This window comes from Myodes glareolus, chromosome 1, assembly GCF_982192425.1.
Source record: "Myodes glareolus chromosome 1, mMyoGla1.1, whole genome shotgun sequence".
In the NCBI taxonomy this organism is placed as follows: Eukaryota; Metazoa; Chordata; class Mammalia; order Rodentia; family Cricetidae; genus Myodes; species Myodes glareolus.
Genome location: NC_142026.1, coordinates 141942662 through 142014750, shown reverse-complemented (window position 1 = coordinate 142014750; position 72089 = coordinate 141942662). Strand labels below are relative to the sequence as shown.

The 72089-nt window shown below is 44.4% G+C and overlaps 1 protein-coding gene across 9 annotated transcripts; it reads right to left on the bottom strand.

Annotated features, from left to right (window-relative positions):
- Positions 1-17296: 17296 nt before the first annotated feature.
- Positions 17297-66177, bottom strand: Fam120b (family with sequence similarity 120 member B). Of its 9 annotated transcripts, XR_007229324.3 has the most exons (12): positions 65808-66090; positions 60340-61714; positions 54078-54258; positions 50096-50197; positions 40836-41008; positions 37675-37767; positions 27899-28105; positions 26679-26787; positions 24675-24767; positions 23113-23228; positions 19132-19183; positions 17297-19028 (listed from the first exon to the last, which is right to left on the bottom strand). XR_007229324.3 is itself a non-coding variant. In XM_048421622.3 (11 exons), the coding sequence occupies exons 2-10, from the start codon at positions 61696-61698 to the stop codon at positions 23128-23130; spliced, it is 2418 nt and encodes an 805-aa protein (XP_048277579.3). In that variant the 5' UTR covers positions 61699-61714; positions 66050-66177; the 3' UTR covers positions 17297-19183; positions 23113-23127. The 9 variants fall into 9 exon arrangements, 8 of the variants coding, with proteins under 8 accessions (XP_048277579.3, XP_048277568.3, XP_048277608.3 ...); XM_048421622.3 differs by having other exon boundaries at positions 17297-19183; positions 66050-66177; XM_048421611.3 differs by having other exon boundaries at positions 17297-19183.
- Between the last annotated feature and the right edge of the window lie 5912 nt (positions 66178-72089).

The window sequence follows — 72089 nt, the reverse complement described above, 5'->3', positions numbered from 1 at the left end:
GTAAGAACTCACTGACTTCTGACCAGGTTCTTCTTCCTGGCCAGACAACCCCCTTGGGATGCAGAATAGGCAGACAGAGCCCTGGAGTCCTTCATGTGTTGGTGTTTATGTTGGGTGAAGAGGAAACCAGACTCCTAACTCCTAATTTGGATTTTAGCACAGATGTGGGCAGGAACTTGGAGGCATGATTTAGAAAGAGCAGCAGGAACCCATAATGGAACCAAAAGACTGGAGCTGGAGGAGTTAGGGCTCCAAAAGCACCTGATATTGGTGTGTATCTGTGCCTGTGTGACACGTGTGTGTGCCTGTGTGGCATGTGCAAAAAACATGTGGCATGTGCATGTAGACTATATGGTGTGTGTGTGTTTGTGTGTGGACTATGTGGTACATACGGATACATATGTGTAGGGGATGTTTTTGTGTGTGATGTGTGAACACATGGGATGAGCACAGGTGTGTGGCATGTGCTTATAGTTGTTTGTATGTCTCTGTAAGGTGGATTCCTTTTTCACTTATGAAGTATGGAGGACTCGGTGGAGTCAGCCTTGGTGGGGGGTAATGCTGGCCCATCACAGTTGGCTCCCTCCAATGTCCGGTCACAGCAGGACGGAACTTCGAGCACCAGGTGATGATCTCTTTAACACAGAGGTTACGGAACAGGACGATGCGAAGATGATGTTGAACATTCAGATGGGAGTTGAGCCATGGCTTTCCAAAGAAGAATCTGTGAAGCTGTTGGGAAGAAAGGCGGGAGCTAGGGAGCAAAGCGGGTGTTCTCTCACTGAACAGGATCCGGGGAGCTGTGGAAGCGCTGGTTGCATTTCCCCTGTGACAGAACAGGATGGTGGGAGCAGACACAGGTTTCAGGGAAGGTCATTCCGTAAAGCAGAAGATAGACACACACACACACACACACACACACACACACATGCACACACAGAGACACATACACACAGACACACACAGAGACACACACACAGACACATACACACAGACACACACACACAGACACATACACACATGCACACAGATACACACAGAGACACATACATACAGACACACACAGAGACACACACACAGACACACACACAGACACATACACACAGACACACACAGAGACACATACATACAGACACACACAGAGACACACACACAGACACACACACAGACACATACACACAGACACACACAGAGACACACACACAGACACACAACACAGATACACACACAGAGACACATACATACAGACACACACAGAGACACCCACACAGACACATACACACAGACACACACACAGAGACATACACAGACACACAGACACATACACACACACACACACACAGACACACACACACACACACACACACGTTGCTTCCCGGCATGTTACAGATATTCTGGATCACATCTTGCCTCTATTGATGACTCGCAGACTTAGAGATCTATGACTTTTGCTCAGGGACCTTCCACTCCTCCCACATGGGGGTCTGGTAGGTGACCTCCAGATCTTCTCCCACACATTTTGTCTTGCCTAACCCTGGCTCTTTAACAGTGGCTTGGACTATATGGAGAGAGAGGTTACTGACAGGCATACAGGCAGGCTATTGTCACAGGTAAGCTATTCAAGGTTGGGGCGGAGAGGTATCCAGTCATAACCTTCTGGGTCTGGTCAGGCCCAGGAGACTGCTGTGTGTGCCCTTGAACAAAACTTTCAGGGAAGTAAGGCAAGTTATTTCTAAATATCAAAAAAGAACATAACTCTTAAAAAACGTTTAGATGTATTTTTTTATGTATGAATGTTTTGCCTGCATGCATGTACATTCATCACATGCATGATTGGTGCACAAGGAGATCAGGAGACAAAATAACATCCCCCGAAAATGGAGTTACCGTGTGGGTGTTTCTCAGTTTCTCAGCCTCCTGACTGTGGACACAATGCAATCAGCTGCCTGAAGCTCCTTCTTGATTCCTCCCACCATTCCTTCCTTTGCCAAACTAACAAGAATAAACCCTTCCATCTTTACACTGATCTTGTCAGGAGTTTGCTCCTATCGGTGAGCCAAGTAACTAGTACAGGGGGCAACTTCATCTCAGATTTTGACTTCTAAAAAGAGATGTGGCTTCCTTTGGTGTCTGTGTCTTACAGTCCACTGTCCACCTTGACAAGCAGGTAGTTTGCTGTAACAGGTGAACCCTCTTAAAAGTGTGAGGTGGAGGGGTGGAGAGAGCCCAGGGGCACAGTTAAGCCTCTTGGGATTTATGCCCCTGCAGGTCCCTGACAGATGTCCTATTCAGGAGTTGGCTGGATCCAAATGGGGATTCTTTGGGGGACATTATAACTTTTTACCAGTCTAGGACTGGGTCAGCTTGAGGTCACTTCAGGAATTGCCTTTGGGTACTGGAATCTCAGAGACAAGCTCTTACCCACAGCTCTGGAAAGAGATGTGCTCAGACTGGACAGCCCTGGGGGTGCTGAGGATATAATGGGGCCCAGTGTGGCCATGAGAAGGGATAGAACCAGGAAGGTAGTATCTGGAAACAGCTTCGATGAATTGAAACAACTGCTGCCGTTTGTGGCTCTTTTCTGGTTACAGCAAACCTCCCTGGGCATTGAATAGACCACCTCTTCTATGAATGGGTTCCGGAAAACCTTCAAAGAATCTCTTGTTAGACTTAGACTGCGTGCCAGTAGCCAGTATCCCCCAGAACTCCAGTCCAACTTTTCCAAGGGCAAGGCTGGTCTAGAAGCAGAGTCCAGAACACGAGGCTGCGGGTGCAGGGTAGACACTGGCTCCACACTTGCATGCCCAGCAGTCTCCAGCCAGTCTGAAAGAAGCAGACAGATCTGACCTAGACCTCTATCCCATCCTTTGGTGTCTCCATTGAGGCTTGAGTGAAGTTCTCGTAGTGACACATGCTGACTGGCTGCAAGTGAAGCTGGCCTTCTGCCCTGAACCCGCGCCAGCTTCTGGGGTTCTAATCATACAGCATGAACAACATTCCCTAGGTACCCTAATGGCATTCAAGGACCCCAACACGCAGCCTTTTAAAATACAATTTAATTTTTATTCATGCATATGTATGCATGTATGTTTGTGTGTTTATATCTGTGTCTATGTGTGTATGCATATGTGTATGTGGGTGTATGCGTGTATATGTATGTGTGTGTATGCGTGTATATGTATGTGTGCGTATGCATATGTCTGTGTGTATGCGTGCGTGTGTGTATGTGTGTGTACGTGTGTGTGTGTGTGTGTGTGCCACATATGTGCAGTGCCCACAGAGGCCAGAAGAGAGCATCAGATCCCCAGAGCCCACAATGCAGGCAATGGAGAATCACAGATGTTAATAGAAATGAACTTGGGTCCTTTAGGAGAAGGAAACACTATTAACCTCTAAGCCATCTTTCCAGGCTCACAACATGCAGCCTCGTGATGGCTGTCACTATTAACACTTTCTTTTGGTCCCTCACTCTCCCAGGCTGTGGAAGCAGTTGTATGATTCAGGAGGCCGTTTCCGATGAGACACCAACCTCGTCTTACAGGCACTCTCTCCTCTCCAGGCCACAGCCTCCCGAGTCCAGGATACATAAGAAACACTGAGACAGTCAGAAGCATAATGCACTTCTGACAGAGGGATCAAGTACACAGAAATTCTTACAATTAGGTCATTGCTCATAAACACGCAACTGGAGCACAACGAGCCCGAGGGAAGCTTTACGGTTTAAGGCCGCGTGGACAACAGGTCAGGCTGCCTGCCCAGTTACATCGCTTAGTTTATACCGGGTTAAATAGGTCCAGGGTCTTCCTTCTACGGCCCCACACCACGCTGAAGAACTGGGGACACACATATATCCAAGGCTTTAGAGAGTGGTGTCAGGTACTCCCAGGGCCTCCTGCCTGTCAGAGTATCTTGAAAGCAGGATTTGGAATTTCTCCCAAATACCTCCTTTTCAGAGAGCCACTGAGGGAGTGGAGTAAGATCACCAAGACTCAGGGCCAGAACCTCTTACAGAGTTCTTAAGTCTTCATTTATTCTTCTGTTTTCCCCTGAATAGCAGCAGATCAGCTCTCACAACAAAGCTGGAGCCAGAACCTGGGTTTGGAGTCAGGTTAAGGAGAACGAGGCTTCTCTGCTCAGCAGGGTGGAGAATGCACAGCACCTGGTGACGAGTAAGGCCTGTGGGTGGATGGACCAGGAGTGCCGCCACTAACAGAGGTTTACACCCCTACAGGTGCCTGGACCTGGACTCTAGGCTGGTTGACTATTGGGGGAATTTCTGTTTACTGACCTTCACGAACAACCTCACACAGGTTCTGTCAGAACCAGTTCCCAGGGGCAGAACATCTGGGAAATTTCCGTGTGTTGCTCTAATTCTGATGGATGTGGACACATTTTCTTCCCTCGGGAAAGGTGCAGCGCAGGAGAGAGTCAGCTTGATTCTGTGCTCCACAAATCCAGCCTTTATGGGGCTCTCAGTGACTTTGTTACAAGGCATCTTTCCACAAAGGAGGAGCATCTTGTCGCCTCTTTCATGAATTGTTGAACTCCTTTTTTTTTTTTCCCTAGGCAGAAATATTTTTTTTAAGATTTATTTATTTATTATGTATACAACATTCCTTCCATGTATGCTTGCATGCCAGAAGAGGGCATCAGAGCTCATTATAGATGGCTGTGAGCCACCATGTGGTTGCTGGGAATTGAACTCAGGACCTCTGGAAGAGCAATCAGTGCTCTTAACCTCTGAGCCATCTCTCCAGCCCCCAGCAGAAATATTTTTAATTTGTGGAATAATATTTATTATTATTGTAGCTTCTGGTTGTACTATACTTAGACTGCTATGTTTATGCAAAATAAAAACTTCTCCCAGGTTCTTTTCTAGAACACTTTGTTGTTTCCTGCCCCACAGCATCCTTAATATTTAAATCTCTGATCTGCCTATAATTGATTCTAATTGAATTCATACAAACTTTGTCATATTTTAAGTGTTATCAGCTCAACACTATTGCAGGAAAATCCTATAGTACTTTAAATATCTTTCTCATATAATTTGAAAATTTGATGTTTTCTAGTTACTCATTTGCTAGTAGCACATAGTTTTAAACAGCACTTCAGAGAAAGTTACTCTGATAGAATGAATTCCTCTACCACTTTTTCTTCCTTTTTTTCCCTTTTTATAGGGTTTTCATATTTATTCTTGGACATTTCTTCACAGAGACTTAAATTTAGTCTGACCGCTTAAGAAAAAACAAAAATCCCTTAACAGGGGTTACACTAGATAGGCCAAAGGACCTTGCAAAAATGAGTAAATGGTAACATCTCTCATCTCCATGTGTCCCTTAGGGACACTTCAAAGCCTGGATTGTAGGTCTCAGACATCTCATAGCCCTGTTCTCAGAGTCTCATTTTTTCCAAGATAAATGTGTCTTCCATTCCAGAGCCAGAAGACCACTGACTTTTCTATTCTAATTTTATACCTAGTCAACCCCTGATGTTTTGTCCAGCTGCCTCCCTGAAATTATCCAGGTACATAGTAAAATAACCTTCAAACAGCCCTCACTTTTCTCTTTTCCCATGTTTGCATTTTCTTCATCTGTGACTGGTTTCCCCCCAGTGAGAGCTCACCAGCAACCCCTTCATACTGCAGCATGCACAGGGGATCCCTTATGTTATCAATAATTTAAAAGAGAGACTGGGTAGGCCCTGAATTTCACCTGTTTGTCTGTGTCTAACTCTAAATGATCATACTGTTGTTCTTGCTTGTTCTATTAAATGGTAATTCCACAAGCCTTTACCCTTAGACTGCCTAACTCTCAGGCCTAACTTTCAACTATGAGACGCAGTTTGCCAAGGTCTTATGCAAGATTTGACATGGCCATCGAGACATCAGCATTTAGAACAGTGTTCTCAACTTCCCTACTGCTTCAACCCTTTAATGCCATTCTTCATGCTGCGGTGAACCCCAACCACAAAATTATTCTTGTTGTGACTTCATAATTTTGCTACTGTGATGAACTGTAATGTTATCTGATACACAAGATAGTCTTAGGCCTCTCATGAAAGGGTCACTTGAATTCAAAGGGGTCACGATCCCCAGGCTGAGAAACATGGTTTTAGAAGCTGTCTTTTTACTCTGCGGTAGAAATGCTATATTAGCTCTGTAGGGAAACTTGAGGCTTTATGTCACTGTCAGGAACAGCAGGGGCGGAGCCAGAGAAAATAACAACATAAGAACTAACATTTCTCATTGTTTATACTGATAGTCTGGAAGTGAGTATCTATCTATCTATCTATCTATCTATCTATCTATCTATCTATCTATCTATTATCTATCTACCTATCTATCTATCCATCTATCATCTATCTATCTATCTATCTATCATCTATCCATCTATCTATCATCTATCTATCTTTCTATTATCTATCTATCTATCCATCCATCTATCATCTATCTATCTATCTATCTATCTATCTATCTATCTATCAACTATTTATTTATTTTTAAATACAGGGTCTCATGCAACCCAGGCTGGCTTCAAACTTACTATATAGCCACAGTGACTCTGAAGTTCTTATCCTGAGAGCTGGGCCTTTTGTGCACACCTATTTAAATGGGAATTAAAATGTAAATGAGGCAAAGAAATTGGCCTCAGTCTCAGCAGGAGTTAGTAAAAACTCCAGGCTTGACTTATTCTTACATCAATTTGGTGCCCAACACATTTGGTCTTTTGGAAGTTGTTTAAAGATTGAATTTTAATTTTATTTAAATGATGTTATTTAGGTTCAAGAGTTTCCATGTTAAAAAAAAAAAGAGTTGTCTTGATAAGCAATTGACTTATTAGGGAGGTTGATTGTCATATACAAAACAAAGTTCTCATAGGCTTTGCCAGGCATGGAACAGACAATTGGCCATGGAAGGGCATATTGAGGGTATGAAGGCTGGTATTAAGGTCAGAAGCAGTCCTTTGGCCTTGGAGGACTCAGGAGGTAGGACGGAGAGCAGGCCCCTGCTAACCTGGGGAACGATGAAGTGGTAAGACGTCTTTGAGGCCCAGGCCCTGATTGAGGTCTTGGTACTTTCTAATGCTGCAAGGAAACTTTTAAAATAGATTTATTAAGATTCTGGAAGATCGGGCTGGAGAGATGGCTCAGTGGTTAAGAGAATTGCCTGCTCTTCCAAAAGTCCTGAGTTCAATTCCCGGCAACCACATGGTGGCTCACAACCATCTGGACTGCAGACATACACACAGACAGAATATTGTATACATAATAAATAAATAAATATAAAAATTTTAAAAAAAGATCTGGAATATTCATAAGCACATTGGCCAGGACATTTCTGGAAGGCCATTAGGAGCGTGAGGGTTTGGGTTGCCAGGGGGTGATGCCATTCTGATACCATTTTCTCCTTGTCCCAGATGGAAACTTATAGGGATGCTGGCTCCCTGAGAACATATGGAAGGCACTGTTTCTTTGTCAGTGACAAAGAGGCTCCAGAGGCCCCAAGCAGAGCTTGTGGGAAGCTGGGCAATTAGATCACAGCTGTCCAGTCCCCCTTCGGATGGGGATGCCGACACATTGCCCGTTGTGATGAAGTACTGAAATGTGGTCCCTGTGGTCATAGCTCCCTTTTCAAATGGCCTCCATGTGCTTAAATGCACCCCCAGGATCCTACATGTTGGCTAGGTTGCTACCAGCCTGTGCAACAGCAGAGAAAAATAGACTTGAGACTTTGTGAGCCTGAATCCCCAAATTTCTAATAAGAAAAAAAGCAGAGCCCATTCTGACCCTGGCCTTGGGCTAAGGTGACTGTCCTATGTTGGAATGGCGGCGGTGTGAATGGGGTAGCTTGTTAAAAGATGTGGTTCCAATTTCCTGACCCTTGCCAGAAATCTGGAACTCCCTCTGGGACCATGGCAGATCCCCCTCCGCCATCCAAACTAAGCAAAAGATGTTTTCCAGGACTGATTGTTGTTAATAGCAGCTCGTTTGTCCCCCTTCACACCAACTCCAGAAGGGTGGGGGAGGACAGATGTCCTATCGTGAGGCAGAGCTGGGATGGAAGGCTGAGACTCCACAGACACCAGCTTTTGAGCTGGACTCTGGGCTGGAGCCAGGCCCAACGAGCCCTGGGAAAGAGAGGCAGATCCCTGCTTTGGATTCATCAGCAGCATCCCCAGCTGTGCCTGAGTGGGGACCCGGCAGTGGGTGGGTGCTGGGGAGAACAAACAGGAATGCTTAGGAAAGCTTCTTCCCAGCCCACCCTGGAACCCGCCCCTCCTCCAGCCTGTTCCCCGGTGCCTGGCCGGCCTCTCCGCTCAAACTTCCCTCCAGTCTGCCCCCTTCCCCTCTGCCTCCCCTAGCCCATTCCAGAGCACAGATAAAAGTGGAACCTGAGCAGCAAATGTTTGCGGTGTTGCGCCAATCAAGGGTCCCATCTCCAAGGTAACGGGCACACTTCACAGCCCTGTGAACAGATGGTCAGTGAGCAACAGGCAGCATATGTTCCTGTGAGCCCTGACACAGGCGCAGATGGAGGGTGGGCGGGAGGTGGGCCCGGGACATAACCTGACATTTCCTTCTCTCCCGTCTCATCGGGGTGCTTTGTCAGAGGGCACTGTCTGAAATTAGTGTTCTGGGGCTGCTGTGTGGTTATGAACGCTGCGGTGCCGCTTCAGGCCCGCCTAACCAGAGGCCACATCAGTAGCCGCGGGAGCCGCCCAGCCTCATTTAGCAGCTGTTGCCTTGCCCGTCTGCATTTTCAGCCTCCAGTTTATGCGGCTCTTTATAGTAGAAACCACACTTTCTTTTGTGAATGGGATCAAGGGAGAAGTAATGGTGTCCTGAGAGGGGGCAAGGAATTAAAAGTTGGAAATGCGTTTTCATGCTTGCTGAGTTCTGGCCAGTGTGTCACAGTGAGTGACCTCAGTTCCCTGTGGCTCAGTCACCTCTGCGGTGGAGCGACCTTTGCAGCGGCAGATGAGATGTCAAATACTGCCTTCCACCATCACGAACATGGGGTTTATTTGAGGGGTCTGGATGAAGAATCAACAATACAGGCACTGTTACAGCGTTATTTCATACTGGTTGTGCTCTGCTAATCCCGCAAGGACACATCTCTGGGTTCCCACAGCCACCAACCAGTAGCCATAGGCCTTTTTGGACACTGGACCCCGGGCTAAGAGTCTACACGTATCCAGCAGGGTGGGTGAAAGATTGAGTAAGGGCTCAGCAGCTACCAGAGGCTGAATATTTTGCCCCTATGCTCATTACTGCAGTATCTGCTAGTTCCCAAACCCAACAGTGTTCAGTGGGCAGAGTCCCTCTGTCTTCATTCTGTCTCTGGCCTATTGTGACACTGGATTCATGAATTCCCTGCTCTTTTGAAAGCACCACCTACATCACTTGTTCTGTGGTGACCCTGATGTATTAGTTAGGGTTACTATTGCTGTGATGAAACACATGACCAAAAGCAACTTGGAGAGGAGAGGATTTATTTGGCTTACATGTCATGAATCACAGTCCACTGAGGGAAACCAAGGCAGGACTCAAACCAGGTGGGCACCTGGAGGCAGAAGCTAGAGGGGAATGCTGTCTGCTGGTTTGTTCCTCCTAGTTTGTCCAGATTGCTTTTTTTTTTTTAAAAAAAAAAAGATTTATTTATTTATTTATTATGTATACAACATTCTGCCTCCATGTATGCCCGCATGCCAGAAGAGGGCACCAGATCTCATTACAGATGGTTATGAGTCACCATGTGGTTGCTGGGAATTGAACTCAGGACCTCTGGAAGAACAGCTCTTAACCACTGAACCATCTCTCCAACCCCCCAGATTGCTTTCTTATAGAACCCAGGACCACTAGCCAGGGGTAACTCTTCCCACATCAATCACTAATTACAGGCTTGCCTACAATCTGATCTGATAGAAGCATTTTCTCAGTTGAGGTTGTGTCAGGTTGACATAAAAGACTGGCCAGGATACAAAGGCGATATTCACTGTCTCCTGCCCACTGCAGGAATATCGATAGTAGATTTCTATTTGAGCAGGACTCTAGCTGATAGCCTATTAACATGCCTTCAGATTTCTGCTCCTCAACACGCAGTACAAAGAGCCTGCATGAAGCAGCTATCAGGACATGGAGGAGTTCTCAATAGTTCTTTCCATGCAGGTGTGTTAAAAGAATCAGAGAGACAAACTTGATCTGGTCATTTGGCGGGGATGTATGCAGAGATAAGCACAGTAGGAACGAACTTTCCATGTCAGTTGAGATAGCCCCCCCAACTACTGCCAGTATTGGGGATTGAACTCAGGGCCTTGCATAAGCTAAGCAAGTACTCTGTCGCCGAGCCCTCTTTCTACTTTTTGAGACATGGTTCAGTAAGTTCCCCTAAGTTACCCAGGCTGGTCTTGAACTCCATCCATAGCCCAGATAGTCTTTGAACTTGCAATCCCTCTGCTTCAGGCTCCTGACTAATTACGTATTTGTTAATATTTTTGAGACTTGAGGCCCAGGTTGGCCTTTAATTCACAGCAATTCTCCTGTCTCAGACTCCTAAATAGAGGTTATAGGCATAAGACATCAGACTTGGCTTTCTTCTTTCTAAGGTAGGTCTCATAGCTATTCATTTTCCCAGCACTGCTCTGGCTGCACTCCCTAAGTTTTGTTCAATTGCATTTTCATTTTCAATCTTCACTTCTAATTGTTTAGTACCATGGGTGTTGCCACATTTTTGTAAAATTTCCAGTTTTCCTTATGTTACTCATTTCTAGATTCATTTCATTGTGGCCAGAGAAGATACTTTACACATATTTCTTCTGAATCTATTAAGACTCGTTTTATGGGGAACACTTCTGCATTGCTGGTGGGAATGCAAGCTAGTACAACCACTTTGGATGTCAGTGTGGCAATTTCTCAGAAAATTAGGAATCAACCTTCCTCAAGACCCAGTAATACCACTTTTGGGTATATATATATATATATATATATATATATATATATATATATATATATATATCCCCAAAGGATGCTCAATCGTGCACAAGGACATGTGCTCAACTATGTTCATAGCAGCTTTGCTTGTCATAGCCCGAACCTGGGAACAACCTAAATGTTCCTCAACTGAAGAATGGATAAGGAAAATGTGGTACATTTACACAACAGAGTACTACACAGTAGAGAAAATAACATCTTGAATTTTTTTTTTTTGATTTTTTTGAGCTGGATTTTTTTTTCTTTCTTTCTTTTTTTAGTAAATTTTATTAAATTATAAAAGTTTCCATTTCCACCCCCCCTCCCAACACCCTCCCACTCCCCCTACTCCCCCTCCTCCTCCCTCTTCGTCCCACAGGGCAGTCAGGGTTTCCTGCCCTGTGGGAAGTTCCAGTTCCTTCCCCCTCCCTCCAGGTCCAGGAAGGTGAGTGTCCAAACAGACTGGATCCCCAAAATCCATTATATGTAGAGGAAACAGGTCCCAGTGTCATAGTCAATGGCTTTTCAGAAAGACTTCGGGTCAGCCACAGTCAGAGAATCCGGCCAAATTCGGAGAGTCTGGTTAGATCACGTCCTCTTTCAGTCCCAGTCCAACTGGCCTTGGTAAACTCTCATCAGATCCGTTCCCTTGTATCAGTGGGTGATAGCATCCCTCGCAGTACTGATTTCGTTTTTCATGTTCTTCCTCCTTCTGCTTCTCATTTGGACCTCGGGGGGCTCAGTCCGGTGCTGCCATATGGGTCACCGACTGTATCGCCGTCCTTCGTCAGATGCAGGATCCCTCGGAAGGCCCTCTGGATCTAACATCTTGAATTTTGCAGGAAAATGGATGGAGCAAAAACATTATTTTGAGTGAGGTAACCCAGACACAGAAAGACAATGATCACATGTACTCACTCATAGGTGGTTTTTAAACATAAAGCAAAGAAAACTAGCCAACAAACCACAATCCCAGAGAACTTAGACAACAGTGAGATACTAAGAGAGACTTATGTAGATCTAATCTACATGGGAAGTAGAAAAAGACAAGATCTCCTGAGTAAACTGGGAGCGTGGGGACCTTGGGGGGATGGGGGAGGAGAAAGGCAGGGAGGGGAGCAGAGAAGAATGTAGAGTTCAATAAAAATCAATAAAAAAGAGAGAATTCACAAAAATGTACATATTCATTTGAACCTGAGTTAGCAGATGGACAGAAATCAAGTTTCTAGAACATTAAAACCTATGCTGTTTGTTAAAAACAACAACACTCATTTTATGGTGGAGGGATGGATGCCTCAGTGGTTAAGAGCAATGCCCACTTTTCCAGAGGACCTAGGTTCAATTCCCAGCACCCACAACAACACTGTTCAAAAACTGTAACTCTACTCCTGGGGGATCTGATGCCTTCTTCTGGTTTCTGTGTGCACCAGACTTTCAAATGGAACACAGACATACATGCAGATAAAACACAAAAATAAACAAATCTTTACCAAAAAAAAAAGAACTTATTTTACTGGGCATGCCTGTAATCCTATTAGGAGGCTGAGGAAGGAGAACTGGGTTTGACTGGTCTTTGGCCTCAAATATAAACAAAAATTCACATTATGTATCCTCACAAAATGGTCTGTCTTTTTTATTCATTCCTCCAATATTTTTGTAGTGCATTTGATTTTCTTATTTCCTCTTATGTATATTCTGCAGCAAATTTATCTGGTTTCTGTAGGAATTACATTTATTATCCCAAAGCCATAACAATACAATATGAATTTATCAAGTTTCCTCACACACCATAAGACCAGCAGCAGACTGCATTTGTGTGTGTGCATACGGGAAGATCTGCAGACAACTCATTCTTTGCTGGGTGTAGGGATTGACTTAGGACCTTGGGCTGCAGCAGGTGCCTTTACAGCCAAGTGATCTCATTGGCCCTCGTTTTGCATTTCCTACAAGGATAGTATAATAAATGAATACCATTTATTATGGTAAATATAAGGTATTTTGTAAATACCTTAACCTCATCCTTACTTTAGGAAGATAGCTTTGCCTGATAAAGAATTCTCAGTTGACAAGTTTTCTTTTGCATTAATTTACAAAAAATTATTTATGTGTATGTACCTGCTTGTCTGTGTATACACCATGTACATGAAGTACCCATGGAGGCCAGAAGGCATCAAATCCCTTTTGAACTGAAGTTACAGGCAGTTATGAGATGCTCTACGTGGGTGTTGACTGCTGAGCCATCTCTCTAGTCTTTCTTTTGCATTTTGAGTAATATAAAAGTGTCTTCTATCTTCCAAGGCTTTGAAAAAAATCAGTGATAATCTTAGGAATTGCTTGCTTTAATAAGTCATTTCTCACTTGATATGTTCAAGATTCTGTGTTGTCAACCCTCATATATCTGTGTCTTTCCAAATGTGCCCGCTTTTCTTGCATGTACACATTCTTCTTTGGGGGGAACTATGATGCTATCTTGTTCGTACAAATAAAGCTTACTTGAAGATTAGAGGGCAGAGCTAGTCACTAACCATAGAGGCCTGGAGGTCTGTACAGACAGACAGGAAGTGATATGGCTGGGCAGAGAGAGGAAGTGGTAATGTGGGAGGAGACAGGAACTCAGTTTCTTGTCAGCTAGGAAGTTAACAATGTAATGCAAATTTCTAGCCTTTGAAAGTTATTATTCCCAACTATTTAGGATAATAAGGAAATGCAGGTTAGCAATTAGTTATCTATTACAGTCTAACTTGTAGTCATACGGGGTATGTTTTCAAGGTCAAACAGACATATTTTAGCTAGACAGGTCCTCTTCAAACACTTCAGAGAGCTGCAGAACATGGCATTTAAGATGTTTTAATAACATAGGTTCTTTTCTTTTTTTATGACAATGAGACATGTTTGCTCCTGGCAGCACCAATCCACTTCCGAGAAGATAATGGGCATCGAAGAAACTCCACATGGAGTTTACTTTCTTTGTGGAAAAGGTTAGTCACTGGGCAAGAAAATGCCCTTGCCTTGACTGCTGACAGTATGCTGTACAAATTGAACAAGTAGGACACAAAAGAAAGTGACTGCCAAACTTTGCCAAGAAAAGGTAGAACAGCCCTTCAGAATACCCTGCTTCATAAAAAGCCTGTCAGATATGCTAAGTCTGTAGGCAAAAGATGGATGCCCCAACCTTGCAGAGGAACCTTGGGTGACTGTCCAGGCAGCCAGCTCTTTATGTCATTTCCCACATTTTTTTGGAAGTTGCTTCCTTGTACTTTCTGCTTACTCTGGTAATATTATTTTCTTCTCAGGTCTCTGATGGAGTTGAAGACTTCATAGTTATTGTTATAGTTTTCCTTATTACCAGATTCAGAAAAGAAATTCACTAAAGAAATGTAAAGTGTATAAGGTTGAGATACAAAAAAAAAACGTACATAAAAACTTGGTAATGCAAGTTAGAATAGAAAGTAAATTAGGTACAACTTTTGGACTCACCAAGATAGGATAGATATGGAGTATTTTCTCTGAATTTGTCAATTGTTAATGAACTAGACATTGTTAATGTATTTATTACCTGTATATATTGTATACAGTTATTATACTTACTGTATATAGTTTTTCTTATATTAGTTATAACCTTGCTCTCTTAAATTTTAGATAAAAGGGGAAGTATGATATCTTATTTGTAAAAATAAAGTTTGCCTGAAGATCAGAGGGTAGATCTAGCCACTAGCTAACCATAGAGGTCTGGAGGTCTGTACAGACAGACAGGAAGTGATATGACTGGATGGAGAGAGGAAGTGAGAAGGTGGGAGGAAACAGAAACGCAATCTCTTTTTGGCTGGAAAGGTGGCAGTGGCTTGGCTCTTTCATCTCTCTGATCTCTCAGCATTTCCCCTATATCCAACTCTGGGTTTTTATTACTGAGACCTATTAGAAGTTGTGGCTACAGGGAATTTTAAGCTTTTCTGGGCTCCTCATCTATGTCTAAGTTTTACAACATTTTTATAGCATGGTGGCTGTGGTGGTTTGGATGAGATGTCCCCATAGTCTCAGACACTTGAACACTTGGTTCCCACTTGTGACGCTGTCTGGGAGGCTTAGGAGGTCTGGCCTTACTGTGGGTGGGCTTTGAGAACGTAAGGCCTGGCTCCACTCCTAGTTTGTCCCCCTTGTGCCTACTGCTAAGTGTGTGAGCCCTTGGCTTCCGTTCCAGCTTCCACACCTCCACTCTGCCATCATGGACTCATCCCTCTGGAACCACCAGCCTAAATAAACTGTGTTGTAATCTCCCTGGTCATGGGACTGCATCACAGCACTGGGAAAGTAACGAGTACAGGGTTCCATGGGCTCCTTGTTTCCTTTTATTCTTTAATTTTTTAAGGCTTAATAACTTCCAAATTTGCTCTGTGTCTACTCAAAGCCACTCTAGGGCACCTCTGGGGGATTTTTCATTTCTGTTATTACACTGCTTTTTAGTTTCTTTATATATATTAAGTTTTGTTTTTATTTATACATTTCTTAACAGAGGTTGTTCATGCCTTCCTTTACGGTTGTGAGCATTTTTAAGTCTTGTGCAATGACTGATAGCTTGATTTCCTCTGGGATAAATTGTTCATCTCTAGCTTTTGGATATATTATGTGTTCCTGATTTTTCTTTGTGTTTGTGACTTTGTTGATGAAAGTTAAAAATGTTGAGTCTTATGGAATTATACCTCTGAAAATCAGTCTTAGGGTTTGTTTTTGTTGACTGGACGGTCTCTTGGTGCTGTGAGTCAACCTGAATGGAAAGCCTGGAGTCTTCTCCACTCCTTTCTCCTCCTTCCCCGACCATGTTTGCTGGACTGCTAAATTTGCCCTTACACCGGGTTGCTTTTGAATGTCCTGATCATTAAAAGACGGGCTCCCTAGATGGCAAAAATTTGTATTTATTTTTACTTCTTGTGTATGGGTGTTCTGCCTGTGTGTCTGTCTATGCACCACCCATGTACTGTGAGACGTGGTTGGGAACCACTGTGGGTACTGTTAATAAACTCAGGTCACCAAAGAGCAGAGCAGCCAGTGCTCTTAACTGCTGAGACACCTCTCCAGCCCCGAATTAATCTTTACCCACAGGTGGCATTCCTTTAAACCCTGTGGGAGTTACTTGAGCTTGGGGAGAGGACACATGACAGCCAGCTTCCATGCTTGCTTCTCAGGAAGCAGAAAGAGCAGCCGCCACACAGCACCCCACTTGGAGGGCAAGGTGTTAGGCTCATTTGGCTCTGGCAGCTTGAACCAGACATGCACACAGGGTTGTCACTGGCTAAGCCACTGAAACTGGTGGAAATTAACCACAATGTACCAATCAAGCTTACTTGGACAGTTAGCTTCAATGTTAACACAGGTAGGATTGCTACTGAGCTGGAATTATGGATTCCCGGTGCCTTCTGATGTATGATCTGTGACATCATCTTCCTTCCATAAGTTTTAAATGGAGTACCTTTATTAGCATTTCTAAAATAAATTTGTAAGTCATTTCCTCAATAAATAGAATGGTGAGCGAATTGCTAAGGGTTTAACTCATAGTTGGATTCTATTAACTGTCCACATGTATTCAAAAAGAATATAAACCAAAAGGCTTTTACTGCTCAAATGCATGTCGTTATTTTTGTTGTACTTGATCTACTAGTCTCCAAAACAAGTGTGCTATACTATTTATCTTTCCATTTTCCCTGTACTTTGGAATTGATTCCAGCGTAGAGTGCAAGTAACTTTCCTTTTCTACAATTTTTTCGAATTCATATCATGTTCTATATACATTTTAGCATATAGTTCTAAAAATATTGACAGATAGTAAAAATATTGTTTTCTAGGCAAGAAAAGAAAACATGCCTTCGCTTTTCATCTCACTCAGACACGCTCATCACTTTCCTCCAATGATCCAGAGCTGTGTGTTGTCTTCCTTGCTTTTAATTCCAAACTGCATAGCAACACCTGCCCATTCCACTTGTGTCTCTGCCCAACAGTTTCACACAGTTCCTCATTCCTAGGGATGAAGCGCCCATTCTATTAGAACACATACATTTTCCTCTTAGAAAGGATATATGTGTCAATTTTTTTGATTCCTGAAAATGTGTTGACCTTTCCTACTTTAGGAACACTGACCGTAAGATTCTGGGCTAGCGTTATTTTTCTATAAAGAAAAAGAAAGATATGACATGCATACCTAAAAAGATGAGAGAGGCTTCGTACAACAGGAGGATAACATTGAGGCTTTGGGACTCACAGGGCTGTCTGGGCAATAGAATAGAACCTTGTCTTAAATAAATAAATAAACATACATACATACAAAAAAAGAAAGAAGTATGAGTAAAAAATCGCATTTTTATTTTAAACTGAAATGTGGAAATTCTACCACTTGACTGGAAAACAACAGAAGCAATATTCTCTTTGGCAAAGCTCTGCACACTGGGATTTGAAATGACATAAACATCCCACCAACACAACAGCTTATTTGAGCTTGTGAATGGCATCTACATTTTATTGACAAGTCAGAATACAGATTCTGTGAAGGAAATCAGCTTTCACAGAAATATACTTTTAATCTGAGAGATCAGGAACTTGATCCAAAGTTACACAAGTGAACAGCAAAGACACAGAACTTCTAAAGGCGGCAATGTTTCAAAGAAGCAAAAGTGAGGACAGGAAGTATATACTGAAGGGAAATTCTCACTGGAGGATCACAAAAGTCAGTTCCACATCGAGGCATTAAGGTCACAGCTACAAAGGCCTGCAGACATAGTGTGCAGAAGTCCTGAAGAAGCTGGACAAATACAAACGGTTCACACGTGGGAGCTATTGACCTTTCTGGTAAATGTAAGAACATCAAGGTGGAACACGCATGCCCTGCACAGCACACTGTCAGCGTGGAGACGAAAACGAGCATTTCTAGAGGCTTACTAAAAATTTAGAGACGGCAGGGTACATCTTCAGGGGTCAGAAGTGCTTGCATCTCCCTCGTGAACCAAGTGTCCCTAGAGACAAGCATGGCTGTCAGGGCCCTGGGCACCGCTACTCTCGTGTTCCCAGTGGAGACAGGGAGTAACCTCCAAGCTTAAGGAGGACCTTACTTCTCAGTCTGACCCACTGTGCTGCTTTAAGAAAAATTTACTTGTTTTTTCACCTTTATGGGTGTTTTGCCTGCAGGTATGTTTGTGCATCATTTGTGTGTCCGGAGTCCACAGAGGCCAGAAGACGCGTTAGATCCCTGGAACTGGAATTAGACAGGTGTGAGCTATCGTGTGGGTACTGGGAATCACACCCAGGTTCTCTGGAAGATCAGCCAACGTTCTTCACTGATGAGCCATCTCACCTCCAAACAGAACCAACCTTCCCACAAACAAGCAAGAATCTAGGTTTTTGTTTTTCAGTCTAAACACTTCTGAGGATCAGGAAAAGAAATAGTGGGACAATTGACTTCTGTTAGAATTTCTAATGAAAAAATAATTTCTGACAGAGTATATGGCTATTAGATACCATGTGTGATGATCTGATGAAAATGACCCCCATAGGCTAATGGGGCGTGGCCGTGCTGGAGGAGGTGTGTCAATGGGTGCGGAGCCATTCCCAGTTAGAGAGTCTTCCTCAGCCTGCTGCTGCCTGGCTCCCTGACATGATGGAACCTCGGGCCTTACATTAAGTGCTTTTTTTTTGTAAGCTGCTTTGATCAAGGTGTCTTTTCACAGTATCAAAAATAGCTAAGACTCCATGATATCAAGGACCAATGATTAGGAAAACATTTTCACAACCTAATAAGAAAAGGTGTGAGGGAATCAGAGTCCTGCTAAGATCAGAGGAGCATACGTGATGCTAGTGATGTGTGTTCTGGGTCATGGGGTCAGGAGCAGCCTCTGAAACCAAACCAATGGACATTTTTTACAGTGCATGTGGGATAAACCTCTTAAAAGAAGGACTTGTTCTTTCCTTTAAAGTGCGGTTCCAGTTGCCACCTCCTTGCTGGTACGGCTGGGTGGCATCACTCTGAAGAGTCTCTGAAGAGGGCAGAGTCTGGGTGCTTCATTGTCTTTCCACACTTCCTGGAAGAAGCAAACACTCCTGGAGTTAAGTTGGTGGGCCCCAGTCGGGAAGCTGCCGCATGTGACCTACTGATTCATTTTAAGATGCTGGCGAGGACTCTACCTGGAGGACGCCTAGTATCTTCTCCACTGGTCATGCTCATACTGCCTGCCTCCTGCACCAAACAGAAACAAAACCCAAGTAAGAAGCACTGTCTCCAAACAGTAGCTCAAGGAAGTGGCTCTGTTCTAAGTGTGCATAAAGACAGACTGCTGAGTTGGACTGGAAGACAGAACATTTTTCAGTTGTGACCACCTGTCATTAAATTTTGTTCTATAATTATTTCATTAAAGTGGAAGCAATTAATTAGGAGGTAGTGCTATTAGTGGAAGGAAACTGTCAAAATTGTTTCTCCTGGTGCCAGTTCTAACCATCTGCAGGACATCTAGATGTTTATTACTGCTAATGACTTTGGAAATGGAAATTCATATGCAGATGGCTAAGAGGACTTCCTGCCAAGCACAGAAAAAGCCACGTGTGGCTTTTCCAGGGCTGAGCACACAAGCCCCCCAACCCCACAGTGTAGCTGGCCACTTCCTGCCCCTGACAGACACTTATGTTGGGAAGGGACTTGGAGCAGAGCTAGCCTTGAAGAAAACTGTTTCCATATCTTAAAGATAACACTTTTTGGTTGGGCATGGTGGTACTCAGGACGCAGGGGCAGGCGGATCTCTGAGTTGCAGGCAGGATAACGACACACAGTGAGGCTCTTTCTCAACAACACTCTTGGCTTTCTTTGGTACATGAAAGCAATGGCTTTAACACGCCCTGCCTAATGACCCCTAAAGTGTGAGTGATGGCCCTAACAGGTGTCCAGATTAATACGACCTCACCACCCTGTCATCTCCACTCCCAGTCCTGTGGCCTCCTACTGTGCAGGCCCCTCTCGGTCACCATGAGAAGGGGCAAAGTGAAGAATCCCACCTAAGTTTACAGCTCCTTAATGGAATTTAACACATTTTTTCCTCTCCAGCTGGGCTGAAAAATAGCAAGGGAGAAGTCAAAACTTCAACTCTGGTAGCCATTTGGTCACGGGGTGGCTGGGATGGGTGGACCTCAGACTTTGATGATGACCACCTCTGGGGTACACCTATCTGCCAGGCTGCAGTCACTGCAGTGACCCCGAGACCTCAGCTCCCACAGGGCCCATGTCAATGCAGTTAGGTCCAGACTCTGAAAATGTGTCAACTATGACAAAAGGGATCACTGCCATTTTGAACATAAAGCATTTTGAGTCTTTTTTTTAACATGAAGAATGTTGTCAACTTTTTTCTGATCTTGAAACAGTAACAACTTTCTACTTTATATGTTGAAGAAATACAAAAATATTTAGGCCAGGGAAAAACTCACTATAAAAATGTACTGGCCCAAAACACCACCTCAGTAATTTCACAGAAAAAGGAGACTGCCTGATCTTTAAAACAACAACAACAACTCCAACTAAAAACCAGCTATGTAAGAGTTGGTGTTGCACACAGCACTGAAAAGCACTAATGCAGCAGCAGCAGGGGCGGCAGCAGCAGGGGCAGCAGTAGCAGCAGCAGCAGCAGGGGCAGGGGCGGCAGCAGCAGGGGCAGCAGTAGCAGCAGCAGCAGCAGCAGGGGCAGCAGTAGCAGCGGCAGCAGCAGCAGGGGCGGCAGCAGCAGGGGCAGGGGCAGCAGCAGCAGGGGCAGCAGCAAGAGCAGCAACAGCAGCAGCAGCAACAGCAGCAGCAGCAGCAACAGCAGCAACAGCAGCAACAGCAGCAGCAGCAACAGCAGCAACAGCAGCAACAGCAGCAGCAGCAGCAGCAGCAGCAGCAGCAGCAACAGCAGCAACAGCAGCAGCAACAGCAGCAACAGCAGCAACAGCAGCAGCAGCAGCAGCAACAGCAGCAGCAGCAGCAGCAGCAGCAGCAGTAGCAGCAAGTGGCCTGTGGACTTTCTTCTCCATGAGCAAGGTGCCAACGAAGCCCTGTCGTTGTTCATATTCTGCCCCTAGCTGCTCTCAGAGTCACCTCTAGCCATTCAAGTGGACATCAACCCAGCCCTAGGCTGCTCAAATTGGCCTTCTGGTCTCAGGTCTTCCCAGCCCAACCTTCACAGTCAAGACTGTGATTATGTTTCTATTATAACCCAATAAAATAGAGCTGTCCTTCAAAGTCCCAAGTCTCAAAGCGGGACACAATATCTATGCGGTTTGTAGGCTTTCACATGTGACCAGTACCATGTTTCTGTTTTCAAGTGACCAGAAAAACAGGGTAAATGGGTTTCTCTGGTCTTAAAGCTAGAAAATACACAGACTACTATAGACTCCCAGTGTGTCAAGTTTACTGTGGCCAAGTAGGTGGACAGAAGCCAACTCCCTGCTGGAACTTTCCAGCCTGGATGAGCAGTAAATCAGTCGGCTGAGCAAGGAGATTTGCACTGCTGCACAGTCACTGGCTGGACAGGACCGACTGTCCAGGGCCTTGTGTGCCCCCAGGGCCTTGTGTGCCCCCAGGGCTTGCACATCTGCACCAGTGACAACAGCCTGCTTATTGCTTTTGATTGTCTGGCATTTTCTTTATATGTGTAAACATAATTTCCAAGATATATACATCAGAAATGAGATTTCAGAAATTGGTGGTTATGGGTATGCATACTGAATTTAGAACTAAAACACTGGGAAGCATGACATTATTCACTGAGTCAACAGGAGTGAGACCTTCGTCCCCATCGCTGCCCTTTGGAACTGAAGAATCAATCATCCAGCACTTGAAGAATATGCATGCCCAGTAAACCACTGGAGAGCGCACAATCAGGGTACCCACAGCTGTCCAGACTTTGTTTACCACATCTGTTTTATTAAGCTGCTGAGTGCCAGAGTCCCCAAAAGGGATGTCAATGCTAGGTTATAGAACCGTGGCTCAGGATGCAGACAAAAGGCCAGGAGGCAGTGGCATGTAGAATGCTGGGGACATAAAATCCTGCAGTTCAGAGAGAATCCAGTCCTGGAGATGCAAAAAGTCCAGGAGAGTGTATGGTACCAGGCCAGGCCATCGCTGAGACCTCTGATGTGTGACAGAGCTGCAGACCACCTGGGTAAGACCAGGAAATCAGGAGAAGCATGGCATACATACAAAGAACCACAAGAGCTGTGGCTGCTGCCCTGAGTTCTTCAGTTTCCCATGGTACCAATTGTTTTTATAAACACGAACGGAAAGAGCACTCTGGAAAGGATTACCTTGGGATAGGATTACATGTCCTTGGAACAACTGATGACTAGCCTTCACTGTACTTCCAGTCCTTGAATTCCTACAGCTCCTGACCTGTGGTTTCCTCCTTCTCAGGTTTGAGCCCAGCAGGAGGCCCCGGCCACTTTCTCACTAGCCTTCTGCTTCGTTGTCCTAAACTTTTGTCTACATGTGGCTAAGGCCTCTAGCCTCATCACCGGTCACAAGGACCCACCACATAGGTAGGATGCATCCTGGTGCCATGGAGACAGCTGTCACAGTGGTGGGACACACAGACACCACGCTATCTCTGGGATCTTGGAATTGTGCAGTGATGCGGGTACCAGGGTGGACATCTCTCTGGCAGAGCATCTCTCCTAGGGGGGCACTCTATTCTCTTCTGTGAGACATGCTCAGTACTCTGCTAAAAGAATGTGAAGAAATCAACACCCCCATGACCAACAACAACCCAAGGAAGAATGGGTTCCCCTGGTGTATTTGAAACATATCCCTGTAACTGCTGTCATCACACTAGGGGTGAGAATAATCCAATTCTTGTGACATTCTTCCTGAGCACTCAGCATGGGACAGGGATCTGTGGATATAGCAACTCATTGTAGGGTTCACAGTTTCAGTAGTTTTTCTTGCTTTATTTTTTTAAGTGCAGCTATGCTAAGGAATATCTGTTAGGAAAACCAAAGGCACCGAGGTGCTGGTTGTGAAGCAGTGGTGAGGAAATGTAGCTCTCACTGTCCTGAGAGCTGCAGGTGAGGTTACTAAGGCCCAGGCTTCCCAAACTGGCATGGGCCTGTTTCTATGGCACCTCTGTAAACAGTACCCTTCCTACTCACCTGCAGGACTTATACTCATCCACCAACCAGCAAAGAATCACAGCACTGTGGAGCCCTAGGTACACAGGCTGATTGATGGAGCTGCCTGACAGAGACCAAGGAGCCTGGACAGTTACCTAAGACAGACATCAGACACAGTCAGTCTGACAATACTAGTGGTGCTCTCCTGTATCTAGTGAAGAAGCAAGTTTCCCTAGAGAACTACAACCTCTTATTGCCCAAACTGAACAGTTGTCATTTAGTTTAGCATAAAGATTTTGTACATGGGAATGGGGTAATGGCAGGCCAAAGAGGACAGTGCTGTCTACAGCCTGGGCACTGTACACTGTACACGCGTGCTGTCTATAGCCTGGACACTATACATACGTGCTGTCTACAGCCTGGACACTGTACACGCATGCTGTCCACAGCCTGGACACTATACATACGTGCTGTCTACAGCCTGGACACTGTACACACGTGCTGTCTATAGCCTGGACACTATACATACGTGCTGTCTACAGCCTGGACACTGTACACACGTGTGCTGTCTACAGCCTGGACACTGTACACACGTGCTGTCTACAGCCTGGACACTGTACACATGTGCTGTCCACAGGCTGGACACTGTACACGTGTGATGTCCACAGCCTGGACACTGTACACGCGTGCTGTCCACATCGTGGACACTGTACACGCGTGCTGTCTACAGCCTGGACACTGTACACATGTGCTGTCTACAGCCTAGGCACTGTACACTGTACATGCGTGCTGTCTACAGCCTGGACATTGTACACGCATGCTGTCTACAGCCTGGGCACTGTACACACGTGTGCTGTCTACAGCCTGGGCACTGTACACGCGTGCTGACTACAGCATGAGGGGAGTCCTTCCTCAGCAGCAGCACAGGAATGGCCTGAGCTCACTGCACCAGGACTGAAGAGCTATTGTGTTTTAGAACAGTGATCTGAGCCACATGGGAATCTGCACACACCAGTTTACAAAAGCAAAAGTCACATTTGAGTATGATTCTATAAAAGGACAAAGCCATAAGTCTTAGGTAATTTTAGTCTATCAAGTTTAGTTTAGCTCTGAAACCTAAAAGGAATTTGAATTCAAACACTGATAAGAGGTTCTCTAAATATTTAAGTACAAATAATTGCATATCAAATTAAGTACAGAGTGATTATCAATACACCCATATGATATATAAGAAGCTGCATTTCTAACTTATAAATGTGATCATGACATGAAAGAGAGCAGAACACTTCTGTCTGAGCCCTCTATTAGTGACCTTAGAAAATCCTTTGGGTAAATTATAAAAATCAAGTCTTCAAGAGAGGGATAAACTGGTAGAAGATAAAGCAGTAGGAAGCAGACATATCACCATCAAGCAAGATTCTTATTATTTGTCTCTATTCCATTAAACAAAGAATTAGGTATGCCAATGCACCAATCTCTTTTCTAATTGTAAATATATTACTGGTTTTTAAACACAGGAAATGCAGCAGCTTCAGCACAGACACAGCAAAAAGGAATGAAGCACCTATGAGCAGTTGAAGGCTGGTGCGGTAGCCTCTTACCTGGACCCTGATCTCTCCATGGCTGCCCTTGCCCAGGATGGCCATGTGTGGAGCCTGTCCTGTGGGAGCTGGAGCCCTGTCTCCCCAGCCTCCCTGTGGGAACATGGTCAACACATCAGCACACCAGCACTCATTTTGTCATAGTGTACAAATGACACCAGGCCAGCAAACCTTCAGTGTGCACACAGCAGCAGAACAGGACCAAGACTACAGAAAAGGCCTCAGAAGGGGTGCAGCCAATCTGTACTGGAAGCCAAATGGTGGCTTACGATCAGTACTAAGAAATATCTCACCACGTGTCTTTAAAATGGAGTCTTGGGGGGCTGGAGAGATGGCTCAGTGGTTAAAAGCATTGTCTGCTCTTCCAAAGGTCCTGAGTTCAATTCCCAGCAACCACATGGTGGCTCACAACCATCTGTAATGAGGTCTGGTGCCCTCTTCTGGCTTGCAGACATACACACAGACAGAATATTGTATACATAATAAATAAATAAATATTTAAAAAAAAATAAAAAATAAAATGGAGTCTTGGTGCTTACCCAGACTCTGCCAGAGAGGTAACTACTGCAAAAGCTATTTCTCCAACGAGGAGGCCCACCTCCAGCCTCTCTTCAGAAAACACAACCATATGGATGATTTCCCCTTGAGCATATTCCTGGGATGTGGTGAGCTCTCTTTTTATACTCTGATGTCTTCCCTGTCTCACTACCTCCCGCTAACCACGTACTATCTTACACTTTTTAAGGTATCTTTATTTCACATGCTCCACAGAAAGAGTTGAGTTCCTACACAAGTGCCAACCACGGACTCGGCAGTGTGTCTGCTAGGCAGCGTGGCATTTGGCCAGGAACCCCAAGTAAAACACATGTATGGCAGGCCCTTCAGAAACCAAACTCCTCTTCTGTCTGGAGCCACTTGGACAAACAGGACAAGCACCCAAGTGATTCACCCACCAGTGAGGGTAAAAGATCAATGCACAACTTATGTGATGCCTGAGACCCTCCAAGGGAGCAGGCGCTTCCCCCAGGGTCACCTCTTGCTTGTCTGGGCCAGCCATCCCCTGATCCCATTTCCCTCAACTACCAGAGCAGCTGCTATCCTAAGAGTGCATTCTGATAACAGCACTTCAAAACCTCCCAAAGTTCCTCAATTTGTAATGGATACAAACATCAACTCTCTTAAGCTCAATATTAAGAAGGATTCTATACCCAGCTCCTACTGACCTTCCTCCTGTTGTAATCACTTGAATCTACAGTCACTCTTCTCCAGACCACTAGGCTTCCTCGCTGTGGAACCAGCACCCAGCTTACTGGAATGCCTGTCACTGACACCCTCCCTGTAGAGCCTCTTGGTTGACTAGGATCCACTGCATACGTGGGCAGTAATGGAGGAAGACTGGCCACAGCTTAAAGTGATGAAAGCTATGTGGAAGGGTAGAATCTTGAACTGTAGCACAGCAAGGCCCTTCAGCAGTGCATCGACTTTCAAAAGTGGCCATGTTAGGTCACAGAACCTTGAGTCTTTTTATAGCTCCTATTTAATGATTTTCTTTTTGAGATTATAATTTAATTGCATCATTTCTCCCCCCTGCCACTCGCCCTTTTCTACTCTCTTTCAAATTCAAGACCACTTTTTAAAACTATTCATTACTGCACACATATACACATATACATACTGAATTTTTCTAATGTCCATTTGTTTTGAGAAAAACTAAACCTCAACTTTTGTAAGGTAGACACACACTATCCAAGTAGCCTTTAATAAAGGGAATTGTGGAAAACAGATGATGCATTAGAGAAAGCTCTTCATTCAATTAACAAACGGATCCTTCTTGAGATATTCTTCCTTATGGGTACAGAATTTAAGCTATGAGTATAGCCCAGGCATATTCATCTGTCATAATTTTATCGTTCTTTAATCAGTAAATCACAAGAAAGCAGACAAGTCTACCCAGGGCCCCAGCACGTTACGTGACAGGCAAGGGGACGCACCAACCCTGCCCACCTGTGTAGTGAGAATTCCAGTGTGATCTCCCTACAATGCGCCGGTTCTCCTTGGAGCAGGCCTTGCAGACCACGGCCTTCAGGTTGTGGAACTTGGTGAGCCACGATCTCTGCAAACAGATCAGATGAAAATGCAGGCTGGCCGCATGCTCTGTGAAAGAGTAGGGTGTGAGGTGGCGGGGATGGGGGACCTACTAGCAGTCTCTGTCCCTAGGGTATCAGCCAGCATAGCTGCATAGTCTGCACCAAGTGGAGGCAGTGGTAACCCTCCATTAGCATGACCCCTAGAGGGTTTTGATGACTGTTCCCCTCCTGAGACCCCTGGAAACAGCAGCAAATACCTATGACGCCTGTTTCTATCCTGTGTAGACTAAAGAGTCATGACTAAAAATCTACTCTTGTGATAATCCAAGAACACGGGAGGAATGCTGGGGTCATCACACAGCAGCAGATGGGGGTAAACAGCACTGTTCTCATAGCCCTGAATTATGAGCCAATATTTCATCCTCGATGATTCTTTTAAGTGGGTTTGAGGTACTCAAGGAGGAATCATGTATTCTGAGGTACACAGATAAGGATGACTGGCAGCTGTGTCCCAGATCTGCATCCCCTTCAGTCCCTGCTGGAGCAATGTCCAGAGCTGAGAAAGGGTTTCCTTTCTGCTCCTCTAAGTTCTGAACACTCACAAATCCTGCAACACCCTGGAACTTTGGTGAGAAATGGTGACAGCAACACATTGCCAAATGTTTTCCCTTTGGTGTGAAAACTTGGGAGTGTTTTATCTAACAGATCAGCATGTTCTCTCACAACCACACCGCCTTCTCATCCCTGTGGGTAATAAAACATTCCAAATGAGCTTGGCGGGAAGCCTCATTTGGAAATCTTCCAGGAATCATGAAGCAATTGTACTTAGAAAGCTGGGGCAGCAGTCAGTGTCCCCAGGACATGGGCAGCCTTTTGTAGTAGAAGGCTATCTGCCCAGCCAGTCTGCTGTCTGGGGAACCCTCTGCAGACAGTGCAAGCCCCTTCTTTTAGCTCATTCTCCCTAAAGAAGCAATTAGCCACACAGACACCAGCTGATACGTGGCCACAAGCTACAGAAATGTCAGCACAGTTCTCTTGCAACTCTGTGACCAATGGGACGGGCAGAGTTTCTAGGTACACTACAGTCACTGACTTCACGCCTACTGGTTATTCCGATATACAGTAACCAGAACTCACATTTTGTTCCAGAAGAACCTCCACAGCATATCCCTTCTCAGACTGCAAGTACTTCTGATGGAAAAGTTTGCCGTCAAAGACGTTCCAGGGCATGAATTCGCTTGTTGTCCAGGGGAAACCACATGCGCTGTTGACCAGTATCAACATGGTGAGGCCACGGACGAGGAGGGACCCCAGCTGCACAGCTCTTGAGTTAATGTAATCCAGCTGTGGAGACAGATGTGCACAGCAAGCTCAAGACAGAGAGTGCCAAGCAGAAGTTAGATGGGCGCAGCAAAATGGTGTAACTTGAGGGTGTCAGCCCCATGATGTCTTCAGGACAGGCGTTTGCCAAACCCTGAACATGACACTGGCCTCCTGGACAAGTCTGACTGGAAGAGGCCTGGCAAAGAAGCTGGCAAGAGAAGCATGATGGGAACCCAGACCAGGTACACGCCCTTGTTCACCATCCACCCACTAGGGCAGCGGGCACTCACTTGGGTTCTCTCCTTACACAGATTTGAAACATAACCATCCTGCTTGTATGGTTTGAATTAAAATGGGTCTCATGGGCTCATATGTTTGAATGCTTGATCCTCAGTTGGTGGAACTGTTTGGGAAGGATTAGGAGGTGTGGCCGTGTTGGTGGAGGAGCGTCCTTGGAGGAAATGTGGATCTGGGGGCGGTATTTTGCAGTTTCAGTAGCCTACACCATACCATTCCCAGGTCTCCCCACCTCTCTCTCTCTCTCTCTCTCTCTCTCTCTCTCTCTCTCTCTCTGTGTGTGTGTGTGTATGTGTGTGCACATGCCTGCCTTGGGTTTGTGGATGCTCTCTCCCGGTTAAACTTGCTTGCTTGGTCATGATGTCTTGTCACAGAAACAGATCAGTAATTAAGACACTGTTCTAGGAAAATCTGGGCCAGCACAAGGTGTGGCCACTAGGTAGAACTTACAAGATAATCTTTGGGTTTGTTCCCCTGAAAAACTTTCTTTAAAGACAAAGGGAGAGACACTTCCCATGCTTTCTAAAAGCCATACTTAATCTCATTTCAACTGAATATCATTTAAAAATAAAATGGACATGATGTAATCTCAAAAGGCTGGTGCCTGAGTTTTTATAAATTAAGAATATCTTGCCTCAGCTCTGGCGAAATGGTTTGGCGGTTAAGAGCTGCTCTTCCAGAGGACCTGGGTTTGATTTCTAGCACCCACATGGCGACTGTCTGTAACTTCAGCTCCGAAGGACCCAATGCCCGCTTCTAGCCTCTGCATGTAGAGTTCAAAGCACACATGGTGCACAGACAGACATGCAGGCAAAATACTCATACACATAAAATAAAAATAAAGAAAGAAAATCTCAAGAAAAAAATCTCTTGCTAACACGAACTACTTCTTTTCTTTGCTAAATAGACTTTTATGTTCAACTTTCTTCTGTTCTTGATGGAGGAGTCATCCTTTATGCTACAAAGGGTCCCACAATCCCACAAGAGGCCATGTATTCACCATGGATCTGGAACGCCGAACCACTGCTGGCATCAACACTACAGATGTCTAGGAAACCCCATGGAAACCAGAGCACAATCGCCTTCTGGAAATCACTTTGCTCACACTGACCAACGTTACCTTAAACACTATCACACATCTTACATAGTAAATAAAGCTGGAAAAAGCCAGAAAAAGCGGCAGGTGCTTCAACCCGTTCACAGACAAGGCTTCACCTACATGAACCTGACAACTGTTTTACGATCTGAAGTAGAAGCTGGCACAGGGTTACAGTGCCAGAACTGAGGAGGTGGAGGCTGACCGTCACAAGTTCAGGACCACCCTGCTCTACACAGTGAGTTCCAGGCCAGCAGGGGATACCGTGTGGGAAGCCCTGCCTCATTAAATAAAAAGCTGTTATCATGGACTTGGATCACTGCAGATTTAACCTTTACCCTGAAGGAATTGAGCTGCACAAACTGCTTGAGACTCTGGAAGTTGTCATTCTTTAGAAAGAGACACAGGGATTCTTCGTAGGATCTGTAGAAGCTCTTCATTAACATAAAATTTCTAAGTCTGGTCTGCGGAGTCTACCATGAGCAGAACCGAATTTAATAAAATACTTCTAAAGTCCATTAACACAACCCCTTTTTTTTCACTTATTGTATGAGTAAAGTTCTCTGGCCTTCACATGCATGAGCTTTTCTTTCACTTGCTAAATCGAGATTATCATTTTTTTGGAGAGGAGGGTTCTCTATGTAGCCCTGGCTGTCCTGGAATTCACTATGTAGGTCCTGCTTTTGACTCCCTCTCAGGAGCTGGGATTAAAGGCATGAACCACCACATCCAGCAAGACTGCAAATTTGGACCTACAAATCTTACGTATGTTTAATTTGTACCTAGGCAATTCAATTTAGTAAAAAAACGTTATGAATGGCACTGTTTTCATAATTCAGTTTCCATGTGTTCACTGATAATACAGGGAGTGTAACGGAGTTCTGCATGTGGCTCCTTCATCCTGAAGTTTAACTCCTGCTTGGAGTTTATTGTTTTGGTTTGGTTTGGTAATTCCCTTGAGACTTTTCTTTTGAAGGACTTCTGGATAAGATGGCAGAACAGAAGCCACATTGGATGGAATTGCTGATTACCGTTTGGGAATTAAAGGGAATATGAATATTTTATCACTCCATCTGCTACTTTTCCAAGTCCTGAAATAGATTTGATCAACACCTCAACAAGTCTCTTCTGCCACGGGACCCATGAATGGATTTGCTGCAGCCACTCAGCAGCCACCCCTCCCAAAGCTGCTTCCCCGAAGCAAACTGGGCTAAAAGACTCCTGCCAGGAAATCTACAGAACAGCAGTGGCAGGAATTTCACATAAGGGTTCCCAGTGACTGCTCCCAGGTATATGCCACCAACACCCAAATGAGGAAAGACAAAACTGCCGAGGGAGAGAAACCAGTCTCCCAGCAACCCTGTGGGAGGGCAGCAACTTCAGCTCTCCACAGCCACTGTGGAGAAAATGCCCTGCACAAGGGGAGCTGAAAGCCATCATGGTGGAGATGAGACCATTTCAGAGCAACAGGGAACACAACCTAGACCAAGACCGAGGAGGCGAAGTCACAGAGCAGCGCAGAGAACACATTCAGGTTCGTGCTCACTTTTTCTTACATGTCTTCTCAGCTTTCCTGCCCCACGACAGCCATTTCTTATCCACCTAGTACAGGAGGACACTACAACAGGCCAACACTGTCACCTACTGTTCGTATCACACACTCTTACACTCTTCCTTTCTCTTTTCTGACACCTAGAAATCTATTCCACTTGGCGTTGCATCTTCCAAAGTCCACAACTGACTTGGTTTAATCACTAAGTATATCTTTGTTTCTTTTTAGTCTACAACTAAACCAAATCCCACATACCCACCCCATTTTCCCTTTGCCTTAATGATTATCACTCCTATGTATGCCCCTCGCCTCTGCTTCCCATCTAACAACCAGTAATGCTTATTGCCAGTCTCACAGAGATTGATTGTTTACGTCTTTTCTTCTCTGCATTCATGCTAGCATTGTTAGTGTTCATAGTGCAACTGAGGTCCATTTGCTTTCTAAATTAACCCCTACTAATAAGTGTCTTGTGGTCACTGGCAATGACATTACTGAAATACTTTAATTACTCCGGGGCAGAGAGTAGATAGAGCCTGGTGCCTAGAACAACAGTCTAACAGATGACAACATCATAACTGTATCACAACCTAGTCTCTTGCAAACATTGTAAACACATCCACTTAAAGAAGAAAGGCAATATGAATTAAAATAACAGCAAATCCTAACCTGCATTCTAACCCCAGATGAACAAATCTCAGTGCAAAATGTAAGTAACATAAATAACAAGACAATTTCCTCTAAAATCACCAACCCCCTTCTAATAACTCCTAACTAGTATTAATTATGTAGATGAAATTCTGGACGTCAGGACCAAAAAGAATGACTATAAATATGGCAACATTATAAGGAGGACTCCACTATTTTCTACAAGAACACAAACAAGCTGTTGAATGAAATGAGGAAGCCAATCCACAACATAAAAGGAGAGTGAAGAGATAAATACTGAAGAAAACCTAAACCAAAACGACAATGGAAATGAGAAGAACAATAGGTCAAGTAAAAAATCCAGGGTCAGTTCACCAACAGAACGGGTCATGTGGAGCCAGACTATCGGGGTATGGACTCTGTTCTCTGGTGTGAACCTAGGGTCCTTTCTCTGGCTGTCCCTCCCTCCCTCCCTCCCTTCCTCCCTCCCTCCCTCCCTCCCTCCCTCTTTCCCTCTCTCCCTCCCTCCCTCCCTCCCTCCCTCCCTCCCTCCCTCCCTCCCTTCCTCCCTCCCTCCCTTCCTCCCCTTCCTTTTATTTCCTCAAGACAGGGTTTCTCTGTGTAGCTCCAGCTGTCCTGGAACTCTCTCTGTAGACCAGGTTCTGCTACCCCTTCTAACCCTTCCTTCTAGCCCCATCCACTCCTCTATGACACTCACAGATCCATGCACCAATTTTCTACCAGGGACCCCCCAGTGGCTACACCAATCTACAACCTAGCAGGCAACCTTTATTGTCATCCGGTCCAGCTTCTCCAGAGTTACTCCTTAGTTCTGCTGAAGCTCCCAGCACAAGTCTCTCCTCTCAGCCCACTTCCTTCCCTCTTGGTATGGACCCAGGGTCCCCTGGTTCTTTCCCATCACCATGTTCAGCCCATCTCTATTCCTCTGTGATACCCTCTGACCCCCAGAAACACTTTCTACCAGGGACCCTAAGGTCACCAACTTGACTAGGGTCCAAAGTAGGCAACAAAAAATAAAGAAGGGAACATCCATGCAACAAAGCCTAGACGAGATTCAACAGCAAGAAACACTTCAAATGCCTCAACCAAACAGAAACATGAATAGTGAAGAAGTTATGCCTCCTACAGAAGGCAGCAACCCTATGGCAATAAGCATTAAGAAAAGCAACTTAGCTCAAGAACAAGACAAGGGCTTCAAAATAGCAATTATGAGTATGTTCAAGGGCTTAAAGAGGGTCTAAATAAATGCCTTAATGAAGACTATAAAAACAGAAGCAAGCAGTTGAACAAAATAATGAAAACATTTCAGATATGAAAGTAGAATTTAACAAAGAAACAGAATTACTAAAGAAAAATCAAACTAAAATACAATTGGAAGTGAAAAATTTAGGACGCCACACAAAAACCGCACAGGTAAGCCTCACTAAAGACATAAAAGAAAGAATTTCAGGTCTTAAAAACAAGGTAGAAGAAATGGATAGCCCAGTCAAATAAAATGCTAAATCTTAAAAAAAAAATACAGACACAAACATCCAGGAAATCTGAGACACTATAAACAGACCAAATGTACAAATGATAGATATGAAAGGAGAAGAAACCCAGGTCACAGGCACAGAAAATATTTTTAACAAAAATTATATTAGAAAATTTCCCTAATCTAAAGAAAAAGATGCCTATCAAAGGTACAAGAAGCACACAGAACACCAGATATATAGGACCAGAAAGGAAAGAAATTCCCCATGACACAATGAGCACAAGACTAAATGCACAGAGCAAAGAAAGGATATTAAGAGCTGCAAGGGAAAAGTAATAATACAAAGGCAGGCCCATTGGAGTAACCCCTGACTTTCCAGTGGAGGCTCTGGAAGCCAGAAGAGCCTGGGGAGATGTTCTACAAACTCTGAGAGACCACAGATGTCAGTCCAGACTACTATACACAGCAAAACTATCAATCATAATCAACAGAGAAAAATATTGGATAATAAAACCAAAACCAAGCAATTTCTATCTACCTGTTTAGGTCTACAAAAGGTACTAGGAAGAAAACTTCCATCTCAAGAGGTTAACTAGAAGGAGACAATGAATCAATAATCCCAGAACAGGAAATCAGAAGAGGGATAAAAGCACCTACACCATAACAAAATAGCAGGGATCAGCAAACATGGCTCACTGGTAACTCTCCACACTAACGGTCTCAGTTCCTGAGTAAGAAGACGCAGACTAACAGACTGGACTAGGACCTGGGATCCATCTTTCCGCTGCAGTCCTGAATCACATTTCACCATCAAGGACAGACATCACCTGTGGATAAAAGTTTGGGAAAAGTATTCTGAGTTAATGGGCCTAAAAATCAAGCTGATACAGCCATTTTAATATCTGACAAAATAAGACTTCAAACCAAAAACTAATCAGAAGAGATAGGGAAGGACGCTACATTTGTGTTAATGGAAAACTCCATCATGAGGAGGTTACATATCTAAACTCTTATGCACCAAATGCAAGAGCACCCAAGTTCATAAAACAAATATTATTATGGCTAAAATAACATATTTACCCCCACACGGACGGCAGGTGCCTTCAGTGCTGCCCTCTCACCAACAGACAGATCACTAAGAAGAAAACCGTAGATAAAGAAGTGCTGGGCTTAAATAAAGTCATGAAACAGACAGAGTATCTCATCTAAACATTAAATATACTTTCTTCTCAGCAGCTCAGGGAACTTTCTCCACAACTGACCACACAATGGGACACAAAGCCAGTCTCAATAGACACAGGAAAAATGAAACAGTACCTTGTATCTTATCTGGCCACCAAAGATAAAAAAGTTGAACAAAACAGCAGAATGTATTTAAACTTCTGTGAACTAAACAACTCACTACCAGATGAAAAGTGGGTCAAGATAAAAATAAAATCAAGAAGAAAATTAAAACCTTTTAGAATTAAATAAAAATAAAAACATAATAATATACCCAAACCCATGGAGCTCAATGAAGTTCCAAGAGGAGGCAATTCACAGAACTAAGCGTCCACACCAGAAAACCCTGAGTGACCTCGAGTCAGTACTGGGCAGACATGGAGGCTCTGTAACAAAACTAAACAAAACCCCAAAACAGCAGATGGGAAGAAAGGAAAACAGGGCTGAATCGATGAAATAGAAACAAACAACACAGACGAAACACAGAGTCAACGGAATGAAGACACCAAGTAGCCGAGGCTCTCTCAGGCCCCCCACACGCAAGCTTGGCTGTGGTCACTTTCAGTTCTCACTGACAGTCATCCGTTCTTTTGTCCTTTCTGCTCTGTATCGTAACCTTTCCAGCTGCTAAAATTCAATATAAGGAAGGGCATGCCTTCTGCTCAACAAATGTCTGCCTGCCTTTTCTGAAACACGCCATCCTCCCTAGGCTGTGGTATTCTCTACTCCATGTTTGCTGGGTTTGGTGCTGGAGACAGAACCCACAGAACCCAGGTCTTTGTACGTAAGTAGGCGCTATACGGTTTTCAATGATACATAAATCTTCATATTCACGGAGTTCCTCAGCCACTGACCACCATCTGTTCGCATTTTCTCTCTCTAGGGCTTAGAATACATAATCAATAAGTATAGCAAAATGTAAAGATCACAGATAAGGAACTGACATAAAGAGAGGCAACTGAGCTGTTCAGGGACAGCTCGCTGATAGGTCTCCTGAAGATCCACATCAGTCACCTCACCCTGTGGTGGCTCCTTTCGCTTTCACAAGTCAGGGCTCTCCCTGTGCAGGGCCTTCCTGTCCTTCCTACGCTAGGCTCCTTTAGGTACCTTTCAGGTGGGTGTTCCATGATTGTGCTCAGAGGCCAAGACCCAGCGCCCTCCCACACTCTGGTTATAGGCACATGCCTTCAAAATGCAAGCTCCCAGGCATTCCTGGGGTCTCCAAGAGACATGGCTCTGGTTTCAGCTATGTAAAACTCCCCTTCTTTGATGGGGACTTGCCTACTTGCCCCAGCATGAGGTCAGGACAAATGGAAATTTTTCCTAAATTAAGAGACAAGTTTCCAACCAGAAGGTAGAGCCAGCAGAAAAGATGAAGATAAAAAGAAGGAGGATAAAGGTAAAAACAGAGAGGGGAGGAAGGAGTATCCAAACCCATGCAACTGCTCGTTCTGTCTGTCACGTCTACCCTCAGAGGCTCTGAACTCATCACTTGAGATGCTTCTAAAACTTATCCAAAGTGCAGTTGGGGGCAGGGACTCAAGGAACTCCAGCATGACCGCCATGTTCCTCTTGAGCACAGATCGACTAGCTGTGACCTGGCTTGGAGATGTCCCAGCACAACTGCCCGAGAGGACGCTAACTGCGGTGCTACGAGCTAACAGTGGCGGGATCGGTAACAGCTACTGCTTAGTCGACAGAAAGCAGGGTTTAGTGACCTTAGGCTTAGTATTATCCTAGACCCACAGTTCTTCCTGTCTTGCCTCAAAAGTGTTAACATTATCTTATTGTGACGTTAGGCCACTACAGCTGCAACATTATGTCTACATTTAAGGAGAAAAAGAGGACAGTGTGGTTCTGGTTCTATATAGTCACTGAGAAAGTAAAATCTTCTCCAAACACTAATCTACTGTCTGGGTCACAAAGTCTTACTGTTTCCCAAGTAAAAGGCAGCATGAAGAAAGTACTAGGAATGGCTGAAATCCTTTCACAATCTCTCCAGAGAGAGAGAGAGAGAGAGAGAGAGAGAGAGTGAGAGAGAGAGAGAGAGAGAGAGAGAGGACACACACACCAAGGGTTGTGAATGGCCTAGAACCATTTGCATCTGTGACAATATATATAGACAATCCATATATACATACATAGAATAAAGTTTGGAATGGCCTGAATCCACCTACATTCCTCTGAGTACACTGGACATAACACGTAGCCATGTTTTCGTCTCTGTCTCAGCAATTTTGCGTAGTGTTGGAGAATTCTCATCGGAGAGGGAATAGAGGAGACAGAGTCCGGCAATATGGAACCTGCGGTGTCACAGCTCAGCAAGAGTCACAACTGACAGATAAGAATCTCTGCTCTAGGAGAATCTTCTAAGTTGAGAGACACTGAGTTTGTTAACCAGAAGGCAGAACCAGGAGAAAAGATTAAACAAAAGAGAGAAAGTATGAGGATGAAAATAAGAGAGAGGCTTATATAAGGGCTGGGTCTAGGACCATTCCGAAAGGCCTCAGAGCTAACAAGAGCTCCTGGAATCTCTATAACCTAAGTTATCTAAGTACAGAAGTTCACAAAAATTTTAAAGATTATTAGAGTCTTGAAATCAAGAGATTACTATTTTGATTACAAAGATGTCAGTAAGAAAATAATTTCAAAATGAACTAGGAACGTGAGGGTAATCTACCCATAACATCTATCGCCCCACTGGTCACCAGGGTTGCCTGGCTAGGTGGGTATTCCTTCCCCTTCACCAAGGCATGAGTGTCCCTCCTGAAGCTACACTCAGTCTTAGAGAACAACTGACCAAAGTAAGTCCCCTGCTAGAACCTCCAAACAAAACGATTCAGGATGTGCACATGTCCTGTAGACAAGTTCCTATATACTTCATGTCCCCTCTAAATAATTATATCCAGTGTAATATAAATAATACCTGAATAGTTGTTATGCTGTACTGTGGAATATTTCTTTACACTGTGTGAATATATGTCACTGTGATTGGGTTAACAGAGAATTTGACTGACATGTCCAGTAGGGATGCAGTTTAAAAAAAGGATTTTCAATTTATGATTAGTTGGGGAACCTATGGCTACAGAGAGAAGGTACGTATAGAAATATGTACACAGATCTTTATACATAGAGTCTAATCCAAGTTTTAATACATGTATGCACACTTACTATGTGCTGGGTGAGGATACAGAAGTGCCAACTACAACATGAAAAGGCTAGAAAGAATGCTGACCCTGTGACCACAGCGTGGTTGCCGCCATGGCTGTGATGAATGACTATACCTGTAAGTTCATGAGCTGTGAGGTTGATTTTCCTTGGAGGCACAAGGCCTGAGCAATAAATGCATGCAGATCCTCCAGGGAAAGAGTGTCCACCTGAAAAGCACAGAAAAGGGCCAGTGTGAGCCTACTGAACATGAACAACATTTGTTATAAATGTACAACACACATATACACTCAAACACAGAGAGAGTGCACACACAGGAAAACATACATGAGCACACACATGCACAGTGACTGAACAAGCGCAGCCTCTGCTCTCATCATCCAGAACCCTATGACAGAAAGTTCTCCCCAGGGTAACAGTGCAATCCCTTCTGCATAAAATGTCAAAAATGGATGACTCAGAGGCTGAGGTGGGGTGGCCAGGACTGGGGGAGCAGCCAACTTCTACAATCCTGGATGTCACCATTGTTCTTGGATCCAGCTATATAAATAAGGGTCCCAAAGGACGAGGCCCTTCCGTTCTCTGGAATCAGAAAGTGGGAGAAAAACAAAGGGAGACAGAGAACTGAGAGAAACACAGACAGGGAGGGATTAACGCAGCCTTTAAAACAAGTCACATGACCCAGAGATACGTTGTCTCTGCCTACTCGATCTCACATGCTCCCGAGGGTGACGCTGTCTGAGCTGAGCCACTATGACAGTAAATCTTCAACGCCATCTCTACTGGACTTCGTATCGCCATAGAAACACACTCCTTCTAGGAAGACTACCCTTCGAGAAAAGACCCATGATGAATGTGGTAGTACCATCCCATGGGTGGAGGTCCTGGACTGATAAAGAATGAGCTAAGCAGGCTGGCAGTGCTCCAGAGACAGAGGCAGGCAGATCACCGAGAGTTCAAAGTCAGCCTGGTCTATAGCATGAGTCCCAGGATAGCTAGGGTAATATAGAGAAACCCTGTGTCTTGAAAAACAAAAAAAGAGTAAGCCAAGCATCAGCTTCCTGACTGTGAAAGCAATGTGCCTTCCCGCCATGAAGAACTGTAAACAAACCCTTTCTCACTTAGGTGCCTCTGTCAGGTATTTGACACAGCAATGAGAAAAGCAACTAATAAAACTGTCAGCTCTCTAGGGCTGTGATAAAACAGCATGGCCAGAAGCAGCTTGGAGGGGCTATTTTGCTTAAACTTCCAAATCATAGCGCATCATCAAAGGAAGTCAGAGCACCTAAGGGGCAGGAACTGAAGCAGAAGCCATGAGGGGAGCTCCTTATTAGCCTGCTTCCCATGGCTTGCTCTGCAGGCTTTCATAAGGAACCCACAACCAACCCAGGGATGGCATCACCAACAGGGAGCTGGACCCTCACACAATCCTCAGTCAACAACAGGTCCCATGGGCTTGCCCACAGGCCAATTTGGTGGGGACTTTTCTCAACCAAGGTTTCCTCTTCCCAAAAGACTCTAAATTCACATAAAAGTAGCTAGCACAATAACCACACTTGTAATCAAGTAGAAGCACTATGTCAGCTACTTATGAAGCAATTCTACTCTTACACAAGAGCTCTTTTTGTGGCAGCAAAAACTATGGGGAAAGAAACAGGGCAATGATAAATCCATCGGAGAAATTTAACCCAGAGCACCTGGAAAATAAAATTCTTGTATACCTCCTTCAGATAACATGGCCCCCCAAACCAGAAAGAACACAGGCTTTATGCTACCCTAACCCTGAAACTCTCCTGGAAAGATGCCATCCAGCACTTGACCTAGGCACACGCTACCACTCAGGTGAAGACACACGGACACGCTGATTTGTCACTACCCTCTTCCAAGTCTATTCCAAAAGAGGCATCACCATTATTTGAAAGCAAAATTCTGCAAATGTAGGATCTGTGACAAAGTCAGGCACACATACAGATTTTAAAATCCGTAAACAGCTATTTCTGCTTAGACTGAGGTTCATTACTATTTAATTCTACCCACAATTAGTCAGGTTTGTGGAGGCTGTTCTTAAAACGCCCGCCTAGCTGGGTGGTGGTGGCGCACGCCTTTAGCCATTAATCCCAGCACTCGGAGGGCAGAGGCAGGTGGATCTCTATGAGATTAATGTCAGTCTGATCTACAGAGTGATTTCTAGGACAGGCTCCAAAGCTACAGAGGAATCCTGTCTTGAAAAAACAAAACCAACTAATGAATCAACCAACCAAACAAACTGAAAGACACCTAGGGGGCGGTCTAACTCTCAAGAGTCTTTATCACAGGTAACTAAGTATGATTGTTAATTTGATGGGTTTAGAATTCCCTGTGAAAAGAAGCCTCTGGTACGCCTGTGGGGGAGTTTCTAGTCTGGCTTAACTGACTGGGAAGAACGGCAAATGTGGGTGGAGATCCCAGGCTGAACAAACAAGGGAAAGCTGGGCACCAGCTTTTGTGCCCCTGCCACCATGAGCTTCGTCAGGATAGACTGTTCCCTCAAACTGGGAGCCAAATAGTTCTTCCTTAAGTTTCTCTGGCCAGGAATTTTACTGTAGCAATAACCAAAGTAACTATTATAAATGCTTTTCCAAGATTTCCTCAAATCAGACTTAAGTTTTGTTAAATAGACTGGAGTAAATCAAACTAGGTTCAACTCAGTTTTCATATAATGAATGATATGCAGTTTTACTCCATGCTGCAACCAGAAAGGGCTAAGTCAGGAGACTGGACTCAGGGGTTAAGGGCATTTGTTGTTCTTGCAAAGGATCAGAACTCTGTTCCCAGTACTCACATGGGGGCTCACAACCACCCATATCTCCAGTTCCAGGGGAATGCAATGCCCTCGTCTGACCTCCATGGGCACCAGGCATACAAGGTGGTACACATGCATACATGAAATGGGTGGAACAAAACACTCATACACATAAAATGAAATAAATATTTTTAAAAAGTTAATTTAAGCTCAACTACATAAAACCATGATATTTTATGATTTATCTATCCTTCTAGGTCTACCACAGTATTCTGAGAGGACAGCCAATCCTGAGAATAAACACACACCACCACTGACTTGCTGACTTAACCTCTCCATGAGGATCTTGAAGGGTTAGTTGTGTTCTGTGGAAAGAGGTCATGAGAACTGGCCCACAGAAAGGCTCACAGCGCTCCAGGAGGGTGAGGCCAGACTGTGTGGCAGCTGTACCACCTGTATATTTGTTATATATGAGAACCGTGGGCTCAGAGTTACCTGGACGAAGATGTAGATTAGGAGGCAGCACAGAGCTCTCAATGGGCTCTCGACCGCCTGCAGGTCTTCTCTCGAGGAGGAGAGGTTGAAGCAGGCTAGCAACGTGTCCAGGCGCCGGGCCTGCGCTGCTGGCTCTTGGCTCAGCCACAGAACTTCCAAACTAGGTGTTCCCCCTAAAAGAAAGATATTCATATAGCATGGTCCCAATTGGCTTTTGAAAGTACAATGAAGAATGATTCATCTCTCCCCTATCTGATTTACTTGGGACATCAAGGCTTAACTTAATAGAACCAGAGAGTAAATGTGGGTAGAGCTTCCTGGTTTCAAAGAAAACAAACCCACAGAGCCAGCGCATACTCGCCGACCTCTCCTTTCTAATAAGTAGGTTTGTAGGGAAAGGAGGCTTTCACTTACATTCATGCTGTTTTCCAGAAAAAAAAATCTTCCATTCAAGGATCCAGTAACAGGATGGCAGGCTCTGAGGAAACGCCATCTGCCCACCCCTTCAGTTGGCTCTAACCCCTCCAAATTGGTGGTTTCAACTTTTATGTACCAAAGAATCAGTTGTAGAGACTATGTGGTGCATTTTCTGGGATACACACAGACCTGCTGAACCAAGAGGTGCGTCTAAACTCACAGCACAAGATCTGTGGTTACAAATCACCTAGCAGAAAGGTAATTTTTAGTGGTCCATTTCTATACCACACAGACACAAAGAAACAATCCCAAGGGGGGAGGGGTCCTTACTGTAGACTTGACAAGGACCGACTGCTGTGAATAGGGTGACAAACAGTGCGATTCTACACAAACATGGAGGTGCTGGTCTAACAACCATGGTGACAGCACCCCGCCCACAGCTGTGGCTCTCTGCTGGGCACTGACCGAAAGCCTGTGCCAAAACTCCAGAGTAACTAGGGTGGAATGTCTCACATGTTCACCATGAGAACAGAGCAGCTAACCAAATGGTATCAGAAGCCAGTGAGTCCAAGGGAATTCTTTTTCCTTTGTTTCAAACACAATCATTCACTCTTCCCAGTAGTGAATTTCCCACCGTCGGGAGCTAAACAAGGCAGCAAGTCACTTGCAGTGCTGAAAAGGCGAAAATGTTTCATTTACCAAAAGCATTTTTTTATCAATATTTTAGGAAGAAGAACATTTTCTTTGGGAGAAAGAAAATGTAATTGTCACCCAAGAGACTGGTACTAAAAGACCACACTCCGAGGTCACGAAGGTGTCTGAGAATCTGTTGGACGTGACTCCCAGCGTTTATGAGGGCTGCTGCCTGTGAGACTCTGGACTAAGAATCGCTTTGTTTTAAATGGTCGAAAGGAGAGAAAAAGAAAACTTCCTAGCACAGGCAAATATAGAACCCCAACATCAATTCAAAGTTTGTCGGTTTCAGCGGAAAGTTGCTGTGCGCACCTGTGCACATGCTGTCTGTGACTTCTTCCAGTTTGACGACACAGGTTACGAGTAAGAGAGAGTCACGGCGCCGACAAAGCCGACCATGCTTACTATGAGACATTAGACGTAAAAGGCTTGCTAACCTCTGATATAAGGAAACAACGGATTTCTACCACTATAGTTATTCTAAAAGCATTTAGAAAAGCTTTTTCACTATTAAAAGTCAGATGTTGAAAATTTTAAGAAATAAAGAAATGTAAGAAAAGCAAAATACCCTACACTTTCCCATGCAGACATTCTCTTACTTTAAAACACAGAGATGAGACAGTACGAGGACTGTCACAGCCAGACCACAGTGAGGGAAGAGAGAGGTTCCCTAGCTGCTCCAGACAGTAAAGACCATTTCTTCAACAAATGATATTTCTGGATACATAAAAACTTAATGTTAAAAAAAATTGGAGATTTGGAAAATCTATCCAGAATCACAGACACTGCAAGTGAAGAACGAGGGACTCCCTGACTGAATAAGCATGACATTTCTCACTCGGGGACTCAACTCTAAGAGATAGCTTTAGACGGTGAGGTGAAGATTTGAAGCATCTCTCCAACAAAGGAGAGAGTCCTGGGGGCACCCTGTGGGAGACAGCTGACCTCGCATCTACGAGGGCCTATGATCAATCCTCAGCTACCAACAGAAATCAAAACTGACCAACAATTGCTCTTTTCATTCCTTGTCACAGGTTCCTCATCACCCTGGGTACTGATGTCTATAATCCAGGTCAGTTTATACGGAGCAGACCCACGTAACAGACAGCCAGCTACTGCCTTGGAAGAACCTGCAGTAAAAAGATTATGCATCGAGAGTAGTGGCAGAGGCAGAGTCAGGTGTATCTCTGTGAGTTCAAGGTCAGCTTGGTCTACATAGAGAGATCCTGTCTCAAGAAAGGAAAAAGATCAGGCCAGCAAACCGAGATTTAAGAGTGCAAAGACTAAGAGCTGGTATTTAGCTTTCTGGCAGATAGAGGCCTAGCACACAGGAAGTCCCTGGGTTTAAATCCCAGCTCTGTAAAAGAAATGCAAAGATTTTTCCACAAAATCACTGAAGGTCAAATGGGAAAACAAGAGAACCGAGGAAGGGGTTCTAAGGAGGTTTTCATGAAGAAGGGACAGGTACATGCGGCCTGAATACTGTTGGAAGAATGCATCTGGAGCTGCAAGCAGGCAGCAAAGAGCACGTGCCAAGCTCCTCTTCCTTTCTTCCCATCCCACTGACAGACGGCGAGATTTCACCTGGTGTTCCCTTTATTTACACACGAAAGTCAAACACCACATTAGCTGCCTGACAGGCAACTGAAAAAACAAAAGGTTATTTCAGCTCACAGTTTCAGAGGATTTCAGGACATCACAACCATGATAGCAGCAGGAGCGGCAGCTACTCACACTGCTACCCGCGAGTTGTAGACACATAAACTGAAGCAGGTAAGGCCCACATTTAGTGACCCACTGCTCCAGGCAGATGCTACCTCCTAAAGTACCCACAGCACCACTATCCCAGGACCAACTGTTGCAGATACGAATGAACCTATGGGGCAGTTCAGATTTAAGTGGAGAACGCGAAGACAATCTTCCAGATGACAATGGCTTCTGATAATGTGGTACAATGGTGGGTACCAAAGACCCGACTGGAAACAAGGCAGGCCCGGCTCACAGCTGGGAGCAGCAGGAACTAACCGAAGGACATGAACACTGCTACAACAGAGCTCCATGAAGAAGTTAGACGTGAGCTAAGACTGAAGAAAGGATCAGCTAGTGTGGAGAGACAGTCAGAGATGGGAACTGTCTCAGGGCATTAGGATGGAGCCTGGAAATAAAGTGGAGGTGTGCACAAAGGAAGCTGTGACCACGGGTACGACAGAGGACTCGGCTGAAATGGGAGCTGATGGAAAACATCAGGGAGAATAGGGGTGGGCAGGCCAATCCTAAGAGAAGCTGAGGTGGTATTCCCTACACTAGAAAACAGAGGCATCCATTGCAAAGAGTGGATCTGCATTGGGCCTCACAGGCACCAGCACAGAGCCCAGAACTGTGGGCAACAGTGCACATGAATGGACAGACTGCTTCTCTGGCCCCTGGTCCTCCAATGCTGTGGACACAGAGGTGACAGGCGGACACAGGGGTGACAGGCGGACACAGGGGTGACAGGCGGACACAGGGGTGACAGGCGGACACAGGGGTGACAGGCGGACACAGGGGTGACAGGCGGACACAGGGGTGACAGGCAGACACAGGGGTGACATGTCAGCAGGAAAATAAAAGCAAATATGGAACTGGCATGCTCCATTCTCTCCTCCCAACTCAGTGTCTTTTTGTAAGAGTAACAACAACAGTATAACCTGGTAACTCAGAAGTACAATACTGGGCCCACCTGACTGTACCCAATTAGAAAATCTTGGGAGTCAGTCAGCAATTGTGCCTTGCATTTGGGCCAAGAGATTCTGATCCTTGCAAAGTCTGAATACCACCCAGCATCCTTAGGTCCTCTACAGCGTAAGGCATACTTACCAGGGATTAGAAATGAAGCCTGGAAAAGAAGAGACTACAGAGAGCCACTAGAGTAAAAATCCACACCCCAAATCTCTCTTTCAAAAATTTAATATGTGTGTGTGTGTGTCTGTGTGCTTGTGTGATGTGCACGGAGGAGTCCACCAGATCCCCAGAACTGAAGTTACAGATTGTTGTGAGCTGCCATGTGGGTGCTGGGAGCCAATGCCATGTCCTCTGAAAGAGTGCTGTTATCTGCCAGGCTCTCCCCCGACTTCAAAATCTCTCTCTCTCTCTTTCGAAGGGCAAAATTTTTATTATATTTATGTTCAACAGAAAACTCAGCAGTGTACATTTAACCCGGTTTGGTGGAGAGGTCTGTATCTTTTCTAGCTTGGCAATTAAAGGCACAGATTCTTGGACCTAGGATGTTGCCTCTCAGAAGATCTAGTTATATCTGCCATTGTAATTAGTTCTGGTAGCTTCCACAGTGTAGCCAGAGTTACTCTGTTTTCAGAGTTAACCTGTGTGAAGGCAATGATGGTGCATGTCTTCCTGTGGACGAGTGCCCAGTCTGGCTTTCTCCTTGGGATCCAGTAGGGGACACTATCTTGCAACACAGAACAGGCAAAAGATCACCAACACAATGGGGTCTACATCAAGAGTGATCACTGCCGGCTGAGTGATGGTACGGACCCCCTACTCAGAGGACAGGCGGTCTCTCAGTGCGGTTGCCCCCTTAGCTGGCAGTTTTTTTCTTGGCATGAGTCAATCGATTCTTCTGCTTTTCTTGCTAAGTCTTTGGCCTGTGTTTGTGCGCAAGCTCAGGAAGCTGGGCAGATGTTTGACGGTCCAGGGCCTGGGTGAATTGCAGGAGGTACTTACAGCCATTTGTAGCCCTTTGCTACTGCGGATGAATGGATTGGGGCGGGATCTGTTTGGGGCAAGATATCTTATCTAAGGCCAAAGTTCTTGGGTCTCTTCTCAAATAGGATCCACCATCATTTTGGCCTCCTGCTTCTTCACAGCAGAGGTCGCTGGGGCCTCTTTCTTCCCCTTAATCTTTTCTTCTAGCATTTGGTGGAGTGGAAGAAAGAGCCCCGATCCCCTAATGTCTGAGAATTTCATTTCCAAATGCAATCAATAACTTGTTTAGTCAGGAAACACCACATGTCCATGCACACTGAGTTCGTGGCTTTCTGGAGCCGTGGTGTGACACACACCACACGCCAAGGGTTTGTCTTCATGGCTTTCTGGAGCTGTGGTGTGACACATGCAACACGCCAAGGGTTTGTCTTCATGGCTTTCTGGAGCCGTGGTGTGACACATGCCACACACCAAGGGTTTAACTCTAGGCATCATAAACGGATACTCCAGAATATGTGACCTCCGATGCATCTACACAAAGGCTTTTGTTACAGGAATTTTCTCTCCTTCTCTCATAGGTCTCTAGTATCATTTTTACCAGGGTAGGGTGTGTTTTGAAGGATACCCAGATTAATTCTTTTCAATAGTAAGATTTAAGAAAAATGACTAACTGGCTGACAAGCTGCCCAAAAATGAGATTTTTTTTTTTTAGTTAAATAACTGTACTTTATAAAAAGTATGTTTTTGGAGTGAGGGGATGGGAGAGGGGTAGAGAGAGGAGAGAAGGGAAAAAGGGAAGGGTTGGGGAGAGCTTGGGGGAATGGGACAGTTGAGATGGAGGAAGGTAGATATGGGAGCAGGGAAGAAGATATTTTAACTGAGAGAGCCATTTTGGAGTCTGGAGGGGTTCCCAGGAGTCCACGGGGATGATCCCAGTTAGGACCCTGGGCAGTGGAGGAGAAAGTGCCTGAACTGGCCTTGTCCCATAGCCACACTGATGAATATCCTGAATATCACCATAGAACCTCCGTCTGGCGAAAGATGGACATAGAGACAGAGACCCACACTGGAGCATTGGACTGAGCTCCCAAGGTCCAGTTGAAGAGCAGAAGGAGGGAGAAGATGAGCAAGGAAGTCAGGACCACAAGGGGTTGATTCACCCACTGAGATAGTGTGTCTGAGCTAATGAGAGCTCACCAACTCCAGCTGGACTGGGACTGAACGAGCATGGGATCAAACTGGACCCTCTGAATGTAGCTGACAATTGGGGCAGACTGAGAAGCCAATGGTAATGGCACTAGGATTTGTCTCTACTGCATGTACCAGCTTTTTGGGATCCTATTCTATTTGGATGCATACCTTCCTAAGCCTGGATGTAGATGGGGGGGGGGGTTGGACTTCCCACAGGGCAGGGTACCCTGCCCTCTCTTAAGACTGGAGGGGGAGGGAGAAGGGAGTGTGGAGGAGCGGGAGGGAAGTGGGAGGAAGGGAGGAAGTGAAAATTTTGATTGGTATTATTTATAAAGTAATAAAAAATAAAAATAAATAAAAAGTGCACCTTTAAAAATTGTCATTGAATATTTATATAGACAATGACATGTATATTATTTTTTATGTATATAGGTGCTTTGTCTGCATATACACCTGCAGATCAGAAGAGAACATCAGATTGTGAGCTGCCAAATGGGTGTTGGGAATTGAACTCAGGACCAAACTGTTTTTAGAGGTGGTCCACAAGCTGCAGAGGCACGTGATTTCCCACGGGTAGCATACGTTCAGGACACAGAAATCTTTCCTGACCTAGGTGTATCGTGTCAGGGCAGAAGGAGCTAGAACAAGAGGTCAGGATCAGAATGAGTCAAATACAGCTTTTTCATGAGTCTTCGGAGATGCTCTGCTGTAAGCCCGGGGTAAGTCAGATGTCCTTATGTTTCCTTATGCGCTGAACAACACTTGACAGTTATTCAATAGAACCAACCAAGAAAACAAGTGTACTCAGTCATCTTCCCTGGGTTTCTGAGATAAAGGTTTACTTACAATGACTCAAAAACAACACTGAGAAGACCACCTATTTTCACGTAAAGACTGTCTAGTTCTGCAGACAGGCATGGTTATTTCAGACTCAACCCTCAAGACACAAGACCATAAATGAGAGGGGAGGAAACTGGAGAGCGTGGCAGCTCATGGAGGAATACATGTACTCCTTGTGCTGGGGAATGATAGTAAATCCCTTCCTGTGCTACGAAAACCACCTTTCACAACGCATTACTGAGTGGAATACTGTGCATACACACACGCGCACACAAACACGGGAATACAGGGACTATACCCATCGTTAAGCTCTCTGAATACAGCAGACCAGGGCCGCAGACCACTTGAGCCCCTGTAACAAAACACCACTCACTGGGCTACAGCAGCAAAGCTGTTCCTCAGGAGTCTGGAAGCCTGAGACCAATGTCTGTCGTGTCCTCACGGGAGGGGGGGGGCAAGAGAATGTCCTGCCCTGTCCCACTTCCCAAAGGTCCCCAACTGTCTAAACCACCACCTTCCTGCTGGGCTTTTAATATGTAAATGTGGAGGACATATTTACTTTTTTTTCAGTTTCCTTGCTGACTAACTTTTAAGTCCTTCCCCTTCCTTTTCTCTCCCCTCCCTCCTTCTGAGCTACCTCCTGTTTACTCCTTTTTGAGACAGTATCTCACTGTGCAGCCCAAGCTGGCTTGAATCTGGGCCCCTCCTGGGCCCTTGCTGAGGTTAAAGGTATATGCCACTATATCCAACTCTCCTTCCTAATTTTTAAAGAATCTCTTTTTATATTTTTTTTCCTTCAATCCTCTACCTCCCTATACTTTGTTGGAAATATCTAATTTCTTTTTTATTCTACTAGCCAAGCAAGCAAACATCACCACATGTACTGTAAGAGGTAACGGCCCTTAACTAACTAAGTACAGAAGCAATCCCTGAAAACATAGTCTTGGAAAAGCCTTTACAAAGAAAAGAACAGAGAAGGCTCACTGAAAAGTGGAGTACTGTGAGGAAACCAATGAAAGTTACCTCTAAAGAAAAGAAAAACTAAAATCTGAGATGGGGACAAGATGCTCAGGGCTGCAACAAAGTCCCTGTGAGCTCCTCCTGATGACCACTGAGGAGACGGCTGACAGGACCTCACTGTGTCACAGGCTTTGTGGGTGAGAATGCTTTCAAAGGCACATCCCAGGTTCCCACCTACCCTAAATAGGCCTGGCTCCTAAGTTTCCCATAAAACCATCAAATGGATTGAGCCATTGATTAGATCAGTGTCTTCATGATTCAGTCACAAAAAGCCTTTGTGGCTGGTGGCTGGAGATAGGGCTAAGTAGGTAAAGCACCTACATAAGCATGAGGACCTGATTTCAGCCCTCTAGCACACACACATGCACGCACACAGGCGCGCGCGTGCGCGCGCACACACACACACACACACACACACACAGAGCCAGGGGCGACGTCATGCGTCTGCAATCCCAGGGCTGGGGAGGTGGAACCAGAGTAGACTCTGTGGCTCACTGGTCAGTAAGTCTAGCCAAATCAATGAGTTCTAAGTTCAGTGAGGCTGTCTCTAAAAAATAGAATCAAGCTGGGCGATGGTGGTGCACACCTTTTATCCCTTTTATCGGAAGGCAGAAGCAGGTGGATCTCTGTGAGTTCAAGGCCAGTCTGGTCTGAAAAGAGAATCAAAATGGACTGATAGATCCTTAATCGGAACCTCTACTCCCATTCCACCTCAAAGTCTATCATTTGCGAGCTCTTTATCACTGGGGTCTTTGGGGTATAGGAATTGAAACCTACATCAGTTAACCTGTAATTCTGCAAACAGACATCCATACAGTCTGTTCTTTCTTGAGCTGACCCTACAATGGACAGCTGAAGGCTGTACTGTTGTGGAATAGAACATTTGTCTAACCATCTAAACATGTGTTGTGTTTGTTTATGCTGTATTTATTTAATTATGTAAAGGTGTGTTGTTTTTGTTTATGTTGCATTTGTTTAACTATTATGTAAAGATATGTTGCTCTTTTACCTTGCCTGCCTAAGGTACCTGATTGGTCAAATAAAAAGTTGAATGGCCAATAGCGAGGCAGAGGAGGAATAGGCAGGGTTAGTGGGCAGAGAGAAACTGGGAGCTGGCCAGTCACTCAGGGGCCAGCCAGCGGGGGGGCCAGCCATCCCAGCCAGGCCAGAGGTTAGCCAGCCAGGCACAGAGGAAGCAAGAAAGCAGGAAGAATGAAAGAAAGGTTAAAACCTCCAAAGCAAAACATAAATAAAGAGAAACAGATTAAACTGAGTTTTAAGAGCTAGTGGGACAAGCCTAAGCTAAGGCCAAGCTTTCATAATTAATAAGAAGTCTCTGCGTCATCACTTGGGAGCTGCTTGTGTCCCACAGAAAATGCCAGCTGTGCCGTACATACCTTGAACAGTCACCTGCAGAGGCCGAACAAGGTCTGGGTGCTTTAGGGAGTTCCCAGGGTACACAAACCACTCCTTGACCACCGGTTCAGTGCTGGCCCCATCTGAGTAAAGACAGGGGGTCAGTAGGTGCAGGAGGACAGCAAAGCCCATGCATACCCATTTGCTTCATGAATGTTTCCTTTCACCCCGCCCCCATGAAAGTGATGACGTCACCAACAGCTATGTTCCTCCAGTCTAACACGGCCCATCCATTACTTTCACGCTGCTTTGCTAAAAAGAAAACAACAAAAACAGAAAAACCTGAGCCAACTGAAATTTTGCAATAATCACTCGCCAAACATACAGAAGAACTTTTGTTTCTGAAAAGTCTAATGTAAGTTTTGAAAGTGATTTCAAATACTGAGTTCAAGACCAGGAGTGCTGGAGAGATGAGTTGGTGGTTAAAAGCACTTGTTCTGCCGGGCAGTGGTGGCGCACACCTTTAATCCCAGCACTCAGGAAGCCAAGGCAGGTGGATCTCTGTGAGTTCGAGGTCAGCCTGGTCTACAGAGTGAGTTCCAGGACAGGCTTTAAAGCTACAGAGAAACCCTGTCTCAGAAAACAAACGAACAAAAAAAGCACCTGTTCTTACAAAGAACCTGGGTTCAATTCTCAGCACTCACATGGCCACTCTCAAACACCTATGACTCCATTTCTCCATTTTCAGGGGATCCAACCCCTCTTGTGACCTCCTCAGACAGACACCAGGCATACACATGATGCAGAGATCTTACCATACACATACATCTTTGATACATAAAAGAATTAGAGACCAAAACGGACTCTCCTACCGCAGCAGCTCCTACTAAACATTTTCACAACAGACGAAAGAGAGGGGGAAGCACAGTGGGAAGGCAGGGTAGGATGTGCTCACACGACCCTGGGAATTGTCCCACCCACAGTCAACAGGCCTTCCTACATCAGCTGAAGCCATCACAACGGTCCCCATAGGCATGGTCAGAGTCCTGCCTCCCAGGTGACTCCAGTTCTGTTGACCATGAACACTGACCACCATATACTCAAGAACCAAAATTAATTAAAAACCAAATACAGCATAAATCCGGGGTGTCTCTGGAGCAGTCCCATGTTGCACAGTACAACTTCAATGTAACCTTGAACACACAACGTGTGTATTTTGTACCACACCCCCCCACACACATGCCTTTATACCATGTGATGCCAACCATACTCCTCAAAACACATCAGCTGAGATTCAAGACTACTGTATGTTATGAACAGCAGTGTGTTCACTGTGCACACAGAATTTTCTGGTGCCACAGAAACACAAAGGTTTAACTCTGGAAAACCAAGACTTTTAATATTTTCTTACTGGCACTTCTCAGTATATAAATATCAAATTAGCATGTCATGGGTGCGTACTGTGTTAGACAAGCACAGGTTAAGATTACATGTGTGCCAAGAATTGTTTTAAAGTAAATTTGCTATTAATATCAAACCCTGCATATGCACACATACTTTATATATCCAGGGTCATGGGAAAAATTCTCATGAAAAGGGGTCATGAGTAAAAATTGCTTAAGATATTCTGATTTATGTTATGATTGCTATTAGGGAGAAAAGAGAGAGAAAATCAGAGCAAAGAACAGGTATAAAAGCAAGAATGGTCAGAGGGAGTAGTGTTAGCCACAATACCTTCAAATCATGTGAACACTGCATAGGTACAAATAAAGCAAAACCAGTTTATACTTCCTGAGGAAGCTCCCCCTGGGACAGTCAGACACCCCAGTGTTCCCAGGAGGCCAGGATTCAAAGGTACTAATGAAGAGTGATAAACACTCCACACAAATGCACTGTGTGTGGCTGCAGATCCTCTGGCCAAAGGCTGGGAAAGCATTAGCTGGGTTCTGTGCTGGGTACCCATCCTCCAATCTGTGTGGTACACGGATGGGCTCTTCCAGACAGGCAAACTAATGTGGCCACTGACGCTCACCTACTGATACTAAGGATCCAAATCTCCCACCTGAGCAAGCAATTCAACCATTATGGCTACTTTCTCTAAGAAATGCTACTAAATGCCAACATTCCAGGAAAGATAAATATACATTCAAAGCATACACAGTTACCACTGGATTCACACCAGTGCAGAACAAGTCACTAAGACATTGCTTTGGCCCAGGTAAGGTGGTTTAGAATGAGAGTCTGACACGTAGTTTACTATACCAGCATTAGTTTCCTGGTTTTCTGTTACCCTAAAGTCACAGATAATGCCATCTTTGGGGGATGCCGGGTGAAGACCACAGAAATCTCTTGCTGCACCATCGTATGAATCTGCATTTCAAATTCAGCAGTGTTAGGACATATACAGAAGCCATAAACAATGGCAAAAGTATTGTGTAGTGAAAATATCAATAGGAAGCTTTCACAGTACACAAAAAACGGCCTGGTATTAACTGAAGGTAAAACTGTGAAGGTAAAGACAGACAATACACACAGAAAGGGGAAGGGGCTGGGGAGGTGGCTCAGTGGTTGGAGCCCTGGCTGCTCTTCCAGAGGACCCAGTTTTGATTCCCAGCTCCCACAACTGCCTGTAAATCCAGTTCTAGGGAATCCAGTGCCCTTATCGCCCTCCACAGACCCCAGGCACATATGTAATACATATAAAACACCCATATACATTTTTAAAAAGGAGGGGGAGCCCTAAAATTCCAAAGGTATACTATAAAATAATAAAGTTACTAACAAGTACATTAAATGCAATTAGCCAAAACCATTTCAATTAAAAAGAGAGGCATTAGGTCAGGAGAAATGGTGGCACATACTTGCTATCCCAGAACTGGTGTGTTATGGAATAACCCATGAATATATACCATGAATATGTACCATGAATATATACACTATGAATATATACCACTCTCATTGGCTAATAAAGAACTGATTGGAGAGTAGCCAGGCAGGAAGTATAGAAGGGACAGTCAAATTGAGAACACTGGGAGGAAGGGTGGAGTCAGTGGAGATACCAGGAGACACAGAGGAAACAAGACATGCTGGAGGATAGGTAAAGCCACAAGCCACAGGGAAATACATAGATTATTGGAAATTGGTTAACTTAAGTTGTAAGAGCTAGTTAGTAATAAGCTTGAGCTATTGACCAAGCATTTATAATTGGTTATTCGGGAACGGGTGTTTGGGACAGGAAAACTCCACCTACACTGGTGAAGTTTGAAGGCTTGAAATTTGAAGACTCTGAAACACAAAGTGGTATTAATCTACCTAATACACTTCCCCCTTACAACTCCTCATCCATACGGCCACCATATTCTCTTCCTGGAAACACATGGATCTGCTTCCCTGTGTAAGGCATCCGAATGGCTTCCACAGCCTTCACCATGACACTTCTGGTCCTCCTAGGAATCTTGAATCACCTTTATTTCTTTGTATACCGCTTTGCTTTCATAAAAACTGCCATACTTGTCTACCCCGAAAAGAACATTGACTTTTCAATGTGATACTTGCTCCATCTTTAAATTATGTCAGGTTTATTTTCTTGAAGAAATAATAACAATACTGTTATCTGGAAATAATGGTGTTCAGAGAAATAGACACAGACACCCTTTTGTGATTTAGGAAAACCCTGCTGTTTAAGATCCTCTCATTTTTACTGCTCTGGTCATCAACTACTCTTTCTGCTATGTTCACAATATAAAACACTTTAGGAAAAATGTAAACATTATAAAATGCTAAAAGACATCTGTTTATATTTTTAAAATATTAAATTTTATATAATCGTTTTATGAAAAAAATCTTACTTCGCGGGGGTATATAGATAGTACCAAAAACACCCACACCATACATCAGGAAAGGTTTTTCATTTTGTCAAAAGCACAAATCCTTCTAAGATATAAAATTATGACATTTCATAGTGAGAGTGCAGTTCTCACTAATGACTGTGCTAATCAGATAGCAATGTCTTGTGGTTCTCACCTTTCCAGTCCCCAAGCAGAAGCGAGTACACTCGCTGCCGGACGGGGCGGTAGATGAAGGCTTGGCTGGGCAGGGCTTGGTCCAGCTCGTCCTCCAGGGTGTTGCTGCACTCTATCTCCCCAGTGCTCATAATGTTGTACACGAGGTAGCTCTCTGAATGGACATGCTGCATCCTGGCAACCTGCTCAAGATTAAACAAACAGACTTCTTCAAACAAACAAACTTTCAAACAGACACAGTCCATACCAGTTATCAGTTTATCTAAGGTACTCAAGTGAGGAACTATTATTCAAACACATGACATCAAGGGGTAGTTATGTTTTCTCTCTTTTGTACTAACAAATCCAAAAGTTTATTTGTATTACCCTTCTCCTGTGGCCTCCAATCTACCAATCTTACACTTACTGCATTATTATTATGTCTACTTGAGGTGTCCCCATAAACATGCTCACTGCTTTCTGTTAGGGTTGTTAGGACGGGCTCCTAAGTGAGTTCACAGCACAGCTTCTCTTACCAACTCCTCATTCAGGTGGCCACCATGTTGTCTTCTCGGAAACAGTTCAATCTGCTTGCCTGTGTAAGACATCTGAATGGCTACCACAACCTTCCCCATGACGCTCCTGATCCCACTAGGAATTCTCAGTCTCCTTTATCTCTGTGTACTCCATTTTGCTCTCATAGACACTGCGACACTCGTCTCAGGGGACACTGCTGTCTCAGTAGCTGTTTTCTCCCACCTTGTGCTCTGGAAGCACAAATCCCTCATCCTTCTGAGAACGGTTTCCTAACCTCCCACTTCCTAACCCACTTGAGCTTACCTCAATCACGACCTACCTTCTCTACAAACCCATTCCTCCTTCCCACCCACAAATAACCACCCTTAGCTCATGGGACTCAACTCTTACTCCTCAGATAAAACACCCTGGTGTTAGAAGCTGTATGTATTCATTTGCTTGTTCAACTTTTCTCCCTCTCTCCATTTTTTTTTCTTATGTTCCATTGCTCCTGGCTTCAATAATTGGATTTGTCCTTTGCACATTACATGGCAGGCCATAAGATGTGATTTAAACTGTATTTCCTCATTAAATATGCAGTTTAGACCAAAGGTCTATAATAACCTACATGTAGATTTTTTCCCCTATAAAGAACACATCTCTTTATTGTGGGAATAAAGTCTAGGCTATATCTAAAATATTGTTCAAAATTTTAAATTCAAAGTATCTACCAAAAGGCATTTAAAATGTTTTCTTATTATAACTTGGGCTATCAATATTTGGATCTAATTTAAATGCACCTAACTAGAACCAGATATATAGATTCACCGTTGAGACCTGAGTCTGAATCAACCTATTCACTGATTTATTCATAACACAGTTTTATTTAAAAAGCCACTGCTCGCTGTGCAATTTAAATGAGCAGATACACAGACTGTGCTTAACCAGGCTGCCTGCTTACAGTGTCAGTAAACACCAAATGTTTACTCCGGGCTCTTCAACTACCTGCTCTTTTTCCTAGACACTTGACATAATGCTTACTTTACTGCCATATTTCTTTAAACAAGGCAATCCTACTACCAGATTTTAGTTGTTTGTGTTCGTCACTGTAATTTAATTACAAAGTTTCTCTCATCCTTTCCCTCCCTCCAAAACCTCCCAAACACCCTCCCCACTTGTCTTCAAATATAAGGCCTCTTTTTTCATTACGTGAATCTGTATATACATATATACTCCTAAATAGAACCTATTGAGTTCACAAAATGTTCTTATGTGTATGTTTTCTGGGAGACAGTTTGGTACTGGACAACCAATTGGTGTGTTCTTCCTTGAAAATGAGAAGCTCAGGGGGTGGAGAGACGGCTCAGTGATTAAGAGTATTGACAGTTGACTTTTCTGTTTATTTGTTTGTTATTGAGACAGGGTCTCTCTACACAGCCCCGGCTGTGCTGGAATTTACCATGTAGACCAGGCTGGCCTCAAAATTACAGAGATCCTGGGAAGAAAAACATGTGCCAACATCCCAGCTTTTAATTCAAAGGAATTTATATTTTTACAAATTTGCCTAGGAAATAATAATGAATTACATATACTTACTCTTCCAATAAATTGCTAATTTGGCAACTATATATACTTTGAGATATAACACCCCTTCTGAAGGTGTCATGTTTCCAGTTATGTGCTTATGATTCTTAAATCAGTCATACTAATACCACCTACATGCTCTTTGTTTCTGCCTTGCCTGCTATTTACTGATTTCTAGACTTCTGACAGATAAGTGTGCATCTGTAGTTGGCCATGCCTGCCACTGTTTTCCACCAAAAGTTTTATTTAGCAATGCGGTTAAATCATGCAAACTGGAATTCTAGCTGTCTGTTAGACAGGTTTGCCAGACTTCACAGCAAGGGCAACTTAATTAAGTCCATCATTAAATATAACACAAGATCTACACATTGGTAGATCATTTGCCTTTGCCTGTGAGGCTTTTTGACCCCTCTTCCCTACTGTCCCTTTGCAGACCCTACCTACACCTCTGCTGTAGCAACCGCCCCTAATCACCAAAGATGCATGGCCCACGCCTTATTTAAAACAAACAAAAGATATTTAATACATGTTTTATACCTCGACATATGCAGCTTACATGGTTTCACTTCCTACCTCCTACCACCCCTGCCCAAACTCCATTCTCCACAAATATCTCTTGTGCCTTTATGTCTGTTTATTTTATGACCCCCCCCCTACCATGATTAAGCAGGGCCATGTGTGAGACTGGGATCAGAGTAGCCACCACAGTCTGACAGGCTCGGCAGAGACCAAGCCCTATTTCTTGACCTTTATAGGATTCACATTCTTGATCACTTTCCCCTCTTGGAAGGGAAACACTTTCACCTATTCTGTGTCTCTCGGTGGAGGATTTCTTCTACTAAAGGCTTCTAAGACATATAATAAAGGGAGTGGCTTCTAACTGTCTCTTTCCTACTGGGACTGGAACTTCAGGTCCATATCTCACCGTGTGCACACTTCAAAGGGGCTTAGCTGTGCTCCTCTGCAGTGGAATTCAGTTAATCACCTTCCTGCACGTGGCCCTCCGCCTCCCTTAGCTGCTGGACCGCACGAGGATGACTCCTATGGCTACACAGACCTGTTTACTATTACTTTCACAGACAGGGGTGCAGGCCAATCACAGCAGCACATGCCCGCAAGCCTTGCACTTGGGAGGCTCAGGTAGAAAGATTGAGAATTCTAGCAGAAATAAGTCATGATCACTTCTGAACCCAAGTTTTTTTTTCCATATCTTTTTTCTTTGCACTGAAAACATAAATTCAAATCTCGACATCAGATTTTTATGTTTATGCATTTTTATTGGTCAGGGTTTGGATCTAAGGCCTTACTAAGTGCATGCTCTTCTGCTGAGCTACACCCCATCTGATATCAGACCTTTGGATCATGCTACTTGATCATCAGAATGACGTGATCTGTGGCTCTTGTGTGTGCACCCTCATCCCTCAGCATTTTCAACCCGTAGCAGAGCTACCACTAACCGCCTAATGGCATTTTAACTATTGGTTCTTAAACTAGGATAAGAAACCCCCCAAATCAGAAAGCATGATGGTGCTGCTTCTCCAGTCGACATTTCTTGATTCTAGCTCATCCACCCAAGGTTTTCTTGAGATTTTGTAGTAGTGAGTTTAAATTCATTCGTTAGAGTATATAACCAGGGTTTCAAAAGCAAACATCCAATCCTATCACATACTATTTAAAAATGTACCATACTACTTCACTAGGTACCGAAATCAAGACTAAGTTCTTTCCTAATGAATGAGGTTCCCTGTGTGGTCTAACCTAGGCTGTCAGACCAACCCACCTGCAGGAACCGAGACTTGGAGGGAGGCAGAAGAGCCCTCACGAACTGACCCTGAGTCACAGAGACACATACAGGACACAGACAGGCAATGGAAGACCGAGAATGAGAAGGGGGACAAACTAGACAGAAGTGAGCTGAGTGGCTGCAGAATCAGTAACCACGCCACTACGACCTCCCTCCGGGACACCCCAGGTTAAGTTCCGTCAGCTGTCACCTCAATGGCACACAAGACCAGGAGGAGCAGCTAATGGGATACTATTCACCTCTGTGCTCCTGGACCTCCTGACTACACTTCATCTCCAAGTGGCCAGCAGACAAGATGGATGTGAACCCGAGCTTGAGGCCAGAAGGGAGCCAAGAGCCTCCACCTCCACAGACCTGTGTGGATGTGAGCACTGCTTTCAACAAACAAGAACCCTTACAGATCGAGAAATCTAAGGAGAATCTTTACAGCTTTATGCATCAGCAGTAGCATTTTTACATTCAATGTACATAATAAGTCAGAGTGAGGTTAAGTGAGATCAGACTCACCTTCCCTGTGCTGAACAGGGCCAGCCTTCCTGCCATACCATGTACAATTTACTCCTCTCCAGATGGCCAGCACTTTCCTGAAGGTTCCCCTCCACCCTTTCGAGGAAGCATTAGCGATACTTCCAAGTGCAAGCAATCATCTTGCTTTCTTAAATTCTCAACATTTGTTGGCCCTGTGATTCTCTTAAGTGATGTGAGAGTCTACACTTTACTGTAATTATTGTAACTTGCTATTAGTTTACCTGCCACAGCCCTGCAACAGAAAAGGTTTTTTTTTTAAGGAGGAGACAGACTTGTAGCAGGAACGAAGCTGGGGGAGAAAGTAATTTATCCCACCAATATTTAAGGAAAAGCTATTAAAAGACTTATTAAAAGATGGAATTGGGAAGACACAAGACCTGCTTCAGGACTACCAGGACACAAGAAAGACATTGATCACAGCAGATCCCAACTGAAGCACACAGACCAGCGAGTCTTTAACAGAAGCTGTAACAAGAGAGACTGGTCAGCATTAACTAGGAGAGAGGATCGTGGTAGCTGGCCACAAGGTAGACAATGTGATGACCAGGCAACCAAAGGAGGAGGAGGACCAGGGTGACGTGAGGCTGGGCAGGCAGAGACTAGACACCGTCATTTCTTGGCTACATGTTTTTTGTTACGAGATAATAAGAATGAAAGAAAACACAAGATAAGGGGCTTTTCTTTATTTCTTCACACAGTATGATAAATGAACTACAAAAGGGCAAAAGTCTGCTCAGGGGGATTTCTTGACAATTAAGATAGCAATTTCCACAAGTGACAGCTGGAACTAGGAAAAGGAAGCTGGAAGAAGTGGATACTGCACACACTGAAAACTCATTTAACAGACATAACAAGGCTGAGAAAGACTCGTTATGAAAAGGGAGAAAGCCAAGCATGGTGGTGCATGACTTTAATCCTAGTGCCTGGAAGACAGAGGCAGGTGGATTTCTGGGAATTCAAAGCCAGCCTGGTCTACACAGTTAGTTCCAGGACAGCCAGGGCTACCCAGTAGGACCCTGTCTCCAGAGTGAGACAGAATTCCTAGATCTGGAGCTTGAACGGTGGTAATACAATGTAGTACTCAAAGCTGTGGGTAAAATCATGCTTGGTTCTCAGCTTGCAACCTTTGGACATTCCTGTGGACACCCACCTTATTAGCACAACCAAGATAACAGGACTGGGGACTCAAGGGTTAGCACAAGCTTAGGAAGAGTGAAGTCATGATGGTGGAGCTGGGGATGACTGGAACAATACCTGTTTTACAGGGCTGTTTTAAGAGTCAACTGAGCAAAGATAAATCCTGTGCCTAGCATGGACCTTGTATAGATAGGTATTGAACAGTGACTGTCCACCAAAGTCAGCTCTTCAAAGCCTACAGAATGTTAGTCTGGAATCAGCCCAGACTCCTGGCATTTAACTACTTTTGTAGTATGATCACACTCTACCTTTTCCAAGTTTCCCTCTCCCCAAGCCCTAGGCTTGCCTAGCTCTTGCCTGGATAGTTTACCAGCATGACTCAAAGTGACACTTATTTAATCACTACATCTGTAGGGTTCTCACAACCCCACAATTGATTTATTCAAAGCAAATGTCGTCCTCCTGAAGGCTGACTCCACCGGGAAACTTTAACCCACAGCTCTTTCCCAGCAGACTTAAGACACAATATCAAACGTACTTACAATATGACTTCATGTATACAGTGACATCCTCCTAACTAGACTCAAGGTTTCTCGTCTGGATCTTCCTACAGTCTCCTGCACATAATCAATAAACTCTCATGAGCAAGCCCATTGATAGGCATCCTTTCAAACAGGACACTGCAGCTGAAAGTGGGGGAAGTCCGTCCACGTACCTTTAAGATTCCGGAGTCAGAAACCATGGTTACTTGTTTTATTTCAGGCTCCATATCCATGACATCTTCTTGTTTAACTTCAGGGTGTGTACACATGAGTTCTTCTGAATTAAATTCAGCCCCTGTTTCTGAAGGTAATTTTTGCTTGACCTCTGGATGTGTATATACGGAAACTTCTTGCTTGGATTCAGGATCTGTGCACATGGGAACTTCTTGTTTGGATTCAGGATCTGTGCACATGGAAGCTTCTTGGTTGGATTCGGGATCTGTACACATGGGAACTTCTTGCATGGACTCAGGATTAGTATGCACGGGAACTTCTTGCTTGGATTCAGGATCTAAACACATAGGAATTTCTTGCTTAGATTCAGGGTTCTCCACTTGCTTGTCTGTTACTATGCCTTTGGGTTTTTGAACTAACCACGGAGATTTTTGCCCTGGCAAGAGATATGCTGCTACTCCTTTATAAAAAAGAGCTTTGTTTGGCCCCAAGGGTAACATGTCCTCTATCTTTTTCTCACCCTGATACAAGTGAAGAACTCTGGAGATATAGTCTGAGACAGCTAAGATAATATTTCCCTTTTTGCCAGCATTCTCCTTCACAGAAGCATAGGAGGACAGGCACTTGTACCGAAAGCTCTCAAACATGCCCTCCGGGGTGATGTCGTTGCCCAGCAGACAGGCTAGCAGAGGGAGGTCCGCCACATGGAGGCCTAGACTCTCACAGAGTTTCTCACGACAGAGCATGATGGTTTCCAGAGTCTCCAGGCAGAGATCGCCAATTGAAAAGTAGGGACAAGTGTCATAAATTAAGTAATCGGTGTCTTCCCCCAGGATCCCAAGACAGTTGTGCTGCAGACCATACGACGCCACCTCATAGTCTGCCTCCTGTAACGAACAGAAGGTTTCCTGGCCCAGTGTCTTCAGAGCGAACCGTGTAAATATGGCCAGCCCGGAGGGAATGAAGAACATGTTTCTGCCTGGTTGCTCTCGTTTTGACTTGATATAGTGGAAAATCTTGGATATCTCCCTGCTGTTCTTCAGTCTTCGCTTTACCCACTCATCTCTCTTACCCGGCTCCACCATGCCATCAAAGAAGAATATCAACTTGATGCCAGCCGATGTGAAGGCTGCAACAAAATCTCTCAAAGCAGAAAAGTATTCTCGCCACTGGCCACCACAGATCCAAGACTCCGGCGTGTACCAGTATCGGAGGCAGCACATGGCATCCACCACGATGGTAGGGGTACACCCCGGGTACTCGGTTCGGTGGCGCTCTGCCAGCTCTTGGATATTTACTACTGTGCATATATGTGGGCAGGTACTTCCCACAAAACCTTGCAAACCTCTCACCCCCATAATTGGTTTTATGAATCTGCAAAAAAAAAAATGGAAAAAGAAATCCATAATTAGTAACTATGGCATTATTTCTAGACACATGACACTCATCAATGCAGACACAGACATATTTAATCTTCTAAAAGAAACAAAGAGAGTTTCTAATTGTAATGTTGTTTATGGTTTTGTTGTTTGTTTTGGGGGTAAGTTCCATATGTGACCTAGCCTACTTGCCAGGAGTTGTAAGACATGAAGGCACTAAATAAAAGTAAAATTATTACTCAAGGTTTTCTGAAGGATTGGCTTAAGGGGCTGAGCTCCCTTCTAGTTGACCAGACATGTGGTGGGTCTGTGATCTCACAGTGTGTCTGAAGGAGGCAGACGAGAAGGAAGCATGCCTGAGGACATACTTCGGAAATGTCAGGTACAGATACGACTGTCACTATGCTGCTACACACACTTAACACAAATGTTGAAACATATCAAACTATGCAGGCAAACCTGTCAAGTACGCGCAATAACGGTGTTAAAAAGAAGCTGCATAAAAATGTACGATGCTAAATAGCTGCATCATTTGAGACAGTGACTACGAAAAAACTGAAATATAGATACAAAATAGTTTAAGAGTCAGAACTCAAAATGTAAGAAAGTACCACCAGAATTCTTCACTGAGCAAGATGTACTTACACACGTCCTTATATATAAATGAAAGACATTATTCAGACAGACAACAGGTTCACCAATAGTAGAAAATATTCCACAAGAAATCTTGTATCTTAATGGTATATTTTTCCTATTTTTTTATTTAAACATGGCATCAAGCCACTAAGTCCTTTGATAAAATATTAACAACAACAAATCCTTAATATACAAAAAGTAACACAGAATAATGCTTCTTGAAGACCTAGGACGGAGAGATGATCTCATCTTAGTGCGCTCACCAGCCAGGCAGAGTTGGGCATTCTCCCTCCCTCTCTCTCTCTCTCTCTCTCTTTCTCTCTCTCTCTCTCTCACACACACACACACACACTCGTCAAGGATTTATCCTCACACTGTAATGACACATTTGAGCTACTGACATGATTATTTCAACTATCAGGTTATCTCTTCAGTCCCTGGGTCTGGTCCCACATTTAGGAAGGTTGTACTTCCTGTTGTTGCTGCTGTGCTAGTGTAGTTCTGGGTCTCATCTATGCAGGTAAACGTCCTGCCACTGAATTACATCTCAACCCCTGACAACTTACATTCATTTCTGGAAAAGGGTGGTTTTTGCCTTAATATTATCCTGCACAGTATGCGGAAGATAAGGTTTTGTGAAAGGAATATATGCAGACAACAGTCAGAAGAGGCAGATAAACAACAGCACATAGATTTCACAAACCCTAGACCATCGGTCTGCGCCTAGCTCAGGATGAAGAAGGACTCTCACAGACCTAAATCTTACCCATTCAGAGATCACATTTCTGTGTAGTGAGAAAATTCCCCTTCTCACCAGCTCTTCACTGGGTGCTAGGACCCAAGAGACTCATCCATTAAGACACAAGTAACAGCCACACGGTCCATGGCCAGCTACTATAGAAGTCTTCAGCATCACACATAACACAGAAAACAACACACGTGAAGACAGAGTGAGAGGAACAACACGAATCTTCCATCCTTTTCTGGACTGACGTCCACTGCCAGTAAGAGGGAGTTTTGTTGTTCCTTGTTTGTTTTAAGTGTTTTCTACTAAAGCAGCTAAGACAGCAATGAGTGCCTTGAAATATTATCCCTATTTTCCAGGACACTGGGCTCAGTACACTGCTTTGGTTCTATTCACATGTTTCTGCTCCTTCCTTAGCCTATGACGGAAAAGCTTGTTGTGTACAGGGCAGGTGCTGCTTCAGTCCTTCCTAGTTTTCCCACTGGGCATTTCTCACACTGTGTGTCACAAACTACCTGGGGAAAGTGACATCACACACACACACACACACACACACACACAAACATACACATACACAGATACATACATATACACATACACATACATATACACATATACATACACATACATAGACATATACACATCAATACACATACATACACACACACAAACATATACATATACACATGCAGACATACACACATACATACACACATCAACACACATACACAGATACATACATATACACACATACATACACATACATAGACACACACACACACTCAGAAAAGGCGTGGGGACCTATGGCATTAGCATACATCTTCTGACATTTAAAGGTTGGTCAACTACTAGATTTCGTAGAACCCAATTCCTTCCTGAAAGGAAGAGGGAAGACTCAGGAAGCTCCCCACTCTTACAACATCCACAAGGACCTGTCCCAAAGTTACAAAAGCAGTAACTGCTCAGGGGAAGATACTTTCCAAACAGCCCAGGTGCCTGCAAGTTGTGGAGCGAGTTTCACAGATGCAGCTTTCTTGAGCCGTTACTTGTGCTGGAGTGGGCTTTTGGTTACAGAGCTGCCTTTGGTCACCCATGTTTCTGTAAGGAACCTCAATAAGTATAGTCCCTTATGCTAGACTCAGCTGGAGTCTGTTTTTGATCTGTTGTCGGTGGCCTACCTGGGGTGGACAGGCATTTGTTTACACTTCAAAAAGTGTCCCACACACAACACACAGATAGTGCATTTTAATATAAAACATCAGGAAAAAAAGACAGAAAGCTATGGATATTATTTAAATTACTATTGTTTTTCTTTATTGTTAAAAGCATGTGAGGAGGATCTTAGTTTCCTAAAGAAGTTATTACAGGATGACTAGAGAAAAAAAAAACAAGTGTAAAAATAAATGGGGGGATTTTTACAGCAAGATAATGGGAAAGTGGTCTCAGGTACATAAGCGGCAAATAAATGCGGAGACGAGGAGAGCTCACTCCTCCTCTTACTAGACAGAAGTACCATGGCTCAAAATACAGTCTGAGACGCTCTGAGAATCACTACCAATAGGGTGGGCCTTTTGAGACAATGACATCACTGTCTGTCACATCACAACATACTCCGTAACATCTCCCATACATTAGGACCAATGCCTATCTGAAAAAATCGATTAATCAAACCAAGGGCAGGTGTATAAAGTAAGCTGAAGAACCCACTCACAGTTTACAGATTCCCATAATAGCTGAAGAGAGAAAAGTAGAGAAATAATGTCTGATAATAAAATAAAAATTACTTATACTTGGCATTAAGTTCTATAACAATAGCCAATAGCATTATGTGGAATATATTCTTCTTACCAAGGTGGGGTCAACTGAGAAATTAAATGAAATTAATCTGATACCTGCAATACAAAAGTTACAATGGTCTACCCAATGATCAACTCCTACCTTCAAAAAATCAAGCACCGCTTTGAAGGCAGGGGAAATGGGGAGGGAAAGAAAAGGACAAGAATGTTTGCAAAACAGCAAGAAAAGACAAAAAGCAAGTTGTAAGGGGCCTACGATATACAGTTTGAGATATTTTCTCTCTTTTTTTTTAAAGAATGTCAATTAAGAACAGAGAGTTATTGAGTTCCCAGTGCCTTGAAAGCTGCCCATGTAAGCAAAGAGACCCCGAAACCTGAATTCGTGAACTTTTCATTACCAGGTCTATAAATATACCCAGATTCCACTTTGGAGTTAGATCGGCCTCTCTGAAAACTGAAAACAAATGACCTCAAACGTTATCCATGTATGCTTTCTTGGGCCAAAGGTGTTCACAGATACCAACGTTTGGCTGAATAGAATTTTTTTTTCTTTTGAACTGGGAGGCTGGCAAGAGAAATACGCATCTGTTGGTGGTGCCTTTCAAAAACGGCTAAGGAAAGGGTAGCCAGGGCTCCCACACTATACTAACGTCAATCAAGGTCAGAGAACACCCACTAATGGATGGGGAGATGGGGAAAACAGTAAGAGGCTTCTGAAGGACGTGGTCGTGGGTACAGGTCTGAAAGCTTATGTAGAAAAAGCCTAAACCAAAAAGATGATCCCTTCCCTAGAGGAAACGCAACACAGCAGACGCCCAGCCCCTTCGCCTCTCCATCACCTCACGCCCCACAGCTCCCCTACCGCGGGTTTGCAGGTACCAGCTCCTCCTTCCCCGAACCTGAGACTCTACCTCACTGGTCCTCAGCGATCTGCGGCTGGGTTCCGGAAGAGCCTCCTCCCGGCTCCACCTGCAGAAGGGCGGCTGCTGGGCCCCTCCTCCTAGACCGCACCAGCGGGGGGGTGCAGGAGCAGACAGGGCCGAGCAGTCAAGGCGAAGGGCTCGGAGGGGCGTGGACTGGATGCTGGGAGGAGCCCCGGGCTGGGGAGGTGCAACAGCCGAGACCGAGGGCCGATTGCCCCAGCACGGCCTACCTAGAGGATCGCCGCAGTAGCTGCAGACGCGTCAACGAGATTTCAGATCCGCAGTCTCCGGCATGCTCACTTCCGCTTCCGCAATATGCACTTCCGCCCGCAGATGTGCCTTGCTGGACTAGGTGAAGCTTGAGCTTACGTAACCGGGAGTAGAGGGACGGTGGGACGAAAGGGATGTAGTACGCAGGCGCCAGAAGGGGCCGCGAGATGGGTGGTGCCCAGGGAAGAGGGAAGCGTCAACCTGTTACCTGGCAACCGGGGACTGTCCACGGAGGCCCGCCCACCCCTGGGTAACCCGACGGCGCTGGATGGATTTGTCCAGAGACTGCATCTTCAGGATCCAATGGTTGCCAGCATTAGCACCCCTTGTCCTGCCTCCCGCAGTGCATGCAGACAGGCCGCGGAGAATACTGGCTAGACCAACAGTTTGTGTCCCGCCAAGAGTAGGAGGCTGTGAGGATACTGGTCTGGTTTTGAATTGTCCTGTGAATACCAGCACTGAAGGGCAGCACAGCTTGGACACCCGAGCGCGGAGGGCAGAGTGGTCACAGGCAATCATGCCCGTCACTTTATTGGGGAGAGTTTAGGGTGGCCAGCCTTGTGGTGTGGGCCACCTTCGGGCTCGTCTGGAATAGGCAAATGTAGCTCCCTTGTGTCGGTAGCCACCAGTAGAAAACCCTTGGATCTCAAGGTTACTTTGACTTTAATAGCTGTTGAGTAAACACTCCCAGCTGCTTGAGTGTCGGCTTTATGTGTCCCGGCTTTCAGCTCACAGATGCTTCCTCAGCAGCCAGAGATAGCAAACTCCGTGATTTTCGGAACTCCAGCAGCAGCTGCAGCTTGCAGTTTTTCCAGTCTCAGCATTCTGTAGTTTTTTACCTTTTGTGTGTTCGGTTCTTCTCTATATCGTACTTTTTCAACACTTCCGCCCTTCACAGTCTCAGCTCTCCGTGGTCCCTATGACGGCCCTCTATCTTCTGCGGGATGCTGTGCCTTGAGCTAGCAGCTCTGGACTTATCTGTTCAGGCAACCAACTAAGCACACCCTGCCCATGATAAAAGACTACAAGTAGACCTTAAAACTACCTGGAGTGCAGGGCAGTAGTGGTGGCTCACACCTTTAATCCCAGCACTTGCCTTTAATCCCAGAGCTCTGGAGGCAGAGGCAGGCGGATCTTTGAGTTTTAAGCCAAACTGGTCTACAAGAGCTAGTTCCAGGACAGGTTCCAAAACTACAGAGAAACCCTGACTTAAAAAAGCAAAGCAAAACAAAACAAAAAACACCTGGAGTCCTGGAGTAAACGCTATTGACATCTCAGGACTGGCTTGCAGTAGACATCTCCTGTATACTGTCATGAAGTCTGGAGTAACTGAGTAGGGTCATCTAAGGGTCACTTCAAGGTATCATGTCAAAGCAGAATTTCCTAAGCCAATGCTACAGCAGAGGTCGAGGTTAATTGCAGTGGTTTCCCTGACTGAAACAAAGTTTCTTTGGAACATCCACAGCTGACATGAAGTCATCTCTGGACATAGTTGCAGTTGCCTTGATGACAGTCCGAGGAACTTCCAGGAGCTACTGCTTGGTTTATAGTTCCTGCTTGATTGACAACTCGCAGGTCTCCAGAAATTGTGAGACCCAAGTTGCAATTGCCACCACCCTCACAGTCCTTCAGGAGTGGCAAGGCAGACTTGGGAGTGGTGGAGACAGTACAATAAGAGACCGTCCCAATTCAGCCTCGATCTCTATCTTGGGTTAGTTTCTCAGTATCTTAGCTACTTTTCCACTGCTTTGATGAAACACCATGACTACCATCCCAGTGTGGAAGTGTGGCATCAGGGTAGCTGAGTTCACATCTCCAACCCATGCAAGAAGCAGAAGATGTGAAGAGGAATTAGTTCAGGTTTTAAACCTCAAAGTCCACTGCTCTCCCAGTGACATAAACTCACACCTTCTAAACCTACCCGAGCTGTTACCAACCGAGGACCAATTATTCAATATTTGAGCCCGTGGGAGACATTCTTATTCAAACCACTATACTCAGTTTCTCTCTCAGGCAATTTCTACTATGACCTGATGGCACGTGTCAGTCTAGAAACCAAACTATCCAGCATGCTTTCGCTGGATTTTTGTCAGCTTGACACAAGCTAGAGTTATCTGGAAAGAGAAACCTCAACCGAGAAAATACTTCCATCAGATTGCCTATAGGCAACTCTGTAGGGTATTTTCTTGGTCAATGATTCCGTATGGGAGGGCCCAGCCTACTGGGGACAGTGCCATCCCTTGGCCGAGTGTCCTAAGTTGTATAATAAAGCAATCTGGACAAGCCACAGAACGCAAGCCAGTAAGCAGCATTCCTCCATGGTTTCTGATTCAGTTCTTCCCATGACTTCCTCAATGGATGGTGACCCAGGATATATACGCTAAATAAATACATGACTTCCCTCTCCAAGTTGCTTTGGTCATGGTGTTTTTATTATAGTAATGGAAACACTAAGATAGAAATTGGTACAATCATGGAATATTGCTGTGACAGACCTGACCATGTTTTGATGAATGATCATGGAAGGACTTTGGGACTTTGGAGTAGAAGAGCCATTGAGTGCTGAGAGCTTACTGAGCTGTTGTGAGAATTTAGAAGATAATGCTGAGAACGATGCGGATAATGAAACTTTGGCTCTTGAGGTTCGGAGGAAGTTTGAGAGCCTTGTAAGGGCACTATCAGGGCCATTCCATATTTTGGATTAAGAATCTAGGAGCTAGAGAAGAGCACTTGTTACTATTAAAAAAAATGGAACCTAAGTTTGGTCTCTGGTGCCCACAGGGCAGCTCACAACCATCTATAATTCTAGTCCCACCCAGGAGATCTGCTGTCCTCTTCTGACTTTCTAGAGCATCAAGGAAGCACATACAGTCCAGCAACACTGAGGTAACATCTTCTGGGAGTGTCCATCAGTGTCAGCACCCAGAAGCTGTGGTCCAGCTGTGGCCAGGTCTGTACCTTGTACTGGCAGCCAAATTTGGTTGTGTGTTAGCGTCTTCCAGGTGGTAATGGTTTTGAAAACATAGAGGAGTTATGGGAAACAGCTGAGGCTTGGCACTTTGAGAGTCCAGGAGAGGACATAGGTGAAAGTTGGTCCAGTTCCAGCAGAGACCCCAGCATTTTGGAGATGCCAGTACCATAGGCCATCAAGGACAACAGCAGATGCAGAATGCAGCCAGCCTGAGCCTGTGGAATGTACTATGTGTGCTGTGGACGCCACAGCCAGAGTCCTTTAGAGCCCAGAAGATCATGAGTCCCTGGTCATGAGCACTCTTGGACTTCAGTTTCACTTTGATTTGAATGTAACTGTGCCCTGGTTTTCCCTCTTGGAGTAAGAAAATATTTAACTTGTTTTGATTTCATAGGAGCCACAGTTGAGAGACTTTGGACTTTTAAAGAGACATTGTGTTTTTAAAGAGAACTTGAACTTTTAAAGGGTTGAAAATTTTAAATTCACGGGACTTTTTATTTATGTTTTATATGGTGATGTTGATATTAACATGAGATCTTGGGGATAAAAAAAGAATGAAAATACTATGGTTTCATAGGAATGTGTTTGTTTGTCAGGGTCATAAAAGATCAATTTTCCTGATTTTTTTTTTTGTCAGCTTGATACAAAGTAGTGTTATCTGGGAAGAGAAACCTCAATTAAGAAAATACTTTCATCAGATTCCCTTTAGGCAAGCCTGTAGGTCATTTTCTTGCTTAATGACTCACATAGAAGAACATAGCCCTCTGGGGAAGTGCCAACCCTGGGTAGGGAGTCCTGATTTGTATAATAAAACAGTAAGCATGCCATGGAAAACAAGCCAGTTTTTTCCATGGCTTCTGATTGAGTTTCTGCATTTAGTTCCTGCCCTGCTTTTCCTCAGTGATGGAGAGTAACCTGCGTTATAAGATGAAATACACCCTTCCCTCCCCAAGCTGCTTTTGATCATGGCGTGGTGTTTTATCGCAGCAACAGAACCCTAACAAAGACATAACACCTGGCAGAGGAAAATATCAAAGGGTGCTTTTCACAAAGACAGTGCTAACATGCGGTTAGCACTTTTCTTCAGTGACCATTTCCTTAAATTATTAACTTCCATCCTGCAACAAGTTTAAGGATTGAGTCTTGATGGCCCTAAATGGGGCCATGTACACTCAGGGCACTCTCGGACTTGTAGCAAGAGGCCACACCACATACTTCTCCTTCTTGGTTACAATACGGCAATAGATTTCATTCATTTCTTTAGTTTCTGTTCCATATTGTCTGCAATCAGGAGAACACTTCTTCAGTCTCTTGTAAGACAGAATGGCCTTGAGATCAACATAATGTTTTAGTATAAGCTCCTGAAAAAATCCAATTATTAATACACCAAATTGATTAAGGTGCACCCCAGTGAGGACTTTCTGGTTCCTAGTGAACTTATGAAACTTCATTCAAGGAAGTAATTTCCTTCCTTCAGGATCTTTGACAGAACACTTGATGGAGTGCTGTGGGACAATGGTTTTACCCTGTAAAGATTTGTTTCTTATACTTGTTTAATAAAATGCTGATTGGCCAGTAGCCCAGCAGGAAGTATAGGCGGGGCGACCAGGCAGGAAGTAGAGGCAGGGCAATGAGAACAGGAGAATTCTGGAGAGAGAAAGAGTCAGTCTTCAGTCTTCACCCAGATACAGAGCAAGCAAGATGTGACTGCCTCACTGAAAAATGTAACAAGCCACGTGGCTAACACAGACAAGAATTATGGGCTAATATAAGTTATAAGAGTTAATAAGAAGCCTGAGCTACTGGGCCAATCAGTTTATAATTAATGTAGGCCTTTGCATGTTTATTTGGGACTCAACGGATGTGGGACCTGGTGGGACAGAAAACCTCTGTTAACAATGGAGCACTCAAAATACATAAGTAAGTTGAGGTTACACTATGGATATGTTAAGGGGTTGAAAAGACATCTTTCTGAGAATCATGGTAGTCATTTCCTATTGAGTTTTTCCTTCTAAGTAAAATCAACACATAGTACCTGGAACCTGCTGGTTGAGGATGGTGGGTTCCATCAAAAATATGTGAAATGACTTCTAGCCGTAAGGAGCTCATCATGTTTGAAGACTCAAGTGAACACACCAGACACTTGAACGCCGGTGAAACACACAGTAAGTTTTAAAGTGTTTGTGTTGCAAATAGTTCAGACTTCAAAATCTATGAGGCTATTTGAAGTGTGGGGTGCTTTGGGGAATGGATGAAAGATGGTAGAGCCCTCATTTGCTCTAGAGAGTCTTTTGCCCTATTTCTACCATGTAGGGAACAAGGAAAAGGCAATCAACCTTCAAGAGAGACCTTACAAGAACCCAGCTGTCCTGGCACTCTGACCTCGGACGCCAGCACAAGGTCTATGTGAAAAGCCCGTATTCTGTCTGCCTGGCAACCAGGACAGTGGTGGCAGAAGACAAAGGGACACAGGGCAAAGGTGGTCGGGAGATGAGAGGACCAGAAGAGGAAGAATCCATTAGCCAAAGGTTTAATTCTAATAGTGAGTTGAAGGTAAAACTTGGGTGTTATGATAGAGCAACCAAGGAGATAAAATTCTCAAGGGGTTTCATGATAGAGGCAAGAGGGAACTCGGGTAGGCTGTGGAGATAAGCAGATCAAAGCCCCATGCAACCACCAATCTGATAGTCCTCATGTATCACACAGAGCTTCCCAAAGCTTTTGTTTCCTAAAAATATACAACCAAGGAAGAAAGAAAAACCTAATAAAAATAAAGATATGAGGAAAAATAAAAAATGCAAAGAAAAGGAAAAACTGTTATGTAAAACTGTATCTGCTATTGCAGAAGACACTACATTTATTTTAAAAAAGACATGAAGGGATACTTAGAATAAGGGGAATCTTAAAAATTAAAACAAAAATTTATGAATGATAAATAAATTACTATATAAATAAATTAATGAATGTTAAATAGGATGACTGTAATTGTTTTTTTCTATTCTTTGGCTCTTTTTGGCTCTTTTCTTTTT

What these genes read in the sequence shown, in the direction of transcription:
- Fam120b (XM_048421622.3), bottom strand. Translation starts at nt 61,698, where the DNA reads ATGGGGGTGAGAGGTTTGCAAGGTTTTGTGGGAAGTACCTGCCCACAT. An exon ending in AGGTTCTTCTGGAACAAAAT is followed by an intron (nt 26,788 to 27,898) that starts GTGAGTTCTGGT and finishes ATCTGTTTGCAG; the next exon opens with AGATCGTGGCTCACCAAGTT. An exon ending in ATGGAGAGATCAGGGTCCAG is followed by an intron (nt 23,229 to 24,674) that starts GTAAGAGGCTAC and finishes TGTCTGTCTTAG; the next exon opens with GTAACTGTCCAGGCTCCTTG.